Source organism: Rhamphochromis longiceps, linkage group LG16, assembly GCF_057381845.1.
Source record: "Rhamphochromis longiceps isolate RC_006_pf linkage group LG16, R_longiceps_female_GT1.1, whole genome shotgun sequence".
Lineage (NCBI taxonomy): Eukaryota > Metazoa > Chordata > Actinopteri > Cichliformes > Cichlidae > Rhamphochromis > Rhamphochromis longiceps.
The window spans coordinates 26,233,139-26,305,227 of NC_140572.1; the positions used below are offsets into that span (position 1 = coordinate 26,233,139).

The 72,089-nt window shown below is 42.1% G+C and overlaps 3 protein-coding genes and 1 long non-coding RNA gene across 5 annotated transcripts; 2 read left to right on the forward strand and 2 right to left on the reverse strand.

The window, feature by feature from the left end:
• Positions 1-3,949: 3,949 nt before the first annotated feature.
• LOC146651263 (uncharacterized) lies at positions 3,950-5,538 on the reverse strand. The gene is made up of 2 exons (XR_014907903.1): positions 4,637-5,538; positions 3,950-4,238 (listed from the first exon to the last, which is right to left on the reverse strand). It is a non-coding gene; the product is annotated as an uncharacterized LOC146651263 (long non-coding RNA).
• A 3,485-nt stretch (positions 5,539-9,023) lies between these two features.
• LOC146651264 (paraneoplastic antigen Ma3 homolog) lies at positions 9,024-12,803 on the reverse strand. 2 transcript variants are annotated; one of them, XM_085384457.1, is made up of 2 exons: positions 12,492-12,803; positions 9,024-12,093 (listed from the first exon to the last, which is right to left on the reverse strand). In XM_085384457.1, the coding sequence occupies exon 2, from the start codon at positions 11,327-11,329 to the stop codon at positions 9,611-9,613; it is 1,719 nt and encodes a 572-aa protein (XP_085240583.1). In that variant the 5' UTR covers positions 11,330-12,093; positions 12,492-12,803; the 3' UTR covers positions 9,024-9,610. The 2 variants fall into 2 exon arrangements, with proteins under 2 accessions (XP_085240583.1, XP_085240584.1); XM_085384458.1 differs by having other exon boundaries at positions 12,488-12,803.
• Positions 12,804-30,539: 17,736 nt separating this feature from the next.
• Positions 30,540-33,645, forward strand: LOC146651265 (uncharacterized). The gene is made up of 2 exons (XM_085384509.1): positions 30,540-30,804; positions 32,005-33,645. Exons 1-2 carry the CDS (start codon positions 30,540-30,542, stop codon positions 33,225-33,227), a joined length of 1,488 nt encoding a protein of 495 aa, XP_085240635.1. The 3' UTR covers positions 33,228-33,645.
• Positions 33,646-37,085: 3,440 nt separating this feature from the next.
• Positions 37,086-53,379, forward strand: LOC146651266 (matrix-remodeling-associated protein 5-like). The gene is made up of 12 exons (XM_085384025.1): positions 37,086-37,441; positions 37,954-38,173; positions 38,347-38,476; positions 39,758-39,999; positions 40,215-40,366; positions 41,045-44,610; positions 45,835-45,976; positions 46,611-46,746; positions 47,064-48,254; positions 48,345-48,552; positions 49,282-49,503; positions 49,640-53,379. Exons 2-12 carry the CDS (start codon positions 37,980-37,982, stop codon positions 51,776-51,778), a joined length of 8,322 nt encoding a protein of 2,773 aa, XP_085240151.1. The 5' UTR covers positions 37,086-37,441; positions 37,954-37,979; the 3' UTR covers positions 51,779-53,379.
• Positions 53,380-72,089: the final 18,710 nt, after the last annotated feature.

Genomic DNA, 72,089 nt, shown 5'->3' on the forward strand with positions numbered 1-72,089 from the left:
AATGTGTTCTTGTGTGTGTGTGTGTGTGTGTGTGTGCATGTCCAGGGAAGGAAATGGTCTATTGGTACCTGGGGATCAATGAGCAGTGTTATTGCTAGCAGCAGCCACAGACAAACAGTTGAACACTGCGCTCATTCACAGCGAACAAGAGCTGAAGTGAGGTGTGATTTCTCATACTAACACGCGTGGTGCTCCTGCAAACACTAACGCAGTATTGCAAACAGTGGAGGTAGGTAACATTTCCACAGCAATTATATGATCTAATATGCAAACTTGGCTCTCAAGAGCCTATTTAATAATGAACAGACTTTATTTGGAAGGGATTTATTGCAAAATATTTTACTCATTAGAACTACTTCCCTTTGACTTAGCAGTGCACATCTGATCCTTCTTTGGGTGTCTAAAGAGCGACAAAGTGGTTTCCTCCAGTTTAAAAAGCGAGAAGATTATTTGATCTCTGTCACAGCTTCGAGACTGAATTTTTATCAGATGATCCTTTCATGGTGGAAAATGAAAGCCAGTCAGAATTTAGACAGACTCGGTTATATAACCACAACCACAAAGTCTAAAGTTTTACACATCCTCTTCCTGGCGGTCGTCATGGCAACATGGATTTAGATAGCGAGAGGGTCTTACATTTTCAATGATTTTGCCAGCCCAACCCAACGGCTTAAACGCATGTGAGCGTGTCAGCAGGACTGATGACCCTGAGGCTGTTAATATTTATTTATGTTTGCCATTTTTCTCTCCATTTCCCAGTTCTTTTCTCTCTGTTTAGTCTCACTCAAGCTGGATTCGTAACATTTGGTGTTTACTGTTCACTTAAGGCTTCTAAAGTTTGGTAAACTTTTGTTTCTGGGAACAATAGTAAGCCAGAGTCTTATAAATACTGTAGACATTTAACATTTAAAACATTTTGTACCAATAATTTAACAGTGCTTTTCCACACCGATCTCGGGGCTTTTGATGGCTCGGTCTCAAATTTGCTGCTCGTTTGTCCGAGCGGCCGTTCCTATCAGAGGCATTAGTGAGAGCTAAACATGCTCTTGCCACGGGGAGTTTTCCGCTGCTTTCTCAAAGGTCATTCTTTGAGAACAGATTGGAGGGAAGTGTGCTCTTTATCAGAGGGGCAGGAGACGGTGAGTCAGTGGATGCAGAGCTTTGATGATCTCATAAAACCAAGAGCCAAATCTCCTCAAGATTACTCAGATGTATTAGGTTTAATTAATCTCTTTGGGCCACATCTTAGATTTGGCATAAGAACACGGGTAAGACTGTGGCTACACATGAATGTACTCAGACTTATCATAATCAACAAATACATCTATTTTTAATATTTTAATACTCACGGGGTCTCAAGTAGCGTCTTGAAAACATGCTTTGGTGTCTTTGAGCCGTTAAGGGTAATAAACAATTTTTTGAAGCTATTAAGGACATGTGGTCATGCCCCAAATATCTATCACAAGTGTTTATATGCTCAGAATTAGAGTAACACACACACACACACACACACACACACACACACACACACACACACACACACACACACACACACACACACACACACAAATATTTTCTGAGATTTCCAACGAGCCATTTCCCAGTTAGTTTTAGCGTAAGATAAAGAAACCAGGGGAAACAGCTGAGCAAACCTCCTGATGTTGGGAGTTTTAGATTTACTGTTTTCTCTCAGCAACGTTAACTTGAGTCCAGTGTTTTTAAAGACATTGTGCTCTTATTAATTTTTTATTGACGTGACTGAATAAATATAACATAAAGCAGGTTCAAGTGGCTGCCCACTGCAAAGTACACAGCAATCTGGAGTATAAAAATACTGAAATTCAAAAAGCTGGATGGGGAGGATATGAAGCCAGGTGATAAGCTACAGCCAGATGGTGTGGATTTAAAGGATTACATTTTTATATTGTGGGATTAAAATAATATTAAGACGTGTAAATGTAAATAGGAGTCACAGTCAAGGAATTACTCATTTTCTGTGAGTAGTTAAATGTATCTTAAATGCTCTTTAAGAAAATTTGTTATCGGGCCGAAAATATATATCTAGTTTCCGAAATCAGTGTGTTTATCCATTTATCAAAAATAGCGATAGTTTGCAAGTCAGGGCCTGAAAAATAACTGTCAGGACAAGTCTGATGTAGATCCTGTGCTCCTCCAGCAAAAACAGCTTTTCTCTGTGTATTTACATGTTTGTGGCCAAGCCTAAGCTACCAACTATCCACCACATAAAGAAGGAGATCTGTGGGAAATCCTGCAGAATTTCCTGTTTGCGGTGTTTCTTTTGCAGTAACAACACATCAGTAGACTCTGTATACGCTCAGTGGGCACTAAATACAGTATGTGTGTGTGTGTGTGTGTCACACATTCTTGTTATCTCTATGTGTGTACGTGTTTGCATGCTGTGGATATATAAGCAGCTGCGTCTGTGTGTATTTTATGGAGGTTTCTGGGCTTTCTGTCTTTCATTTAGTCCGTTTCTCTACCCGTTTTTAAAATGCATGCAGTAAGTGGATGCACGTGTTATTGCACACATTCTATAGGGACAATCAGGGAACACGAGTAGTGTTCAGCTTCACATCGTACTCTTCCACTAAAAAAAAAAATTAAAATAACTAAAATGATAAAAAGCAAACTTTTGATGATATCTAAAGTGAAAGATCCTTGCTTAGTGAGCGACCAACCACAAACCAGAAAGAGACTGAACAGAACAAAGCTGGCAATGCAGCGAAAACAGACGGTGTCAGTTCAGCCAACAGCAAGAATCAGAGGCAGGGCAAGACTTTGTGCTGCAGCTTCAATGGAGACACAAGAACCCGCTTCCTTACCAAAACAAAAATCTGAAAGTCTGACACACTCTTGGGACAAAACAAAATTAAACATGTATTTCTTGGGGGAAAAAACGACAACTTTGTTGTGGAGGTTGAAAATATGTCAGGGCATGTCACTGCCTGAAGGCAAACCAGCTGGACAACACATCAAATTAGCTTCCTCTTTTTGATCTTTTATTTCTTTTTTCTATGAATCCCCTCACTGGTGCTGCACCCAGCTGTTAAGCTGGAACTTATTGTGTTGTATATTTCATTCAGAAGCACTTACGTCAAGGAACCGAACAGTTACACAGATACATATATTGAAAAGGAAATGAGAGCAGCAACAGGTAGATATTTAAAAATGTCAAAAAATGGCACATCAAGATGATCACTGGGTGGCAGTGGGAGCAGACCAGAAAAAAAAGCTGCTGTCATCAGCACATTATTGATAGTTTCAGGTTATAATGGCTTTGCTTTAAACCTGCATGTTTATAATTGGATTTCACTAACCACTGCTGCAGTGAATGAGCAAGTGATTGTAAAGCATGAATGAAACAGCTGACACTGACCTGCAAAGGCAATGTGATGCTCTGCAGCCATTTTCATTCTCTGTCAGTAATTTCATAAGGTGAAATGTTTATTTTGTTGAGTTGTGCCGTGTGCTGCCGTGCAAAATCTTCCCTATTTTCCATTGTGAATTATTACATTTTAAACTTCCATTGGCAGTACTGTATTTAATGCAACTGCTAAGATATGTAACCTGGACGTGTGTCCCTCTATCTATAAAGAGATGATCTATACTGCTCGCCCAAGTGCAATGTCTACAATATCCGAATCTAGGTTTGGGAAGGAGATTGGCGGTAGCAACTCTGTAAGAGCAATGAGACTTCCAACCCACATAACACGCACGACCACAGGTTTATGAAACAAAGTTTGCTTTATATATTTCCTTTTGGATCAGTTCCCTTTGCTCATCCTCAATGTAGGGATACCTTCAAATGCAGTAACCATCTCAAATGCATCACAAAAATAATTGAAACAATCAAAATAGATGTAAGACAAGAAACACAATATTTCAACACCCCAAAGAAAAGGAAAAAGAAAATAAAATAGCATGTGAGTGTCCAGTTCCTTATGGTGTCAGTTTATTCAGTTACCCACTGTCCTGGGTTAAGAACTGAAAACGACCTGAATCTCAGGCGGAGAAAAAGTAGCAAAAGAAAATGATAAGGTATCTCTCAGGTGGGCTTCCTTTTGTTTTTTTTTCCTACCGCCCTCCTGGTACGGCAGGCATCAACGTGTCGGCGTCCTGACACAGAGAAGGCCTCCACAGCAGCAACAGTGTCTTAGACCCACGATACCAGCTCCTCACTTGGCACCCATGGAACTGTACCTCAAAAAAAAACCAGTCTGCACACAAAAATGCAGAATGTTAGATGTCCACATTCCTTAAATGTCCTTGTTCCTAATGTCCTTGGTTCTTTTGAAATATTAAAATAAATTTGCATCTTGTGACACATTAAAAGTAAACACACCGGTATTACTGTGCATCACCCGCAGTTACAGTAACAGCACAGCTATTGCACGTGAACTGCGCATAACCACTTAGCTGGCCGTGGCTGAACTAGCAGGCCCAAGAAAGTAAAAACATTAGACACTCATAATAAACAAAACTGTCACAACATTGCAATACTATGAAAACACATCTTAACATCATTAAACACATTTACTACTATTCTGACTGGTTAGTTATTTTTTCCAGTGCATTGAACTGCAATAGCGGTGCTAAGTGAGCTAGGCTAACTCACCAGAATAGTTCAAAAAAGTTCGAAGAAATACTCCGACTCCTTTCAGGTAGGTACCCGTCTGTGGTTCACCGCTAACGACAGCTCTCTCACAAATGTTAATTAAACCTCTTTCCTCTCTTTCAACTGGAAAAAACCGTGCTCCGCGGCAGCATGGAGTTTTTCCTTGCCGTCCTTTTTCCTCTACACCACACCTTCACGCGCACGGAGCTGCAGATGGTGCCTTCAGGGCAAGCCCGGAAATTAAACTATCAGACAAGGACTACGATGCATTCAAAGAACCCTGTACTTCTGATTGCTGTAAATCTTACCAGGGTTACATTCTCCCCCTCTAGACTGCATGAGTCCCAGCATGCATACCTGCCCCTACCGGTACAGACACATGTGAAATAGCAGCCCCTAAAGCCTGAAAGAATGAACTAATGGCCAAGGTTAAAGGCTCCCCCAGCTCATCGTAGGTGAGTTTCCGAGGCGGACGTCTCTCCCTAGTAGAACGCCGGACACTTGCGTTCTCGGACTCTTGACTCTCAGATACTACATTGTCAGTGTCTGCAACTACAGGGTCTGTGGTGATGAGATCTGTGTTCTCTTCATCAGGTGAGATTTGTGTCACATCAGGTTCAGGAATATCAATGACAATATGGTCCGGAGTCCTACAGTGTGAAGTAGGATGTGTAACTGAACCACTATTCTCAGAGCTAACATAAGGAGTTCCTGGTTGAAGCTCGTGAGTAGGTCTTTCAGGTAAGTGTGCGGAACTTTGGGGCACAAAAGAAGGGGTGTCTGGGTTTAATACCCTGGAAACTGGCTGAGGCTCATTGAAGCCTCCTTCCCTCTGCAGGAAAGGACCCTTCGTGATGATTTCTGGCATCCATGTATTAGGATACAGTTCATCTTCATCACTGTACGACTCATCCTCCTGACAATCAGTGTCCCCTTGCACGCCTTTTGTTGTTTTGCCCCTCAGTCTCATTTTCCTCGATGCGTCAGTGGAAGAACTTTGCTCTCTGATCTCAGTTACAGGTAGGAACCCGCACGGCAAAAGAAGGTCTCTATGCAACGTACGGTGTGGCCCCTCCCCTGTCTCAGGTTTGACTACATAAACAGGACTGTCGCTAATCCGTCTGACAACAACATGGATTTTCTGTTCCCACCGATCTGCCAGTTTGTGTTTCCCCCTGATATTCACGTTTCTCACTAAGACCCTATCCCCTTCTAAGAGTTCAGCTGCCCTGACCTCCCTGTCAAACCTAGCCTTGTTCTTCTCTCCTATCTTCTTGGCATTTTTAGCAGCTAATGAGTAGCTCTCCTGTAGGCGTTGGCGAAGGCCCTTGACATACTCTGAGTGGGTCTTGTGACTTGCCATATCAGGTTGGATTCCCAGGACAAGATCAATTGGCAGTCTGGGCTGCCTACCAAACATTAGTTCGTAAGGCGAATAGCCTGTTGTACTGTTTCTCGTGCAATTGTATGCGTGGACCAGAGGTTTGACAAAATCTCTCCAATGATATTTGTCTCTCTCTTCCAGGGTCCCTAGCATACCAAGGAGGGTCCGGTTAAATCGTTCCACTGGGTTTCCCCGGGGATGGTACGGGGTGGTACGAACTTTGTCTGCTCCAATCAGTGTGCAGAGTTCTCTGATCGTCTTAGACTCAAAGTCCCTGCCCTGGTCGCTGAGCAGACGACTGGGGAACCCGTAGTGAACAATAAAGTTCTCCCATAAAGCCTTCGCAACAGTTCTGGCTTTCTGATCCCTAGTCGGCACCGCCACAGCAAATTTTGTAAAGTGGTCGGTGATGACTAAAATGTTTCTCGTGTCTCTATCATCCGGCTCAAGGGATAGATAATCCATACAAAGAAGTTCAAGTGGATAAGTAGCAGAAATGTTTTCCAAAGGCGCGGCCCTCTGAGGCACAGCCTTCCGCCTGAAACAGCGTTCGCACTTTTTGCACTTCTCCTCGATGTCTCTGGCCATTCTCGGCCAGTAGAACCTGGCACGAGCAAGCTGAAGTGCACGCTCAGAACCGAGATGGCCAACATCATCATGCACTCCTTGCAGTGCCCTCTCTCTGAACTGTTCGGGTAAGACCAACTGATACACCAGTTCGCCTCGCTCAGACCACTTCCTGTACAGGACACCATCCCTGAGTTCAAGTTTTTTCCACTCCCTAAAAAGAAGTTTGACATCGGGATGTTCAAGGTTTGTCTCTCTGAAACTGGGTTTTACAGCTCTCCTCACAAAGGTGATGACACGTGAGAGAGACGGATCATTATTTTGAGCATTACACCAGTCAGAGTTAGCCATGGATGGTAAAGTGTCCTCATCGAAAACATCAGGCACTACAGAAGGGTCGACAACAAGAGACTCCGCAATGACAGGCTGCTCTGAATGAGGGTGACGTTCATCTTTAACCATCACAAGATGACGTTGACATAATGCAGAGAACACCTCATGATCCATGTCATCTCCTGCTTCCATGAACCGTTTTTTCATGTCCTCTATTCTCTCTCTTTCTTTAGTGAAAGCTTCATCCTCAAGAGGCGGACCTTGAGGCCGCCGGGATAACCCATCTGCATCGCGGTTGGCCTGCCCTGCTCTGTACTTGATGGTAAACTGGTAAGTAGAAAGAGCGGCTAACCAGCGATGACCAGCAGCATCTAACTTCGCAGATGTCAAGACGTATGTGAGGGGGTTGTTGTCGGTAAGCACAGTGAAACTTGACCCATAAAGGAAATCACTGAACTTTTCACAAACGGCCCACTTTAAGGCCAAGAATTCGAGTTTGTGCGTAGGGTAGTTTCTCTCGCTCTTGGAAAGACCTCGACTGGCATACGCGACAACTCTGAGCTTCCCCTCCTGCTCTTGATAGAGCGCTGCCCCCAATCCATCGCGACAAGCGTCAGTATGTACAACATATGGTAGTTGTGGATTCGCAAAAGCAAGGATGGGCGCAGACGTCAGTTTCTTGATCAGGGTTCTGAATGCACTCTCACACTCCGAAGTCCACTCCTCACCGAGCGGTGCATTAGGGCTCACAAGAGTCGTGAAGCGTTCCCTCTTGTACACTTTGCCCCTTTTCTTTGGTGGATAGTAGCCTGCTGTCAGGCTATTAAGAGGTTTGGCTATCTGGGAATATCCTTCGACAAACCGCCGATAATACCCAGCGAAGCCTAAGAAACATTTAAGCTCTTTCCTATTTGAAGGACGAGGCCAGTCTCTCAAGGCGGATATCTTGTCAGGGTCAGTATGAACTCCTCGTGCATCCACGACATGACCAAGATACTTTACTGACGTCTTAAAGAAGTGACATTTCTCCGGAGAAAGCTTTAGACCGAAATCTTTAAGACGGTTCAGCACCTTCATGAGTCGTGCTTCATGTTCTTCCAATGTGTCTGAAAAGACAATCAAGTCGTCCAGAAACACCAATACCTCATTGAGATGCAAGTCACCGACACACCTTTCCATAAGGCGCTGAAAAGTGCTTGGTGCGTTCGTGACACCCTGAGGCATGCGATTGAATTCAAAGAAGCCGAGGGGACACGTGAAAGCGGTTTTAGGCTTGTCTTCTTCGGCCATCTCAACCTGGTAATAACCAGATTTAAGGTCCATGACGGAGAACCATTTAGCACCGCTAAGGGCAGCAAAGGTCTCCTCAATGTTCGGAAGAGCGTATGCATCTCTGATGGTTCGAGCATTTAGCTTCCTGTAGTCGATGCATAACCTGATAGAACCATTCTTCTTCCGGACCAAGACCACTGGGGATGCAAAAGGGCTCTGTGACTCTTTAATGATTCCTGCATCAAGCAGTTCTTTAAGATGCTCCTTGACTGCCTCCCTGTCACTGGGATGAATAGGCCTTGGCCTCTCCTTAAAAGGAGTCTCGTCATGTAGCCTGATGTGATGTTTCACTGCAGTGGTGTGACCATATGACAGGTCATCCACAGCAAAGACTTCTGGAATAGATCTAAGCTTGGTGATGATACGATCTTTCCATTGTTCAGATATTGGTGAATCATCAAGATTGAACTCGAGGTTGTCACTGTCAGGCTTATTGTGATGAGAGTCACCTTTCACTGGTCCAAGTGATGTGACCTGCTGAGCTGCACATATTTGAGCAATGATGCATTTTGGCTGCAGCGTAACATCATGGTCACTAAGATTGCGCAGGACGACCGGGACCTTGCAGCTAGACTTAAATGGAATATCCATCAGAGCAGCTTCAAGGAACACGCCACCTGGCAACCTGTGATGTTCATTGGGTTCAAGCACAAATGTGGTCTGACTGTTCCTTTTCAACCTGACATCACCTGTGATGCAGCACTTTTGTTTTGCAGGGATGGTGATGGGGTTTCCACCATGTAACCTGACAGGATGAGCATAGTTGTTGAGGTCATGGATCTGGGCAATATGCTGGAAGATCACTGCAAAATCTCTAGAGAAGAGTCTGCAAACAACCTCTGGACCATCCTGTTCAAGTACTTGTTCATAAAGTCGTAATAACACATTGGTACCAATCAACAGGGGGGTCCTGCTGTTGAACTGACACTCTGGCACCACAAGTGCTAACACGACTAGCTCCTCTTTCCTGCCAGGAACAGACAGCGGGAAAGTGACACGCGCTTCTATGTAACCAAGATAGGGGACCTGCTGTCCACCTGCTCCTTCGATTTCAAGAAGGGCATGAATTGGATGTATAGGTAAGTGAGACAGATGGTTCTTATGGAAACACTCGGACACTGTTGTAACTTGTGAGCCGGTGTCCATTATGGACTCACACTGTACACCCTCAAGAAAGACAGAAGCCGCACAACGAGGACCTACAAGCCCTGCAGGTATAGATCGCTCTGTGCAACGGTAGGTTTCAGTCATTGTGTGGGTTATGACTTTCTTCTGTGTTCCAGCACCATCAACTGATCTGTTGGGACAGGGGTTATCATCAACTGCAGCTCCTGGACGTCCCACAACAGGAGCTGCTACTAGTTTAAAGTGAATGGGGAAGCAGCCTGCTGAGCTAAAAACTTATCCTGCCTCTCCCGGAGTTCTGCATTTTTCTTGCGAACCAGTGCGGGGTTGGGTTCATTGGAGCAGTGAGCAGCAATGTGGTTGTCTTCCCCACACTTAAAACAAAACCACGGCCTCGGCATTCCAGGCACCTTAAGGCCCCTCTTCATGTTACTACTACTGATTGCAAAGCAGTCGGTCTTTTCAGTACTCTCTCTCTGATTTTGTGCTAGTTTTTCAACTTGCTTTGTCAGTTCAGCTATCTTGTTCTCAATATCAGAGGTTTCATCTCGCTTTGCTTTTACCACTAGGGGAGGATTACTATCATGAGTGAGGCTCGGTGGCTTTTTGTTTAGCTTTTCCAACTGTTTAGTTAGCTCATTTACTTTCTTTTCAAGCTTTGATGTCTCATTCGGCTTTGAGTTAGGCAGTGGGACAGGCTCACAGTCATAAGAGGGCATATCAAAAACATGGTGGGCATACATGTTAGCTTTCGAAGCACCTAAATGCTTTTTCATCCTATCTAGCTTTGTGGAACGGCGGTCTTCCTCAGTTCTCAGCATGAGGAGGAATTCAGGAAATGTTGGTGGATTTCCCTTTTTGCACTCTAACTGTAAGCCGATGATGATGCTCTGATCCCAACAGCCCCTACAAAACTGTCTGAGCAAATGATCATTGGAATTTCCAGCTGAGGCTCCCCCTCTAGAAATTGCTCTTGTGAGGAGGCTATGGAGCCTGTTCAAGTATGTTGATGGCTTCTCTCCACTATCTTGGTTAGAGCCGAGAAATGCCGCAAACAACTCCTCTCCATCCTCCACAACACCAAAAGCAGAATCAAGTTGAGTGATGTAGACACTTGGTGGTGAAGAGATGCCAAGAGGCTTCACAACATCAGCTGCTGGACTCAGCAAGCTCTCAAGAATCCTTCTCACCTTGTGAGCATCATTCAAGGAAGGATCGTTAAGGAGAAGATCAACTTGGGTGTGCCATGTTTCGTAGTCCACCTCACCGTTTGGCCTTGGCATCCGCCCAGAGAAGGTGCGCAACCTTATTTGTGGGGATGGTGAAGTGGTGGACTCACTTCGGATGACATGCTCCACAATCACTCTCTGGATCTGGGGGGGGTTAAAAACATCCTCACTGATGTGGACTGGGCTCGTTGGTAAACTAGCAGATGCACTATAAACATGTGTGGGCTCTGCAGGCTCATTTTGATCATTATTAGGTGTGTTAGCATTTTGAGCTGCATAGGGCTGTGTAGCATTACTGTGTACGTCATGTGATGTGCCCTGGTTCCCATGCAGTTCCTCCTGAAGCACATTCAAGAAACCTTTCCTGCCACTGCCTGCGACAGACTTTAGTTCGTCCAGGTATCTGCAAGCTATCTCCCTCCCCACCACTTCCTGACAAACATCTCTAATGGTCCTCGCAAACCACATCACAGCTGGGTCCTTTGGACTTGGTACGGTACCCAAAGTAATGGGGTCGATTCTAGAGATAGACCTGTCAGATGCATACTGGACCAGGGCTCTACCCTCTGGTTGTCCTGATTCGTCAGGGATCCTCACTAATTTAGAAATATCTCCATTAACTTTGAACACAGCAGTTATTTCCTCATCTGTGTATTCTGGTCCTATACCTGTTACATACAGGGAGTTTTGACCATTAACCTCAAAACGATTGCAAATATCCATACCTGACTCAGTGGAACAAATCTCAAAAAATCTCAAACGTGCGTAGTGTGGGGTGGAAGATCAGAAAGCTACTATTAACCAATCTCCTGGCTGGCTCGCCACTTTTTATGTAACCTGGACGTGTGTCCCTCTATCTATAAAGAGATGATCTATACTGCTCGCCCAAGTGCAATGTCTACAATATCCGAATCTAGGTTTGGGAAGGAGATTGGCGGTAGCAACTCTGTAAGAGCAATGAGACTTCCAACCCACATAACACGCACGACCACAGGTTTATGAAACAAAGTTTGCTTTATATATTTCCTTTTGGATCAGTTCCCTTTGCTCATCCTCAATGTAGGGATACCTTCAAATGCAGTAACCATCTCAAATGCATCACAAAAATAATTGAAACAATCAAAATAGATGTAAGACAAGAAACACAATATTTCAACACCCCAAAGAAAAGGAAAAAGAAAATAAAATAGCATGTGAGTGTCCAGTTCCTTATGGTGTCAGTTTATTCAGTTACCCACTGTCCTGGGTTAAGAACTGAAAACGACCTGAATCTCAGGCGGAGAAAAAGTAGCAAAAGAAAATGATAAGGTATCTCTCAGGTGGGCTTCCTTTTGTTTTTTTTTCCTACCGCCCTCCTGGTACGGCAGGCATCAACGTGTCGGCGTCCTGACACAGAGAAGGCCTCCACAGCAGCAACAGTGTCTTAGACCCACGATACCAGCTCCTCACTTGGCACCCATGGAACTGTACCTCAAAAAAAAACCAGTCTGCACACAAAAATGCAGAATGGTAGATGTCCACATTCCTTAAATGTCCTTGTTCCTAATGTCCTTGGTTCTTTTGAAATATTAAAATAAATTTGCATCTTGTGACACATTAAAAGTAAACACACCGGTATTACTGTGCATCACCCGCAGTTACAGTAACAGCACAGCTATTGCACGTGAACTGCGCATAACCACTTAGCTGGCCGTGGCTGAACTAGCAGGCCCAAGAAAGTAAAAACATTAGACACTCATAATAAACAAAACTGTCACAACATTGCAATACTATGAAAACACATCTTAACATCATTAAACACATTTACTACTATTCTGACTGGTTAGTTATTTTTTCCAGTGCATTGAACTGCAATAGCGGTGCTAAGTGAGCTAGGCTAACTCACCAGAATAGTTCAAAAAAGTTCGAAGAAATACTCCGACTCCTTTCAGGTAGGTACCCGTCTGTGGTTCACCGCTAACGACAGCTCTCTCACAAATGTTAATTAAACCTCTTTCCTCTCTTTCAACTGGAAAAAACCGTGCTCCGCGGCAGCATGGAGTTTTTCCTTGCCGTCCTTTTTCCTCTACACCACACCTTCACGCGCACGGAGCTGCAGATGGTGCCTTCAGGGCAAGCCCGGAAATTAAACTATCAGACAAGGACTACGATGCATTCAAAGAACCCTGTACTTCTGATTGCTGTAAATCTTACCAGGGTTACAGATACATTTGAATTTAAGAGAGAGAAAAATCAGACATGAGAAGAAGATGGGAAAAAGCAAGAGATAAAGATCCTGGAAATGGCATTCCATCCCTTCTAAATCTCCTCTGCCTTCATTCTTAATCTCTTCATCTCTGTTACCCTTTATCTTTCCCCCATTTTTATCTATGACTCCTCCCCTCCTAGGCTTCAGGAGCATTACATTGTCCTTTAATGTTGTGAAAAAGAAAGAGGGTTGGAAGGATGAAAGAGAGAAGATGTTTTTAAGAAGATCAGATTAGACTGCTTCGTCTCACAGCAGATGCATATGCAGTGCCACACACACACACACACACACACACACACACACACACACACACACACACACACACACACACACACACACACACACACACACACACACACACATATACACAAAGCAAGAGAGAGAGTCAGCAAGAATGCATCTTGCCAGAAGTCATGAACAGAGCATCAGATGTGATGTGATTATTACTGGATTAGGATAAATCCAGCATGTGTGTATGCACATGCCCACACTGTACTTTGCATTAGCTGAAGTGTATGTGGATGTGTGCTGAACCATATATAAATGTCCGAAACCCTGTGGAAGACAGCATTAATCCCTCGAGTCAATTATACTGACCTTACTTTTTATCTTTCTTTACAAGCTCCTCATCCTTTCAACTCTTTATCATGCTCTCTGTCTCCACTAAACCTCTTTCCGTGTCCTTCTTCCAGTTCTTGGTCATTTTCTTGCATGTCTCCTAAATCCACTTCCCTCTCAATGGCTCTCCTGCATCGAATCTCGGGATCATTGTGCTCTATCTGCAAAATCCCCTGTCACATCTGATCATTCGAAACGGCGTATAACCGTATCCAGAATACCACAGAACGATGGTGGGCATTCGATAATGGTTTGAAGACTCTGCACTGAAACTTAAATGAAAGACATTTTTATATATTAACATACTTGTGTCGTGTTTTTCTTCCTCTCTTGGTCCCTCTGCTTCGTTCTCTGGTTCAAAGTCTGAGTATTGTCTGAAGGAACTCTGCCTGGAAGCTGGTTATTATCTTAAGCCCAAAGAAGTACAATAATAATAATTCTATTGAACTCAAGCTGAATTTGAGGATTTCTCCACATCAGCGATTCACTGTCAGTTGTGCATGCTCAGCTGTCTCTTGGGATCTTTGCTAAAATGCATCGAAAAATTGCAGAGGATTTAGTGGCAATGTTTTCAGCATTTTCTCACACTTTCAGTGGATTTAGGCCAAGTACGCTGAATTTGATGACTCTCATTAATGCAAACAGAAAAGCCTCCAGCCAAGAGACGTCATTGTTTTGCCAAAATGTGCCTCCACTAGTTTACACGGTGTGGTTTATATCACTTGTATTAGAATTTCTACACCTCATCAGTCTCTATATGTACTCTGTGGGACTGTTTGCTTCCTGTTTTGGCAGAGAGGTCATACAGAAACTGTGCAGTGTAAATGACTGTTGTTTGTGTGTGTGTGGTTGGCACTGATCACTTCACACTTCAGTGATGAAGCACAATTGTCTTCTCTCCAGCTGGTCAAAGATTAAAGAGTATCCCTTCCACCAAAACACACATCCACTGTGCCCACTGACAATTGACGCCCACTTAGTTCACACTTGGTCTTTGAATGCAGCTTGCAGAGGGAAGTCTTCATTATTTAGCTTCCAGGGAAGAGCTAAGGACAGAGCGGTAGAGACAGTCTGTGTTGATCAAAGGTCCTGCAGGCAGGATATTTAAACTGAATCAATGAAAATTTGATTTTGCAAGGTTGATCTACAAAGCAATGAGTCTTCATCTTAACTGCTTCTTTGTTGTATTTCTGCTGTAGGATGTCTTACAAAGGAACTGTCAGGTATAGAGCAAGGTTGCTTAAATAAGACTATGGGGCAGTTTGACAATTTCTTTCACTGTTTACGCATCTAGCCTCATCTGGTATTTTAGCACTGTTAGGACAAAGAATTTTAGAAACACCGCTAAGCTCCTGGAATGAATAGAAAGCAGTGGTGACATGTTTGTTTCTTGACTTGGTCATAGCAGTAAAAAAAAAAAAAAAAGGGTTTTTGTGATTTCATCCTTTCCCATCACCTTCACTTCCTCTTGCAGTGGATAATGCTTTTCTTCCTGCTCTAATATTTCACTATTTTCTTTGTGTCAACTTCTAATCTGTGTTTACTGCCACAATTACACCCTACTTATAACTGCTGCTACTTTCATTGGAAATTCTATTCTCATTTTACACTGCTGTTTTTCCTCCACTGAATTTTCAACAAGCAGCCACTCTCTGTTTCCTGTTTACTGCAGCACAGGCATGCCTAATGTATGAGAATAGTAAGGGTGATATGTGTTTACAATCCTGTTAGTAATGACTCCCATTGAGCAATGTGTGTGAATGTAAAGGTGGGGTACAGTAAGCTGGATGGATTCTGCCAATGCCTAGGCCACAATCTCCCCAGCCAATTACACCGATCAGGCATAACATTGACCACTGACAGGTGAAGTGAATAACACTGATTATTTCTTCTTTGTGGCACCTGTTAGTGGGCGGGATATATTAGGGAGCATGTGAACATTTTGCCCTCAAAGTTGGTGTGTTAGAAGCAGGAAAAATGTGCATGCATAGGGATTTGAGTGAGTTTGATAAAAGGCCAGATTGTGAAAGCTTGACAACAAGAGGATCTCCAGAACTGCAGCTCCTGTGGGGTGTTCCCAGTCTGCAGTGGTCCGTGTCTATAGTGGTCCAAAGAATGAACAGTGGTGAACCAGTGACAGGATCATGGATGATTGATGCACATGGGGAACGAAGGCTGGCCCGAATAGTCCAATCCAATAGACAAGCTACTGTAGCTCAGTAATGAAATGCTGGTTCTGACAGAAAGCTGTCAGAATACACAGTGCTTCACAGTTTGCCGTGTATAGGGCTGCATATCTGCAGAACAGTCAGAGTACCCATGCTGACCCCTGCCCAATACCGAAAGCAGCAACTCAAAGAAGGTGGGTTCTTCTGATTAATTACATTTTCTGTTACATTATGTGGAAAACCCGGTTACCTGGGGAACACCTGGAACCAGAGTGCCAGGGAAGACAGCAAACCAGCAGAGGCAGTCTGATGCATTGGGCAACGTTCTGCTGGGTAAACTTGGGTCCTGCCATCCATGTGGATGTTACTTTGACATGTGCCAGCTAACTAAGAATTTTTGCAGACTATATACACTGTTTCATGGAAGCGGAATGATAGCTGTGGCCTCTTTCAACAGGATAATCCTATCGAGCATCTGTTGACTGTGCTGGACAAACAAGTCTGATCAACTGAGGCCCCACCTCGTAACTTTCAGGACTTGAAGGCTCTGTTGCTAACCTTTTTGCACCAGATACCACAGCACACCTTTGGGGGTCTAGTGGAGTCCATTCCTTGACGGTCAGAGGATTAACACACTATTAGGCAGGTGGTCATAATGCTATACCTGATCAGTGAATATTCACTTTTACACCAATAGTTGTTTTGAGTACACACATGTGATAGCAGTAAGTAAATTTTATTTATAAAAACCTGTAGTCCCAAGGCACTGTACAATCAGGATAAAAATGCAATGAATAATCATAGTTATTGAAAAATAAAAAATATAGTTAATGGCAATACAAAAGTCAGTTAAAACATTGAATGAAATAAAATAAAATAAAAACTCAAACACTTCCTATCAATAAGAATCTCAATAGAAAGCTGAGTCCACAGACTCAGCTGAATGAAGTTGAAGTGGAAGATTGAAAGTCGGTGCCACAGACTGAAAGGCTCTGTCCCCGCTAGTCCTCAGTCTTGTACAAGGATCAAACAACAAATTTCAAACCTGGACTGAACACAAGAAGCAACAGTGTGTTTAATAAGAAGCTGAGATAAATACTCTAGAGCTTGTCCTTTTAGTGTTCTGTGTGCAATTTGTCTAATATTGGCGAGCTCATGCAAATTGTAGGCTCAGTTTGTAGCCACTGCATGCCACACATTGCATGCCAGGAGTGGAATACAGTGTGGTTTTGTGCTGCTGTTGTCCATCTGTGTTCAGAGATGCTCTTCTGCATACCTTGGTTGTAATGAGTAGTTATTTGAGTTACTGCTGCATTCCTCTCAGCTAAAAGCAGTCTGGGCATTCTCCTCTCACCTCTGACATCAACAAGGTATTTTCACTCGGACTACTGGAAAATTCCAGTATCATCAATTTCAGAAAGATGCCATGTTCAAAGCGTCATAAATCATTTGCCATCTCCATCCTTATGCTCCAATTGAACTTCAGCAGGTCATCTTGACCATAAGTACACGCCTAAAAGCACTGAGTTGCTGCCATGTGATTGGATGATTGGATATTTGAGTTAATGAGCAGTTCGAAATCTGTAACTAGTGAAGTGGTCAGTGAGTATAAAAGGAACAATATAGGCATAAAGTTGAAATTTTACTATTTTCAAGTGTTTTACGATATATTTAGCAAAAGCTGTAAATAGTAAAAATGGATACATTTAAAAAATGGAATTCAAGAAAAAAGTTCAAGTTCGCCTTGTTTCCATTCTTCCATTTCAGTTCGTTCAATCTTGTTGTTGTACACTGCAGATGATGTCAAAAATTATTTATCTGTAGCTTACAGCAAAAATAAATTGTTCATCACAACTAAAAAGAGTGGTAACACGTGCAGTAAGCCAAAACAACAGCACTTTAAATTGCAACCCTTTTAACTCCTTTATTTATGAAGCTCCTCGCAGGCAGTGCACTTTGGGAGTTTTAATCTTCATCATGACTGCTTTCTATGTCATGCAGTGCCAGTGCGCTGTCATCTGTTGCACAGACGCTTGTTCTTGTTCTCACAAAACTGTCTGTTGTCTTCTGAGTATATTTAGGTGTGTTAATGAGGCCACCTTCCTGTGTTATTGGCCAGTAAGCTAAACTACAGGTTAACAGCTTTTATTGGGCTTTTACCATAGTGCTTAGGTGTCTGTGCGTGTCTGGAGCCAAGGACAGGTTCCCTGCGGCGTCAGACTCCTCATTAACCTTCACTTCATCCTTCTGTTCCTGTCTTTCCTCTCTGTGTCGAATCCAACATTCCCGAGTACCTGTGCCTCTCACTTCTCTGCAAGCGCCAGCATCCACATCAAAGAATATCCTACGTGGGAATTTACTCGTTCATTAAAGATTTCTGTCTGTTACACATTGCTTTTTTTCTCCCCAGCCGTTTAATCCCTACTCAAATACATTTTCCCATTAAAAAAAAACAAACGGTTTCACATGTGTTTACCAGGTTTAGTCTGAATAAAATTTAATTTTTACACACCTCTCAAATGATGTATACTTTGACAAACATAGAGTAAGCCCGTGAAAGAAAAGACTGTCGATATTAAGGCAAACAGCCTTACTTAGCTGCTAAATGAAAGCAAGTATAAAGCCTCATATAAAGCCACAAAATGTTAGATTTATGAAACTTTTGATCTTGAAATAATACTGTCTTTGACAGGTCACATATAAAAACCAGATATTGAGCATCCATGTTTGAGTCCAGCTTTAGAAAAAAACTAAATAAAAAAACAATGCTGTTCTGATTTTTGGAAAAGTGTTATTTCCTCTCCAGTGCAGTGTTACCATAGTAAAAAACACATTTCTGATGTGTTTTCACTCCATCAGTTTTGCTGTACAGAACATCCCCTCAAGCTGAGTGGAGTTTAAGTGTGAGCAAGATTGCCACTATTGTGACAAGAGTAGCATCTTTACTGTCTTTTATGGCTGTCTCTCTCTGTCCTTCTGTTCCTCACACGCTCTATTTCTCTTTCCTTTTACCCCACCTCGCCCTCACCCCCCTTCTCTCTCTCTTTCACTGCTTCTCCCTCAGTCTCGCTCTTCCTGCCGCTGTCAGATGGGAATGACAACCATCTGCAGCCCTCCTGCCCCCTGACATCTGGAGATGGGCTGAGAAACCGCGACAGCAGCACACAGACACGTGCCTGTGCGCACACACACTGTCCTAATGCTAGTAAAAATGTTTCTCCAGAAAGGAAACGAGACAAGGAACGGGGTATGGGGTGGGGCAGAGGTGAAGAAGGAGAGAGCAGAGTGGAGCTCAGAGATATGGCTGACGTCTAATGGCATTAACATATCATGCTGTCATTATTCAGAACAGATTTTATTCCTCTCAGGTAGACAGTAATGTGAGTTATTGTGGGAGAGAAAAAAGTGAAGGTGCATTAATGAGGACTCTATGCCTATATCTCCTCAGGGTGTCACTTTCAGAACTATTTCTGTCAAACAGGCTGTCATATTATTTATTTATCTATTTATGATTACATGTTCCATATCCAGAATTATGTATTGGTTTAAGGGTAGTGCAAAAAACGGTGAAAATAAGAAAAACAACAACATTATTCTAAAGAGATATATGAGCAGTTTAAAGGTGAACGTGATTTCAATCCTCCCTGTCGTCTGCACCTTATGTCGTCTGCACCTTTATACTTTAATGATTAGGGGTGCTGCCATCAGTGCAGTCCTCACATGCTCGTCTCCGGATTCTTCCAGTACAAAAGTTTATTTTCCATTTTCAGAGCCAAATTCTGCTGCATTATGTGACGCGTGGCTGCAAATACATATATGCAAAGCAATTACTCCTGTGCACACTTACAGTCTGAATTTATTGTGTATATCTGAGTTCATCTTGTTCAGATTTAAGACAGCATTTTCTGCCTTATCAAGCAGAAAATTTCCACCCTATTGCATGCAGTTTCTTTTAAGCCCTCATACATATTTATAAATTGAACCTTAAATAGCTGATTTTCGGACCACTTGAAGGGAGTGAAAACATCTGTGAGCAGCTCACTGACATTTTTCTACAAGAGTTGGAATATTGTTTGCAACTGTAGTATTCGTTTGCAATTGTGTGTTTGACTAAGTGGTGAATAAAGGTTTAGCGTTCGCTTTAAGCGTTGTTTTTAATCGCTATCGGCCACTGAGGGGAAATATCTGCCGTTTAGCTGCTAAACGCTCCACTTTGCTCACCAGCTAGCCGCAAGCCGTGTCCATCTGCTGTTTGGCAGTGGGAAGGTAGTGTGGGGTCTTGGTGGAAACAGCTGCCTGCTCCAGCTGGATACACCGCTGATGAGAGAGAACTAAAACAGTAAATGCTGCTGGCAGGAAAACTAAAACAATGAGTTTGAAGATGCTATGCTCCATAAAGCTGAGTGGAACTGCAGAGTTGAATAATTAGCTTTGGGTTTATCACCCAAAGTGCCCATTTTCACACACACATACAGTGCCGAGTCATTTGATCTATAATATTGATTACAACAGCTTTAATATTTTTCAACTGGCTCTAAACAAATTAACAAAAAGTGCATTATAGAACAACAATATGTCACAGTAGACATGCCTATGCACTGATGAGCCAAAGTGCTGTGATCGCTTTCAGATGCAATAATTCAGAAGATTATCTTGTATTAATGCCATGTGATGGTCCTGGTATATCTAAATCTCATCGTATTGCATGCATTTACCATCTTTGGCCCAAAATCTCAGCTGTAGCAAAGTTTGTGATGAGTACTGACCTTGTGCCAAGACAGGAGAGACCCTTAACTGGCGACTGGACGATGTGGAACGAGCTGGAACCAAGTGCTGAAATTGAGGCTTAATTCTACTTTCCAGGTTTGCGAGTCTGCTAAGGTCCACTTAGGTCTGAAAGATAAAAATATCATCATCAGATGGTGACCGTGAGGGTCTGTGTGGACATCTGTGCGTCTGTTTGGTTTTCTGACTGTGGGAATTTGTTCCCCGAGAATTTACATTAGGATGCAAAACCTGTACACGTACGCCAGGCAGTGGATATAAATAAGACGTCAAAGAAGAATACCAGGAATGACTACTTGGATTTCTTGATTCCAGCTTTTAGTGACAAAATATAAGCAAGGCTTCAGGCTGACTCTCAAACAGCAAAAATCACAGTTGTTTTTGTTTTGTTTTTTTTAAAAATGGCCACTTGAGGCTACCTTCAAAATTTATTAAATCCTATAAACAAGAAACACTTGCCACCCCCATGTAACACTTATGGAAACCCATGCCATTAAGCTCCCAGCACACATATAGCTTTATACTCAGGATGTTTTAAAATTCTGCAATTACTGAGTTAGCGGAGCGCTGCTCGCTTTCACACAGTTTGTGCCTCAATACTCAGTAACCCCGCTCTCTATCTTTATGTCATCTGCCACTGTATGCCTGAGTTGGTTTCTAAACGCTTCCACTTTACAATAATAACACTTACAGCTGATCCCAGAATAACTAGGAGGGCAGAAATTTCATGAACTGACTTGTTGTAATGGTGGCATTCTTTCACAAATGTTTGTAAAGGCAGACTGCATGGCTAAGTGCTTGATTTTATACACCAGTGGCAATGTGATTGAAAACATCTCAATTCAAAGATTAAGAAGTGTGGCCTTATTTTTTTGTCCATATAGTTTAGAAAAGACAGAAACATCTGCACTGGATGGTGAAGTCCTGTAAAGCTTCTAGTGGAATATTTTTGTCATTTCTGTCTTTATGATATGAAATTGCATGTGATGAGAGACGGGGTGGACCTGAGGAAGCAACTCATGAGTCACAGGGACCTGCCTTAAATCATACACTGCTTTATTGTCCTTTTTGACACGACCAGGGACCATTTTATTGCATTTAATATGACTCGAAACCACAGACTGTATGTAAAAAATGGACATGGCCATAATATCACCCATTGGGTTCCAGTTTCCAAACTTTAAAGCGCTGAATATATCATTACGGCTGCTGCCATGCTGGAGTTGATTTTTGGACACAGGAGTTACCATATTTGGACTAAAGTGTCTAATTGATCAGCTAACACTAATAAGCTTTTTTTTAGCAAGCTGTAACAGTTAGTAACAGTAATGACATGTTACAATTTCACTCACCAAAACTCAAAGCTCAAACGTCTTCGATTGCACTACAAAAAAAAAACACATGTTATTTGTCTGATAATTACAATAAAACACTCCAACCAGGCATGAACAGCACAAACACAATCCTCAGACTCAATTCAGTGACTCAGCAGCCTAACAGACACTAATCATCTGCAGCTCTCTCTGGCAGGAGACTAATCAATCAAACAGCCATGCCTCTAATTTTAGCCCTTAGCAGAACAAATATTCCCCCTCTGGACAATTGTATGGATAGTTGTTTTTTGTTTCTTTGGATAGTTTTAAGTAGATAAGTAAAATATGCATTTTAGGACTGTTTTGATTTACAGGTGGATGGTAGGCATCTGTAACAAATAGCTGACTCACTTCTGCTAACTGGAGTCACTAAACTGGACCTCTCTGCAGTGTTTGTGGCGACGATGCCTAATGGTTGGCTCTAATTAGCACCAAATTAGCAAGCAGCTGTGACTGTGTGCATACAGCCTGTGAATCCACCTCACTCAGCATATATATATATTTTCTACGGGTATTTAGAAAGCACATATCCTTATATACCACAATGACTCTGAGTAAGGATGAAGCATGAAAATCAACAGCAACATTGGTAACTTTTTTACTCTGTAAGTCACTTTCCAGCCTTGAACTTAGTCTGAGCACAGTGCCCGCCAGTATGATAGATGGCCAACTTAGTGCCTGAACTAATTAAGAACACAAGCTCTTGAAGTGGTATGAAGGATAGAGTCGTCCAGAGAGTTTAATCAGCGTCTTTCATCTCAGTCATTCTTATAGCTAATTCAAAGGACAAGCTCTTGTAGGAGATGAAGGATCATATCTCTACTAGAACAAAATTAAACCGAAGTCTCCATCCTCCTTAATGTAAAAAACGCCCTAGCTAAGGTTGAAGTGAAGCAGTTGTTTACAAACCCTCAATGTGCAGTAAGAGAAAAAGGTCAAATCATCTTTACGTGTCTGCTTCAAAGATAGTTTAATTAAGACAATCGATATACAAAAAAACAACAACAACAACAAAAAAGATTATAAAGAGCATGGTTTTAATCATTATGTCTCGTCCAGACAGAAACTGTGCAGCTGTTCAGGAAAAAATAATATCAAACAGCAATCGTCTGAGTTTCATTTTTTTCAGTTTTGGGCTGAAGAGTCATTCAGTACCACTGAACTGAAAGCTGTTCTATCGTATTCAGGATTCAGCTGTGTTGAGCCTTCGTTTAGTTTAATTCATTACTCTGTTCGTTTGAAACCATTTGATGAGCTGCTATACCCATCAGTGCTTTCTTTTGCTAATTAGCAAACATGCTACAGCCCAAATGTTTATTTCTTTTTTTCATTGCAGTGACACTTTTTTGTCTGTAACCAGGATCACTATGTCTCTCCACTGGCAGCCTGTATTGCTTGCTGGGTAAGAGGATGGAGGTTGAGAGGGGGTGATGTGTATAATTACAGGATTACAAAGGATTTAATTAAAGGCGTGAAAAGGTGGCCTCAATGTGAAACTACACAATGTTTTCGAAATTATGGCGACATGATCGGAGCTGAGTAGACGAGAGAGTTGGAGTGAATGATGAGAGTGGAGCAAAGGTAATGAGATAGGTGAGAACACCAAGGTGTAATCAATGAGGTCTGAAAACAGTCAAATAGGAGCCAACGTGCTCCACAGTTGTGACGAGCAAGTTGCTTAAAGTTAGTGGTGAAGTGGTTAATGAATAATATTTCTGGATGCTACTGCTGAGAATGCAGCATAGAGACCAATCCATGAAGCAGAACAGAGCCTGGTGTCCTGACATTACATGAGAATAAACGTCTAATCTTCAAGTCGTAGCAAAACTCTTTTTTTTTTGCTTTTCAGGTGTGATTTTATAACATTTTTAAGCTATTCCACAATATCACAGTGGTTGTTACTCAGCGTGGCATCTCATTTTGTTGTTGCAGGATAATCAGTACAGTGTAGTGAATGCAGGCATATATTATGTTATATATTATTATATAAATCTAATCAGAAGGGATGCATTTGTGTGATGCTCAGAAATGAGTTGAATTAATGTTTTCAAGATGTTTCAGAGGAAGACGAGACCTTGTAACGTTAGGGAATTTTAATTTGTGTGTGAAGGTTCAATGCAAATGTGTTCCACTGAGATAATTACAGATTTGGTGTTTGATCTGCAGTACGGCTAATGTGCTTGCTCGGGTACATTAGTGTATGCTTATCCAGAAGGTCTATGTGTGAGGAAAAAAAGAAAAGAATGTCTCGAGAGTGAGAGAAAAGCATTTCTGCGTGTGCGTGTTTGAGTGAGTGTTATGACAGTTCTTGCTTTTTGTTGTGCATATCATTTTCAGTCTGCAATCTGACACTAATGTCCCTGAAGTGCTTGATTAATCTTGTGTTGTATCGCTAGTTATTTATGATGTTTTGTTTTCTCGTGGTCTGTCACTGTCTCATATATAACTCGTGAGCTATTATTTTTTGGAGATCAGTAGGCTGTCATTTTTGGCACTCTTTGAGTAAACTAATTAAATTACTATACAGTTTCTTTCAGATGTAAGGCAGGTGTTTGCCTAAAATGATATTAATGCTTCAGAGCGGGCTGGACAAATTAAAATGTATGACTATTACCAATCATTTAATTAACATGCCTTATATCCAGACGCTAGAATTTCAGGGAAACACACTTTTCTGTATTTTTAAACTGGCCTTGAGAAATAGTTCTCCATGCTTTCTGAAGATCTTTTGTCCTTTTTCACCCATTTTCAGTCCAGTCCTTGATGTGACTTGTTAAGTGTCTTAACAAAGAAAAATTCCACACATTACAGTCAACATAGCATAGAGAAATTTTTAAATCATATCTTTGTTATTAGCAGCCTCTCACAAAACATGACAAACATAATTTTCTCCATTTCTGTAGGTGAAATTATGAAAAATGCTTTATATTAACACAGTTTGACAGGCATAACACGGTATTTTTTGCACTATAGGGGATTTCCAAAGAGCCAAAACCCTGACATATTTCAGCCTGGACTACAGCACAGACACCTGGAAGAAAAGTACCAGGCTTAAAAAGCCATGTACAGCAGATTAACCTATATGAAAGTCATGTCTTTGACTATGATCCCTAACAAAGTGCATACCTGGACAAGTAAGAGTACACTCCACCTTGAGAGAAAAATGCACTATGGATCACTGTCAGTCATGGATTGACCACCGCAGAGCCCGGAGCTGAAATTTATTGAAAAAGCGTGGGATCATCTTGACAGAGGAATGGAACTAAAGGCAGCCAACATCCAAAAAAGAGCTTTAAATGTCCTTTAAGAAACCTGGAGAACTATTCCTAAAGATTACTTAAAGAAATTCCTAGAAAGCTTACCGTAGAGAGTTCAGGTTTTGTTAAAGTATAAATAATATCATATTAAATATTGACTTTTAAGCTCGTTACTCTGTTTTGACCTTATTTACTGCATGTTCATTTATGTTTGCAAATTTCAATCAATCTTTGCACCCGTGTACCATTTTCCTAGCAAACACTGAAACATTGAACATTGAAAAATGAGAGGTGGTTTAAGACTTTTGCACAGCATTTTATTTTTGTAAATATATAGATAGAAGCTATTGTTTTAGTAAGAATGTCCTCACACCAGAAGCCGTATGTCAGCAAACATCTGGTGGTAATGGTCATCACAGAGAAGCACAAAGAACAGATTTTCTTTTATAGCATCAATTTCCACTTTTCTCTTTCACCAGCCATTAAAAGTGTGACTTGCTACATTTATGTAGAGGAATTCTTCAGTTTTGGGCATAAAAATAAACAGTGCCCACCCCCTTTTTTAACCACTGGATCCCAGCTGTATCCTGTCAGTCCCAATTGCAGTCAAAGTGATATTCTCCTTTATAGTTTTCTCCTCAGATATTTTATCTGAGTCTTGAATGTCAACATTTGAGCTGAGTTAGATCACAGAATAGCACAGTTTGTTTTTACCCTTCAGCCATGAGTAGGAAACAAGGCTTGAAGGGCTCAAGGGAGCCGAGAAAAACCTCTAAAAAGTCACAGTTTGAGCTAGTTAGCGCAACAGCTCACTCACACCCTCCTGTGAATGGATCTCAGGGTCATGAATGGTGAGCTGCATCAGTTAGAGTAACCAACTGTCTAAGAGCTGAAACATGGTGACTACACAGTAAAATACCACAATATTTTTTTTATGATTTTTTTAAACTGGAACCTGGATTTAATCAACAGTACTGATGAGGTTTTTGGTGAGCAGAAGAAACTGACCCCTGAAGGATTCTGAATCTCTAATGACGAAACAGACAGTGATAAGAGTCCCATATTGTAGGGTTCAACTGAAAGGTTAATACAGTAGCATGTGTTTAAAGGTGGCTTAGCTTTAACAGAAAGAATAAAGAGTACGTTAATTTATTTCTTTATTAGTTAACAAGCTTAATGACTTCTGGTTATAGCTTCATAAATACAGATCCAATAAATACTTTTAAGAATCACAGTCTATAAGAAACACACCAGTAGACAATTAAAGGAGTGACAAAGCAAGACAAATGTTTATTTTACATTGAATAAATAATACATGCTGTTTATAACAATGTCGTGATGTGGAAGCAAAGCAAATTTCAGGTCCGTGTTCTCTTTAAAATTCTACTCATAACTATCCCAAACATGCTGATAGATGCCATGTGAAATTAAATCATCTTTCATAAGGTGGCCATGACTAATTTATGGGCCTAATTAGAGCAAGTTAACACAATATTAAGTTATTTATGTTGTGTCTCTTACACAGTGTAATGAAATCTTGCGTAATGAGCTGCCCCTGACTGAAACAGCTATGGAGCAAAAACACGAGAGAAACAGAGTGACATATTTAGCAGTGTGAGGGAATGAAAGAGCTGTGATGGAGAAAGGAGGAGAAGAATTTCCCACGCGAGCCTTTGTTACTGAGGTCTTTTCCTATGACACTTTGTATTTTGGTGTTTAATGCAGGGGTGCATTTGTAAAGGACCTCAGGATATCAAATGACATGTTAGCTTTTTGTTTTACTCTAACCACATCTGGATCTGGTAGATCCAGCTGCCTTCCCCTCAGCTCCCTCAACTTCTGCTTTTTCAGTGATGACTTTTGTCTCCCTAAATATATACAAAATAATGATGACCCTGTGTCTGCTGCAATATATTAATAATATGTCTTTAATAATATATATAATTTAAAAAAAAAATCTTTTTATCCTTTTGCTTAGTTATAGTTTCAGACTATCACCCCTTTGCAACACATTGAGTTTAATTTGTTTGCTAATAATAAACCCAACAGATTAGAAGCAAAACTCACAATAGGTCACACAAAAGTTATAATATATATACAAATGAATATAATTGACTGATTTAATGATCCCCTACTTAAGTCCATACAACAGCTACCTGAGTGGAGCCTTCCTATAACTGCCCACTGGGCGGCTAAGCTCCACCTCTCATTTGGCCAGACAGGCCTTGACCCCATAGAGTGCTGGAGCCTCAAATTAATAACAGACCAGTGCCACATCTTTATAGAGCAGCACACCTTTAAAGTCAGACTACAGGAAGCTTAGCTGTCATTCAAACCACAGATCTGAAAAGTTTACAAGAGAGTTGGCCATAGTTAAATTATGTTTTACTGTCATGTATGTATTCACTCACTGGTCACTTTATTAAATACACCTTGCAAGTACACAGTTAGACTCCCTCTTCCTTCAGAAATGCCATAATTCTTCGTGGCGTAGATTTAACAAGGTGCTGGAAACACTCCTCAGAGATTTTGGTTCATGTTGGTGTGGGCCAAAATCGTTTTGTTGTTCTGGTCAGCAGGGTAGGCTGTGGCTCAGCCGATACGAAGGGTCCAAAAGTGTCCCAGGAAAATATCCCTCACACCATTACAGTGCCAGCAGCCTGAACCGTTGATATAAGGCAGGATTTATGGATGCTTTAAATTTATGCTAAATTCTCACTGTTGTATCTTTGTATTCCTGTCAACTCAAAGCACTCTGAGCAGTCTCCTTTGACCTCTTGCATTAACAAGGTGTTTTCATCCAGAAAACTGCTGCTCCCTGGATATTTTCTCCTTTTAAGCTTCAGAGTAAATATGATTGTTCTCGAAAATCCCCGTAGATCAGCATCATCTGAAATACTCTGGTATCAGCCACCATGCCACCTTCAAAGTCACTTAAAACACCAATCTTTCTCATACTGATGCTTGTTCTGAAATGAAATTAGTGGAACAGGTGTACCTAATAAAGGGACTGGTGGATTACATTTATCAGATAGATAGATAGATAGATAGATAGATAGATAGATAGATAGATAGATAGATAGATAGATAGATAGATAGATAGATAGATAGATAGATAGATTCATTACACATACATATACATATACAGGGAGTGCAGAATTATTAGGCAAGTTGTATTTTTGAGGAATAATTTTATTATTGAACAACAACCATGTTCTCAATGAACCCAAAAAACTCATTAATATCAAAGCTGAATGTTTTTGGAAGTAGTTTTTAGTTTGTTTTTAGTTTTAGCTATTTTAGGGGGATATCTGTGTGTGCAGGTGACTATTACTGTGCATAATTATTAGGCAACTTAACAAAAAACAAATATATACCCATTTCAATTATTTATTTTTACCAGTGAAACCAATATAACATCTCCACATTCACAAATATACATTTCTGACATTCAAAAACTAAACAAAAACAAATCAGCGACCAATATAGCCACCTTTCTTTGCAAGGACACTCAAAAGCCTGCCATCCATGGATTCTGTCAGTGTTTTGATCTGTTCACCGTCAACATTGCGTGCAGCAGCAACCACAGCCTCCCAGACACTGTTCAGAGAGGTGTACTGTTTTCCCTCCTTGTAAATCTCACATTTGATGATGGACCACAGGTTCTCAATGGGGTTCAGATCAGGTGAACAAGGTGGCCATGTCATTAGTTTTTCCTCTTTTATACCCTTTCTTGCCAGCCACGCTGTGGAGTACTTGGACGCGTGTGATGGAGCATTGTCCTGCATGAAAATCATGTTTTTCTTGAAGGATGCAGACTTCTTTCTGTACCACTGCTTGAAGAAGGTGTCTTCCAGAAACTGGCAGTAGGACTGGGAGTTGAGCTTGACTCCATCCTCAACCCGAAAAGGCCCCACAAGCTCATCTTTGATGATACCAGCCCAAACCAGTACTCCACCTCCACCTTGCTGGCGTCTGAGTTGGACTGGAGCTCTCTGCCCTTTACCAATCCAGCCACGGGCCCATCCATCTGGCCCATCAAGACTCACTCTCATTTCATCAGTCCATAAAACCTTAGAAAAACCAGTCTTGAGATATTTCTTGGCCCAGTCTTGACGTTTCAGCTTGTGTGTCTTGTTCAGTGGTGGTCGTCTTTCAGCCTTTCTTACCTTGGCCATGTCTCTGAGTATTGCACACCTTGTGCTTTTGGGCACTCCAGTGATGTTGCAGCTCTGAAATATGGCCAAACTGGTGGCAAGTGGCATCTTGGCAGCTGCACGCTTGACTTTTCTCAGTTCATGGGCAGTTATTTTGCGCCTTGGTTTTTCCACACGCTTCTTGCGACCCTGTTGACTATTTTGAATGAAACGCTTGATTGTTCGATGATCACGCTTCAGAAGCTTTGCAATTGTGAGACTGCTGCATCCCTCTGCAAGATATCTCACTATTTTTGACTTTTCTGAGCCTGTCAAGTCCTTCTTATGACCCATTTTGTCAAAGGAAAGGAAGTTGCCTAATAATTATGCACACCTGATATAGGGTGTTGATGTCATTAGACCACACCCCTTCTCATTACAGAGATGCACATCACCTAATATGCTTAATTGGTAGTAGGCTTTCGAGCCTATACAGCTTGGAGTAAGACAACATGCATGAAGAGGATGATGTGGACAAAATACTCATTTGCCTAATAATTCTGCACTCCCTGTATAGATATATATTTTTATCATGCCAGCTTTACTAACACAGGGGAACTCAGAGAACATGTACAGCAATTAAAGAACCAAAATGCTGAAAAAAAAAGAAAATTGAATAATGAAAAACAAGAATTGAGAGTTAATGAAATGCACAGATTTTTCTCTCCCAGGACTTTCAAAAAGTTTTTCTTTTCATACATGAAAGACAGCTGAAAAAGAATACATAATGTACATGATTTGAAATTATGTATCTGTCATGGTCCTGGGTCGTTGACCCAGCGTTTTGTGTTTTGTGACTATTTCCCTCTGTTCTAGTTATTCTGTGTCCTCCCCCCTTGTGTCCGGTTCGGGTTCTAGATTTCCTGTTTTACTTTGTAGGTCTGTGTCTCGTTATGCCCATTAAGTTCCAGCTGTGTCCCCTCCTGTGTGCCATTTCCTCATTACCTGGTGTGTGTATTTATAGTTGGTGTCTGCCTGTGCTCCTCGTCGGCTCGTCTGCGTTCATCCATGTATCACTGCGTTCCTCCGTGTAGCTCTGCATTCTATGGTGTTTCGTTCCTGTCTCTGCGTCTCTCTGCCCCGCACCCCTTTTGTATGGTCTCAGGTTTGTCTTTAGTTTCTCCCAGTTTAGGTTTGTAATTGCTCATGTTGAGTTGCCTGTTTTTGCCACCACCACCACCTTGTAAATAAACATCACTCTGTCATCAGTTCGCTGCATCTTGGGTCCTCCTTTTCCTCCACACCACACGGCTCCCTCCGCCAGCCGTGACAGTACGAGCCGACCAACATGGACCCAGCAGCATTCGCACCTACCCAGGAGTTTCGGGAGGAGGTAACCGACACGGTCGCAAGGTTGGTAAACCTGTGGCTCGAGCAGGAGGAAGAAGAGTTCCACCGCGCTGTAGAAGCCAGGCTACAGCAGCTACTCTCTGCACACTCCTGGCTGCTAGACTCGCTTCACCCGCTGGCACGGGACTTCCTCCTTCATGAGCTGCACCTTCGCCCTCCAGCCGCTACCGCTTCCCAACCCAGCCCGCCGGAGGTTTTGCCCGGCCCGCCGGAGGTTTCGCCCGGCCCGCCGGAGGTTTCGCCCGGCCCGCCGGAGGTTTCGCCCGGGAGGAAGCGACGATCGCGCCGTCGGCGCGTCGCCCCACAGCCGAAGAGTAGGACTTCGGAACTGCCGGCTGTGGTGAGTGGAAAAGACACTCCGTCTGTTTCGCCAGCTCGAATGACTGTTTATTCCGGGGCTGTGTTTGTTGAGCCAGCTGCCCAGCAGGTAGCTCAGTTAGCCGCCCAGCAGCCACTAGCTCTGTTAGCCACTCAATCGCCACCTCCATTACAGTCACAGCCAGACCTATTAGACACTTGGTTACAATCCATAGCTCAGTTGGCAAGAGACTCATCCGCCTTATTATCACCTATTCAGCCATCATCTTCACCAGCTCCGCCTGTATTACAAGTCGAGTCCATCCAACCGGAAAAGCACTGTTTTTCACTTGTTCATGTCAAGCAGAGAGACACACCACATAACGCAGTTGTCAGTCCGCAACAGCTGGCCAGCCCAGCGACTGTGACGCACTCCAGGGCCTCCCCAGAGGCTGGGTCCCAGCCCCCGGCCGACTCTGGACCCCTGGAGATTAAGAAGCCAGCTGAGGACTGTATCCGGCTGTCGCTGCCTGAGCTGGGTCAATGCTCTGTGCAGCTGCAGTCTGCCTTGTGTTTGCCAGAGGCCCGTGCGCCTGCTGGTTCTGATCTGTTCCTGCCAGAGGCCCGTGTGCCTGCTGGTTCTGACCCGTGCCTGCCAGAGGCCCGTGTGCCTACTGGTTCTGTTCTGTGCCTGCCAGAGGCCCGTGCGCCTGCTGGTTCTGAACTGTGCCTGCCAGAGGCCCGTGCGCCTACTGGTTCTGACCTGTGTGTTCCAGGGGCCCCGGTGCCCACTGGTCCAGAGACTGTTTTCGCTGGGGGGCCCGAGGAGCCCGTCCAGCCTCCTGCTTCGCCTGCTGGGGGGCCCGAGGAGCCCGTCCAGCCTCCTGCTTCGCCAGCTGGGGGGCCCGAGGAGCCCGTCCAGCCTCCTGCTTCGCCAGCTGAGCCTCCTGCTTCGCCAGCTGGGGGGCCCGAGGAGCCCGTCCAGCCTCCTGCTTCGCCAGCTGAGCCTCCTGCTTCGCCAGCTGGGGGGCCCGAGGAGCCCGTCCAGCCTCCTGCTTCGCCAGCTGGAGGGCCCGAGGAGCCCGTCCAGCCTCCTGCTTCGCCAGCTGGAGAGCCCGAGGAGCCCGTCCAGCCTCAAGACTCGTCAGCTGGAGGTTCAGGAGAACCTAGCCAGCCTCCTGTCTCGTCAGCTGGGGGGCCTGAGGAGCCCGTCCAGCCTCAAGACTCGTCAGCTGGAGGTTCAGGAGAACCTAGCCAGCCTCCTGTCTCGTCAGCTGGGGGGCCCGAGGAGCCCGTCCAGCCCCAAGACCCATCATCGCCACCAGCTGCAGCCTCTGTGTCTCCATCCTCGCCAGCTGCGGCCTCTGTGTCTTCACCCACGCCGTCGCCTGGTCCAGCTACTGCTTCACCCACGCCTGGTCCGGCCTCTGCTTCACCCACGCCTGGTCCGGCCTCTGCTTCACCCTCGCCTGGTCCGGCCTCTGCTCCAGCCTCGCCTGGTCCGGCTCCAGCCTTCGTGTCTTCAGCCTCGCCTGGTCCGGCTCCAGCCTTCGTGTCTTCAGCCTCGCCTGGTCCGGCTCCAGCCTTCGTGTCTTCAGCATCGCCTGGCCCGGCTCCAGCATCCTCGTCAGCATCGCCTGGTCCGGCTTCTGCTTCAGCTTCGCCTGGTCCGGCCTCTGCTTCAGCATCCTCATCAGCTGCCTCGTCTGGTCCAGCCTCTGCTTCGGTCTCGTCTGGTGCTGCGACGGCCACGCCACCTTCGGGTCCCAAACTGCCGCCTCGACATCGGCGGTCATCTGCCAGGCCGCTGGTGGAGCGTCATCGTCACTATGGACGACCTCCTAGACGCCGCCGTTGCTGTCCGCACGGTCGGCCGCCTGAACTGTTTCCTCGTCACCGCCGTTGCTGTCTGCACGGTCGGCCGCCTGAATGGTTTCCTCGTCGCCGCCGCTTCCGTGTGCACGGTCGGCCCCCTGAACTGCCTCCGCTCCGCCACCGCTGCCTTCCACTCGGTCGGCTTTCGGAGCTGTGTCGCCGACGTGGCCGGCCTCAGAAGATAAACTGTCCTGGACTTCTGAGCTGTGAGCCTCTGGGCCGGCCTCCTGAACTGTGTTTTGTCCTGGTACTCCAGCATGTGTGTTTTTGTTTTGGACAATTCCCTCGGTCTGCTGGAGCTTGTTTTGTTCGGTGTTGGTCCCTCCGTCCTGGGCCCCCGCCGCCCGCCCTGGGTTGGTCGTCTGTTTTTGTTTTGGGCTGTCTGGAGCCAGCCCTTGGAGGGGGGGTACTGTCATGGTCCTGGGTCGTTGACCCAGCGTTTTGTGTTTTGTGACTATTTCCCTCTGTTCTAGTTATTCTGTGTCCTCCCCCCTTGTGTCCAGTTCGGGTTCTAGATTTCCTGTTTTACTTTGTAGGTCTGTGTCTCGTTATGCCCATTAAGTTCCAGCTGTGTCCCCTCCTGTGTGCCATTTCCTCATTACCTGGTGTGTGTATTTATAGTTGGTGTCTGCCTGTGCTCCTCGTCGGCTCGTCTGCGTTCATCCATGTATCACTGCATTCCTCCGTGTAGCTCTGCATTCTATGGTGTTTTGTTCCTGTCTCTGTGTCTCTCTGCCCCGCACCCCTTTTGTATGGTCTCAGGTTTGTCTTTAGTTTCTCCCAGTTTAGGTTTGTAATTGCTCATGTTGAGTTGCCTGTTTTTGCCACCACCACCACCTTGTAAATAAACATCACTCTGTCATCAGTTCGCTGCATCTTGGGTCCTCCTTTTCCTCCACACCACACGGCTCCCTCCGCCAGCCGTGACAGTATCAGCAAACTTCTCTCCTCCTGGAGCTGTATACTTCCTGAATTCATGAGTCAGCACTCCAGTAGTTGACCTAGATAACACCAAACCCAGGAGATTAGACAGCACTGATGACCAATGTACTTTCTTAAAAAATCTCACCAAGAGAGACAAACAGAACCAGAATACAGAAAAGTTCCTTCAAAAAGCTTTAAGATGCCTTTACAAATAGAATTTTATTTAAATTCATTTAAAGTTTACCAATAATCAAAATAGTCAGTTTAAAAGTATTTAAATCTTTGGAAGTTATTATAGCTTACATAACGTCTGCATATAGTTTGCACACCTGGGTGTCACATTTTGCTGGGCAACTCCTGTCAAGCTCTGTAAGACTGGATGTGCTGCAGATGGCCATTGCACTGCAGTACTGTCATGGCTGATTACTTTGGTTCACTGTTGTGCCGAAAGGTGAAACATCACTCCAATCTCAGGTCGTGTCTGTCCTGGAACAGAGCGTCTTCAAAGATAATGCATTCCCTGCACCCATCGCGCAGGTTCTGCTCTGCAGTCTGCAGGCTTCGATCTGTATTGCATTTAAGCATTCCTATGAACATCGTTATGGTGTGAAGCTGCCACCATTGTGCTTTACTTTACATTTACTGGGATTTGCCAGACATAGTATTTGGAGTTTTGTCCAGATAGTTCAGACTTTAACTCATCACATTAAATTACTTTTTTCCTCTCATGTTCTCAGAGTCTTTTAAATGCAGTTTGACAAACTCCCAGCAGCCCAGGTCTCTTCTACGGAACCAATTTGGTTGGAAAAATTGCCTTTTTTAGTAAATGAAAATTACACTTGTAAGAGGTTAAGTGTGCAAAAGTGAGGGGATCTAATTTTTATCTTGAAGTGACTGCAGGCTGTGGAGTGAGCAAGCAATGCATTCCTTAGTAACATGCAAATGAGATCTTTTTTTTCCAGCAATGACTGGGTACAAATTAAAATTACATACAGTATATTCTGGTAGGGCTCCTTTACTTTGACATTTTTGGTGTTGGCAGGCATGATGATGAAGGATTTCAGTTTCATCTCCAAGCATTTGGTGGACAGATGTGATTGCTTGGTGCAGGGACTAGGGGGTTTGAGGGAAATTGTTAGGTCTAGAGAAACACACTTTGTGGTAACTCTGTGTTATTGACAGGATGGGTGTCTTTTTTTTTTTTGTATGACCTGGTTTTGTCTAGTGTATTACTGCAGCTTTCAATTCAGCTCAGAGAAATTTGTCAGTAAATACCTCAAAACTCTTGGCCGCCAGCTTCTCGAACTAAAATATTTATTTATTCTTAGAACCAGGGGCCTGAGAGCGGTAAATATTATTTTCTGTGTGCCGATAGCACACAAATAGCATCGCTGATAGCATCCTTTATTTCCTCACTTGTTAAATACAGAAAATTGGACATTTGAGGTAAAGATGCCATGTTTCACTTTACAAAACTGAAAAAACACAAAAACCAAGCCTATAACTGGTGATAAAAAAAAAGAAGCCAAGGGACGGGAGCTAATTGTTTATGCAGCATGTAAACCATTTACTTAATAGTGTGGGTCATTCTCCATAAGCCAAAAGCATAGTGCCTTTAACCCTCATTCTCTTTGCTCCTCTTTTTTTCTCTTGACTCCCTTCATTCATTCTCTTCCCCCAAGGAGCCTTTATATTACATTATGTCTTCATTCCTTACTTGTTTCCAGTTAGACAGACAGTGATTCATTTATTATGGTCCAATACATTCCAATAACAGTGATAAGTATTGTAATGAAGTGAGCTGGGACTGGGCCTAATGCTTTTTACAGTCATATTACAGCTACAGGGAATCGGTGCAGCATGTGAGAGCTGCTAAGCTCTCACAGGCCAACACTGCCTGCAGAGACAAGGGTTATAAGGTGGTGAAGACTGGATCATCTGTTGAAAAACATCAGAGGGAATTTTGCTGGTGAATGTAAAGCATCAAATCCCATCCACTCAGATGTCTGCGGATGTTCACTTGTCGACTGTCAAGCCAGCAGGTATGAACAGTCATTCAGGATTAGAGCAACAATCCATTATTCAGGCAGCTGATGTGAATTCTTCAAAACTTTTCAGTGGTGACCTTATTTGCACATCTGCTGCTGCACTTCAGTACTGCTGCCCCCTGTGGTGAGTAAAAAAAAAAACAAAACCTTTCAGTTGTGCTGGAAAAGTTTATTGAGAGACCTAGAAACTCAAGCAGTTTTTCTGTCCAGGGTAAATAAGGTGATTTTTTTCTCTCTCAGAAATATCGCTTTAATGACCTAAAGGAATGCAAAGAGCCTCTGCCAGGCGTACTCGCTTGTCACTAACTTACTGTGACAAATGGGGGTGGGGTTACTTAAAGGGGACAACAGCTGAGGAGCATCAGTCTATTTTTGCTGTCCCTTCATTTAAGTCTCACAGAAGGAGGTGTAATCGCCACGTGGTGCCTGAAAATTAGATAAATTTTTAGTGGAACTTGAAAATATGGAACCACATGTTACCAACAGAGGATCTCCCAATTAAGCAAGCTGCAGTTCAGCTTCTGCTTCAGTGTCCTTGAAAAAGTTGTGACACATCAGATGGATTAGAATAAGATGTAGATCCTAACCCAAATGTGTACATCAGAGACAGCCTAAGGGCCAATGAAGAGACAGAGGTCATGTCTTCTGTGTAATTTTTGGTATCAAGGGGTGCGTTTAATGGTTCGGTGAGGGTAATATGGTATTTTGTGTGCTCAGACTTTTTTCATTGCCCAATATCTTTGATTAATATTACATTAAATTTAGTTAAATACAGAAGTTTACTATTTTTTTCACCAGAATAATCTTCTGGCAGAGTGGAGAAGCCATCTTAATGGCAATAGGTCAAAATCATATTTACTATAATATAGTAATAAGGAGGCTCAGATGGATACCTCATAGTTTGTTTCTTTAGACTCTATCCTATTAATGAGCTTATTTTTGATGTCAGATCAAATGACAATATTTACTGTTCACAAATTTCCACATTTCTGCAGCTTAAATTTAAAAACTGTTCAGACAGTAAGATTATATGAAATAAGTAAAAGCCAGAAGCCCTCTCGAAATTAAAATTATATAGAAAAAATGACCTAAGTTAAACTTCCTAGAGAAGTTATAAGAGCCTTTATCCGACATAAGAGTTTGCAAATGAGTTTTGGCGTTATTTTCTGACAGCTACACGCATTTGAGAGGAGCAGCAGCCCGAACGCGGTAACTTGTTACCTCTGGGTTTCCAGAGAAAGCCCCTCCTTGGATGGACCCTTCTCCCCGAGCGTCACTCGGTGCACTTCAGTCCAGTCCCCCTTTCCAAATACACATCCACTGTCCCATACACAAACACACGCTCGCACACATTCACACAGCGCCAGACGCTTATGCAAATAGTCCGCTTGCCGCTCCTGCCGCTCTACTTTTGTAGAGACGCATGAAGAACTCTGGATGTTGTTAACATACTTTAAAAAAAAGTTTTGTGGAGTTGGAAAAAAAGTGATATTACTTTTCAGGATTTTCTTGGCTCTCTTCTAAGGTGATAACTTTCTTGGGAATTCACTCCAAGTATCGGACCTGATGGGCGGATAAACTGCATAAATTTGCTTTTAAATTTCCGAACCGTGCAGCTGGATTAAAGTCAGCGTTTGATGGTCAAAATGAATAATTCCATTAAATGATTAACTCCCCCGGACCGAAGGATTTCAAGGTATGTTGTGAAACGCGGTAAAAGAATCTATTTATCTCCAATGCTTCTTGCTCATCAGCATGATTTACTTAAATTTTAACTATAGGTCGAAAAGCTTTCTCATGTTTAGCTCTATAGTTGGTCTGTTGAATTTAAATGTTTGGCGTTTTTATGTTAATTTTGCGATTGGGTGAGAGTAACAGAGCGAGCGAGGGAGAGGGCGGGAGTATTTCTAGCCTCCTAATGCGCCCTTTGACTTAAACCTTCATTCATATATCGCATCAGCCACACCGCTAACTACTTAAGCACACGCATGCGCGTCTGTATGTCTTATACTTAAATATCTCACCTTTAAGACAGGTGCGGTGTTCCAGCATGGCTCTGTGGCTTGAGTATAAGTAAAAGTGTGAGGAGTAGCACTGTGGTCTCTACTTAAAAAAAGGAAAGAGGTTATTTTGACAGAAGTTGTTGGAGAAATTTTGGTGCTCTTTGCTTCTCTCCATTATTCCTGACTTCCTTTTCCTCTTTTGCAGTGATAGTGTACTGTCTCCTCTAGTAAATGAAAATGAATCGGGGAGTGAATGTGCTTGCGGCTTTACTGGCTCTCCTGATGCTGGCACTTGTTGTGCCCACGAGCAAGTCCTGCCCCAGGACCTGTAATTGCTACCAGGCCAATGAAGTCCACTGCACCTTCCGCTCACTGCTCGCTATACCTCCCGGTCTGCCTGCACACACCAGACGCATAAACTTAGGGTATGGAAACACACATACATCCAAAAGAACAAAGTATGCTGCTCACACATATGTAACATATCAGTGATAACGAGCTAAAGCTTTTTTGGGTGTTTTTTATTCTTTTTTTTTAAATCAGTCAACACAGGAAATTTTTTTTTAAAGTATACAGATGGTGTTTTGTTCTCTGGCAGGTTTAACAGCATCAGGAACCTCCATGACAGGTCTTTGGCTGGGTTAAGGAGGGTGGAGCTTCTGATGCTTCACAGCAATGACCTCCATCATCTTCCAGATGCAGCGTTCAGAGACATGAAATCGCTACAGGTAAACAGGAAGAGGAGAAAGACAATACTTCTGACCTTTCTCACTGGGGTTAGTGAATCTAATTAAACAGAGAGTGGGCAGTTTTATATATAAAACGCCAAATTACAACAAACAGTCGCCTCAACACCCTAATGGGTAGGAGAGACAACATTTTGTGACAGTGGAGATAAAAAGTTACGATACAGTAGACCAGTAACATCTGAAATACTTGTAATTAACACTCTTAATAACACTCTAACTATGAGAGATTAACATTAAAACCGCTTGTCAAAGAAGGTTTCTGTTACTGATAACGCCAGTAATGTATGATTATCAAGATAAATAGTATTTGTCAAAAAGGTTTGGTGTAATTTAGAAACGACGCTACACTGATAAATGTGCCCAAATCCTGCAGTCATACTATTAATATTAAACCGATTCATTAGCTAAAGCTCTGATCTGCAAAACTAATCTAGAATTAATCAATCAAAGCGAACAGTCATCATTTCGTAGATTCAAAACGTCAGCATTTTTTTCCTAATTTCTTTATAAGTGATGCATAATTTAGCAATCATCATTCGTTTCACTGCTTGGTGACAGGAAACACACTGGACATTTGAGAAGCAACCTGAGGGCAGAGTTAGCAGTCCGTGGGGAAGTGATATTACTCAACTAGCAATTGTTCCCTTCATCTCCCAGGCAGATGCTGATATATTTGCCGTTCTGTGGTAATAGGATCCATATTTTCATGTGCTGACGTCTTCACATGCTTGATCCGTCAGCAGCTGGAACTCTTCCAGCTCAGTAGCCTCCCCAGAGGGCAGATTTAACGTAAGCCTCACAGAAACAAAATTCCACAACCTGATTTTCATGGTGCGCCTTCTTAAATTTCTGGCGGGATCTTCACACATGGCTGGAATAGCAATAGATTTCTTACAGTTTCCTTTTGGGGAAAGTGCTAAATTTTACATTTGGATAATGAGAAACCCCGCCAGTTCTAGGATATCCTTTTAGTTTGACCCGATGCACAGCATGAATATTTCATCTGGATATGCTGTCAGCAGTAGTTTTGTAAATGTTTTAACTATTTTCTTGAAATCTTTGCTTGTATTTTAAAAAAATTACTCAGGATAAGTTGTTTCTACTTGGATTTTTACACATCTCTTTATTCTCATGTTATAGACTCATGTTGCCAGCATGTGGTGTCCAGTAACCGACTTTTCTTTTCCTTTTAAATCAGCCTTAGATGTCTGTCCTAATCCTCCATTCCTTCTGCTCATTTCATTTCCTTTATTCCCACAGATACTAAAGCTAAGCTATAACAAGCTGAGAGAGATCTCTTCATCGCTGACCTTCTCTGGCCTGACCTCACTGCTCCGCCTGTATTTGGATCACAACCTCCTCCAGCACATCCACCCCCGGGCCCTGCTCCAGCTGCCTAGCCTCCGGCTGCTTCGTCTACAAGGAAACAGGCTGCATCAGTTGCACCCTCACACTCTATGCACATTGTCCCTACTGAATACATATTACTTTTCCACACTCAGGTGAGCTTGTACACTTCAAACATTCAATGTAATAATCAGTGCGAGGGAAATCTGGTTTTAAAAGTATAACCAGATTTAGTTCTGCTGGTAGTCCTGAGAGTGAGGGCAACACAGTAATTGTTAACTTAAATTCAGTCCAAGCAGCCATCTGCTTTGATTCAGACTCTGCTTTCCCTCTGTTTTCATATCAGTTTTTTCTTCTTCCCTTTCTTTAGACACCTGGACCTCTCCAACAACAGTCTAACCACCCTGCCCAAAGACGCTTTAGCAACAGCACCTCTGCTGGAAACTCTTATGCTGCAGGCTAATCCGTGGAGCTGTGACTGCAGGATGAACTGGTTTCTTTCTTGGACTCTGGCTCACCCAGGTGACTGCCATTCCTGAAAAAATCATTTGTTTACACTTATTGTTTTGTCTCTCTAACGTGTTCAGAAGAAGAAATAGATAAGGTGAGAAGGAACATTGGGAACGGGCTGAGAAACAGAAGATTGTTTTGTTGATATTTCCACTTTATAAGCCGAGACCGAGAGCTGCATGCCAAAACCATTCATTTTAATGCATCTGGTTTTGTTATCTGAGAACCTTTGGCCACTACCGCCCTCCACCTGCTTTTTGTCACAAATTATTCATTGTTTCTCCCCATTATCTTCCAGTGTGTTTTGTGGCTGTTATTGAGATGTGAGAGAAAGCTAGGCCGTGAAATGTGTCTCATTGATATGCCAGACTTAACTTGCCATGACTAATCCATGATGACAGCACTGATGTGTGTCCACTGAAATATAGGCTAATGATTCCTGTGTAGTAATGAAGTGATGCATATTTCTGATTTGTGTGTAAATTAAGTAACCATACCTAATTAGTAAGAGATATAAAGTGTAATGAATGCTTAAAATATGCTGCCATGACTAATAAATGACTATAATATGCAGTTATATGTTGAAAGAGCTAAAACGTGCTATTGTGTATTTGCATAGCTGCTATGACATTAGATATGGTAAGGCTGTCTTTTGTGATATCATTTTCTCTGTTTCCCTCTTTCAATTAGGCTTGATGAAATGTCCTGGTGGCCCACAGTGTCCATTATGTACATCCCCCAATTCACTTCAAGGGCAGGGCTTGCTTGAACAGACTGCTTTAACGTGCAATTCACCAGTGATCCCGTCTCCAGGAAAAGAGGCACCTTTAGGGACAGAACCCAGTGAAATTAAATCAAGTGAGACCTTCAGAGAGCCCTTAGGCAGTGCCTCACTGGGTTTGTCTGACCAGCAAGGGTACAGTGTTGATCTGAGTTGCAACATCACTCAATCATCCGACTCCCAAGATATTGATCCTCCTCCAGATCTCTCCGTGTCCTCATCTTCTCCTCTTCCTCTCGCTCTCTCGCTCTCTCTGGAGTGCCCCGTGGAGAGACAGAGCTATGAGAAACTTTGGAGGATTCTGGCTTACTACAGCGAGACTGCAGTTCGCCTCGAGAGGGAGATCATGCTGAGTAAATCCCCAGCGTTGGCCTACCGCTATAGGCAGGCAGCAGAGACAGATGGATATTATCACACTGGAGTCAAAGCTTCTGTTAAAGCCAGGCCTCAGTGGTTAATGCAGCCAGCTATTAGCATTCAGCTAAACAGAGCGCAGTCTAATGGACATAAGGTTCAGCTTATATACTCAACAAGAGTTTCTGCTCATCTTGACCCTACCTCTCAACTCTCATCATCCTCTGCTGCTTCTCACCCTTGGGTGCTGATTTCAACTAATCATACTACCACAGCACTGGCAGCAGTAGCAGGCAGTAAAGTACAGCTACCCTGCCCAATTCTCACTTCTGGCAACCCCAAAGCACAGTGGATTCTCCCAGATGGATCTGAACTCCTCTCCCCCTCCAGCACCCTAGATGGCAGGCTCCGGGCTTCAGGCTTTGTTTTACTGCTACAAAATGTACAACTGTCAGATGCTGGGATTTACTACTGCGTTGCCAGGGCTGGAAGGGACGTAGATGTTCTTCCTCTGCATCTGGCAGTGGAGGAGTCCTCTGTTCCGCATTTAGGAGAGCAAGTGGGGCCTCCTGTCACAGGGACAGTTGGAGAACCTGTCAGTTTGCCTTGCAGGATGTCTGGTTCACCAGAGCCTTATTTAAGCTGGATTTTGCCAAATGGAAATGTGGTACGCCGAGGAACTGCTGTGCCAGGTGGACTCACCATAGAAACAAATGGGAGTCTCTATCTGCCTAACCCCTCCCTGAGGGATGGTGGTCATTACCGCTGCACTGCAGTCAACCACTATGGTAGAGATGCTCTGTCAGTGCAGCTGATATTAAATTCACAGCATATCCCTGCACTTAGGACTTCGTTTCCCAGAGGACCACAGTCTGCTGCTGGCCGGTCAACCAGGATAAGAGCTCCTTTATTACGTGACATGAATGAAGGATCAGGGGACGGAGAGGAAGTGGAAGAGGCGACTGTTGGAAATAGAAAACGCCCAGTGTCGTTTCAGGGACCCCCAAACAGACGCTATCCGATTGGAAACCCACGAAGACGTGGGCCTGTAAGAGAAGGCTCCCGGAGACGAGGCGGTGCAGCTTTTTCATCCACAGACCAGAGAAGAAACCTCTTTGAGAACAAACGTAGAGTTAGCACGAGCAAAAAAAAGATAGATCCGCAGAAATGGGCTGACCTTTTGGCTAAGATACGTCAAAGGACTGCTCTCGCTAATCGTGGCCAACTTATCACAACAGAAAAGCCCACAGCTGCACCGGTCCAAGAAGCTGAAGACAGAGTCACGATAGAACACGAGGAAGATGATGATACAGATAGAGGTAGAGGTCAGGCAGCAGGAGTGGAAGCAGAAACTGAAGGGTCGTCTGTTGATGATATAGTTCTTCAGGAGGAAGAGTTACAGCCCATTCAACCTGTTAACACAGGAAGCCCGACAAAAACAGAGATAAAAACAGAGACTGAAACAGACTCTGAGACAGAAGAAGGTACAGAGAGGTCAACAGAAAAACAGATAGAGAATGAGACAGACACACTCAGGCAGGCAGAGATACCGGGTTCACAAACACAGACAGCAGCAAACGCAGTGACACGGAAAGAACCGGTCACATCTTATCCAGTGTCAGGAACAAATGAAATTGTCCCAGAACCAGTTGAAGGAGATGAGCGAGAAGTGAACCCCAATCCATCAAGAACGAGACCACAGAATCCCCGACAGCGGTTCTTCCCTAATTTGGTGCCAAACTCCCGCCCCCAAAGACCTCGGAACTCACACAGGAAGATTGGACAGCGGAGACGAATCATCAACAGGCCCAGGGTGCAACTTTTGACCCCAAACCAACGTCCCCTGGAACCCACAAACCCAATAACCCCTGCTGTGACACCTGACACCACTACAAATCAAATCAATATGTTGTCACTGGTCTCAACAGCCACATCTGCGGGAATTTTGTCGACACAGAGAGACCATATTAAGACTGCTCCAAACGATGTTGCTCTGAATCTTTTTGGCTCTGCTTCATCATCTTCCTCCCCCTCACAGACTCCCTCCCCCTCGTATACAAACAGATACACACCTACAGCTATAATGACTCACTCAGGCAAGAGACCAGACAGGGAAGAGATACCAGACAGTGAAGAGTCCACTCTTTTCAGCACACCAGCACCCACTCATTCTAATTTTGTCATTTCAGAAACACATGTGCCAGGCACACATACCTTAGCACACAGTATACACAAACACACAGAAACACAAACAGCCTTAGGCAAGCATATTGACACACCCCCAAACAAACACAGTGAAAAGCTGGGGAAGAATTTTGTGAGCATACTATATCAGTCTTCCTCTCCAGCAACTCACTCCTCCCTTGTTTCAGTTTCCAGTGCAGCTACTGCAAAAACCATAACAAATCCTACAACTGCCCCTAAAAAGGTTTATTCTAATGCAAATGCCAGCAGCTCTAAAAGTACATCTTCTGCTATGACTAATGAGTACAAGCTTCCCACAACAACTGCAATTAATCCTAGGACTACAAGTTCCACCATATTTGCTAGGACTATTATTCCAACATCTAGCACTACCAGACATACTGCAAGTGCTTCTACCTCTGCTACACCTATTCTTACACCTACTACTCCCGCTACTATTACTGTAGTTGAACTCTTTACCACTACAATAAACCCTAATAATAATGCTTTGATTTCAACTACTACCGATACTAGCACTACTACTAGTAGTTCTTCAAACTCATTCATTGTTACGTCCCGATTTCTTAACCCTCCATCTACTGCTACTGCTTCTACTACATCTGAAACTACTAAAACTACTACTACTACTACCACTACTCCAACATTTACAGTTTCAGCCAAAATTCACTCAACTTCTAGGGCAGCTACGCCTAGCACACTTTCCAGTACCGCTGCAATAATGACATCAGCAAATACCAAAACATCATCCCGGGAGAGGCCAAGCATCGACCTAGCTGACCCCAGAGAGAGGCTTGCCTCTGGTGCTCCAAACCAGAGTCGGCCCCCCACTGACTGGAAAAACGCCGGCGCTAATTCAATTCCAGATTCACACAGCAGCAGGACTAACTGGTCCCCTTCATTCCCTGTGGCTCCTGGGGTGAGTCCAAATGAATTCAAATAACATTTCTATTTTATAGGTAGTGCTACCCAAAATGGGCTTTAAGGCAAGCACACACATACACACACACACACACACACACACACACACACGCACACACACACACACACACACACACACACACACACACACACACACACACACACACACACACACACACACACTACAAAGAGAATAACAGCCAAACTAGGACCACCATTTGTTCTTTTCTAGTGTTAATTCAATTGCAAATTAATGTTTCCCCATTTTTACTTGCTTTTAGTCATTTAGTAATTTATGCAGTGGGTAATTTCTTTAAGTGCACTTTTAAATGTAATTTGCAGTTTATATACACACAACTCACATTAACATTTCTTTACCAAGTGAGTGCCTCTGATGCTCCAAACCAGAGTTGGCTGACCCAGAAAAAAACAACACACACACACACACACACACACACACACACACACACACACACACACACACACACACACACACACACACACACACACACTACACCCAACTCTGCAAGCCCTTGGGGCAAAATCTAGATCTCCAAACAGTCTAATCTCTATCCACATGACCTGCAATTAAAATTAAAGGATGTTTATGACAATTCTACAATTTCATGGATTCTCCAGAGCTCTGTCAGAGATCTAAAGAAAAAAACAAAATTAAAAACACGTGTTCCACAATCAATAGCATTATGTGTTGTTATGCATTATGTGAGTCTAATCCCATGGGATTTAAAGTAATCAATTGTTAATTAATTTACAGGCCTTGTTGGCAAGCCTCAGTAGATTAAAAATCTCAGTCCACCAACAAAAACTCTAAGTCTGAGATCACTGTGAAGCTATATTATATATCTTATTCCACAATATCACTATTTAATAAAAAAAAAAAAAAAAAGAGCAATAAGAAACATTTTACAAACTGGCAGTTTTTAATTAGCCCCTGTGAATCAGACTTTTCATGCTGATTCATAACTTCACAAATGTGTTTTAATTGGCCTGCTTGCTGTAGGTTGTTGGAAGCCCTCCAGTCACTGGCTATTTAGTTAAGAAAATGAAACTCAATGGCCAACCTAATTCAGGCCAACATAATGAAACATTTTAAACTTGTAAAGTTTAAAATGTTTCATTAGTGAATCCCAGATATCTTTAAAGGTTTGAATATTTTAAAGGAGTCAAATTCATTATCCTGTGATTTAATGTGCTCTTGTAGGCTCCAGTCGTGAGATCCAGACCAAGGATTGCAGACCCGCACGTCAGGACAGTGTCATTCCCAGCAGAGAGCACTGCCAGGCTGACTTGTGAAGCTAAAGGAGAACCAAAACCCACCATCACGTGGATTAAAGTCGCCACAGGTGTGCACACTGCAGCATGCATTTATTCTAACATACCTTAAACAAAACACCCTGAGCTATGTCAGTGTGTAATCCAGTTTACCGCCACTTTAAATCTGTTGCATAAACTCAAATCATGGAACAGGCTTCATGTTTATTCTTTTAATTTTGCTGGAAAACGCAGCAGTGCTTATTTCGCATTCACCAGTTTATTGCATATGTGCATGTCTGTATGGTATGGTCTAAAATCTATTGACTTTGCATTTAAAGCAGAGTAATTAAAGGTTTACACTCTGAGGTCACTAATGCTAAAGGAAATAAGCGTCAGCTTTAATATGTGCTATGAATGAATACAAACACATTTTACTGTGATGAAAAAAAACCCCATTAACAACCAGCATATACACTGGCATGGACACAATAGGCTTTTCTCTAGCTTGCCATGTGGGAAAGACATCGCAAGCAAGTAATGGAACATTTTGTGCACTGCATCGCTGACTTTACTTCATGCTGTGCCATTTGGTGTGCCCCCGTTCCTCCTTTCCTCTCTGTCTCTTTCTCACCCTCTTAACGTTTTTCCTCACTCTCTTTGCTCGTTGCTTCTCTTTGTGTGCGTCTGTCTGTCTTACTCTCTTGCTGTATGTCTTTCACTCAGGAGCGGTGATGTCAGTCCACTCCAGAGCTCAGCGTTTTGAGGTCCTGTCAAATGGCACCCTTGTTATCCAGAATATTCAGCTGCAGGACAGGGGCACATACATCTGCAGTGCACAAAGCATGCTGGGTCGTGATAGGTGAGGTTACGGATATATGTTATGCATACAGTATGGTTGTGTAATGACAACAGGGCACAGTATTTTAATATTAATGACATCAGCCTACAGTAATGTGTAATTAAATTACTCAGCATAATGTATATTGTGGTGCAGTTATGCTTGTTGAGTCTGTTGTTATAACAGCAAACAGTGACATACGCAGTAATGCAAACCTGTATATATAAAGTATGATTTGGTGCCTCTTATGTGATTTCTGATAGAGTCATGCATTGTGTGTTTGCCTTTGCATATTTCATAAATTGAGGGGTTTTTTTTGCCTGTCTTCTTCATGGCAGGTTGCTAACGACCCTGGAAGTTTGGACTCGCCCCCCTCGTATGCAGCTGGCTAGTTACAGAGAAGCCACCATTCATCAGGGCGGAGAAGTGCACTTGGAGTGCCAAGCGGATGGTGTTCCCGCCCCTCTGCTCTCGTGGGTTCTGCCAGATCGTTCTGTCATGACATCTGCTGGCCCCTCCACCAGTCGAATCAGCGTGGACACGAATGGAACTCTTCATATCTCAGTAACTTTACCCAGTGACCGAGGAGTGTATCGCTGCGTGGCCTCCAACTCAGCTGGTGCTGCCAGCACCTCTGTGCGTGTACACGTGTCCTCGTTACCTCCGGTGATACAGCAACCCAGAGAGGAACACCTGCTCTTGTCTCCGGGGAGGCCAGTTTATGCTCACTGCTCAGCCCGAGGTGCCCCTCCACCAACTCTCCGCTGGCGAATCCCAGATGGGACCCTTGTTCGCCCATCCCAGTTTCTCCACGGCAACCTCTTTGTCTTGACCAATGGGACACTGCATATTCGAAAAGTCGGGCCAAAGGATTCTGGGAGCTATGAGTGCACAGCAAATAATGCTGTGGGGACCGATAAGAGAACAGTGAAGTTAAAAATTGAAGGGGGAGCAGAAGGAGAAAGAAGACAGGGAGAAGTAAGTCATAAAGGAGTAAAAGCTGTTGCTACTGAAAGGCCACCTTCTTCATCACTCATTAATGACACAGGTCTGAGTATCTCTAACCAGCCCTCAAATCCATTTAGCTCCTCTAAATCTCCCTTGGAAAAATCCAAGACGTCGCTCACCTCAAGCTCTTCTCACTCCTCATCTAACCCTTACCGGTCCTCGAACTCATCACCTAAATTTAATAAAACAGTCACTGCCTCCCACACACACTTTACCAGTGTCAAAAAAACAAATTCTTCTTCCCTTTCCCCACCCTCCACGGGGTCAATAAATAAGAATAAAGTCTCACCCAGTATAACCAACACAAGAGTTGCTTCCCCTACAGACAGGAGAGCATCTATTGTTTTGAATCCCTTGCTCCTCTCCCCTTTTAGCAAAGCCCGTATTATTTCTACATCACCATCTAGTTCTACTGTCCCACAAGGGGGGATTTTACAGCTTCACTGCTCCGTAACTGGCAACCCAACCCCTATCATTATCTGGAGGACCCCCAGCAGGAAGCTAGTGGACCAGCACTTAAGGTACTGGGAATGTCCACATTTGTATCACTACATATGTTGTTGATTTTAATAGTACTTCATCTAATTTAATTATCTACGTTTGAATGAAAGTTTTGACCGGCGTTTGAAGGTGCATCCTAACGGTACCTTGTCAGTCCAAGCTGTAACGGAGAAGGATGCTGGAGACTACCTGTGCATTGCACGGAACAAGGTCGCAGATGATTATCGCCTCCTGCGTGTTACTGTAGCTGCGAAACCCGCCACGATTGAACCAAAACAACTGCTCACTCAGATGGTGTCAGTCGGGAAACCACTGAAGGTGAGCAGAAAAACAGAAATGTAATTAAATTGCAATTCTCAGCCGCTTCTGATGCAAAGTTTGTTTGATAAATGCACACAAGCGATTAATATTTTATTTCCAGTCTGTGTTTCTCACTCAATTTTATTTGAATCTGGGTTGTTATTAAGTTGTAGTGTTTGCACTGCATATTTCCCGTGAAATAATTCAATTCATTCATTCATTTGATGCTGTATTGTTTAAAATGTCTGGCAAGAAATGTCTAAATCTGAACTGTCCCTCTCTTATATAAGTTTACTGTTGAGTTTTAGAGTTATTTCGTGCCAGGGTTGGTACATTTGAGTCCTAAAGTTCAGGTTTTAAGTTGGGATCTAAAAATGTTTTATATTATTTGGGTCAAAAAAGAAAGAAAAACCTGCCGACGCATAAATGTGCAGCTATGAATCATCAGCAGTGTTTTTCAGCAGAAAATAAAGCACACATCAATATTTAAAGGCTTGGTGAAAAATGTCAAGAAAAAAAAAAACAAAGCAAGTGTGGGATTTTTAAAAATAATTATTTTAATTTAAAGATTTATGAGCTGTGTTTTAGTGTGAGTGTGAAATTTGTAGTGGCTTAGATGTGTTTTAGAGTGCAGCATGTAGTTGTTATTTATCATTTATAATGTTTCTTACGACTTCAGCTTTCATCCCAAACAAAAAGTCAACAACCTTTTAAATCATGCATCACTGGAACACTGATCCTCTGCAGGTGGACTGCCAGGCATCAGGGCTGCCTGACCCAGCTGTCCACTGGACCTTACCAGATGGAACCATGGTGAACAGCGTGTTGCATGGGGAAGACAGAGGAGGCCGAGAACAACGACTAATAGTGTTCAGCAATGGGACGTTACTGGTTCCAGCAGTAAGCGCTGGAGAAGGAGGAGAGTATACGTGTTACGCTGAGAATCAAGGCGGCCACGACACCATGAAGGTAAGACAAGTAATTTCTTCATCATTTTAATTAAAAGTCTTTGTCATGAGCTGCATGAGTTATGAGTGCTTTCAAACTGAAGCTTTTACACAACTAAAAACACTAAACAATTAAATCATCTGTTCATCCTTTCAAGGTCAAAGTAAAGGTTATGATGACATCTGTTCCAACTTTTACTGATGACAGAAGCTACCATGTCATGAAAGTACGCCAGGGAGCAACGGCCCGAATTCCGTGCCGAGCCACAGGAAACCCTACCCCTACAGTGACGTGGTTCAACCCTGCAAACCGTGTTATCCCACGAAGTTTAGGATCTGGTTATTATTTTGAACGAGTAGTGGTGGTTTCAAATGGCACTCTGGAGGTGCGAGTAGCTCAAAAGATCGACACGGGAAACTATACGTGCCAAGCAAGCAACTCAGCTGGGGAGAGGAGCAGGGTGGTCAGGCTTGAGGTGGAGACGCCTACCTATGGATTGCGTGGCCGAGTGGAAGGTGGAGGTTGGAGCAATAATAGTGGAACTGACACCAGATCAGGGGACAACATTAACAATGGGGGGATAATCCGCTATGGATTGTCTGGAATCACAGACAAGCTGCATAACAACAGCAGCAGCAATGACAACGATAATGAGAGGATAAGAAACATTGTACCAAGCAGTGGTGTTAATTTGGCAATCAGTAGCTCTAATCCTGTCCTTAAGAATGATAGTCAAAATGGATTTAACGGACTTGTGAGTGGAATTACAACAAAACTGAGCAGTAGCGTAATCAGCGTGGGGGTGAACCGTGCTAGGAATGTAAGCACTAAAGCAGATAATACTGGAATTAATATGAATAGACCTAGTATTATACACAACAGCAACAGTGTAGGTAACAGTCGCAGCACAGTTAGAGAAGGTAGTGCTGAGAGAAATCCTGCACGGAATATCAATGAAGTCATTGCAGGAAAGGCTAGTAATGACGCTAATACGAGCGGAGAAAATGGCAGGTTAAGTGGTAATTTGAGAAATGCTGGAGGCTTTAGTAGCACTGTGTCTAATAAAGCAGTTGGGACAAGCACACACAGAGGGGATGATTTTAATAGGAGCGGTAATCTAGGAAGGACTGACAGCAGAAATGGTGGTGAGTTAAGTAGTAATACTGATGCTAAAAACTCCCCCAACACAGTACTGGGTGTAGCAACGGCGGTGAAGCAGCAAGCAGTTAAAGGTCAAACTATTTTTTTGCCATGCCCTTCCCAAAATTCCCGTCAGTCGCGTCTGTTCTGGCTTCTGCCTGGGAATGGCATGTTGCCATCTCCCTACTATGGCAGTCGTCTTACTGTGCACCGAAATGGTACCTTAGAGCTGCGGGGTGTTCGAGGGAGTGATGGTGGTGTCTTGGTTTGTGTAGTGAGAAGTGAGAAAGGAGAGACAACAATGCGGGTGGAGCTGGAGGTGTCAGACCAGCAGGAGGAGGTCAGATCTCCACACAGGGTAGAAAGGGTTGGTTTAACAAAGGTGCCGCTCTCAAGAGGGTTAGTGGAATCAGAGCAGTCCTTAAGCTCAAAGCCAGCGTCACCTGTGCTTTACCCGAGAATCTCAGTTACTGAAAAGCCTCGGCAAAGTGCAGCGAGATTGCCTTCACCACCTCACCCAGTTGGCCCCCCATCCTCAACTGGCACTGCCTCAGCGCCCACTGTGATCACCCAAACAGCCTCTCTTGTGAGCATCATTAATGGAGAGACCCTTCACCTGCCTTGCCCTGCTTCTCAAACACCTGGCTTTACCCGCAGCTCATTCACATGGACCATGCCCAGTGGCAAGGTGCTGTCCCAGGGTGAGAGTGATGATTCAGGCCGTTACTTAGTCCAAGAGGATGGAGCATTAACAGTGCAGCAGGCCTCTGTGTTCGACCGTGGCACCTACACCTGCAGATCCACGAGTTATGACTCTTCCTCAGTTTCAGTGATCACAGTTCCTGTTATTGTCATCGCCTACCCTCCGCGCATCACAACAGGCCCCTCCCCTGTGACCTACACCCGCCCCGGTGTCGCTGTGGAACTGCCCTGCCTGACCATAGCAACACCCCGGGCGACAGTTACCTGGGAAACACCAGACCTGATGCAGCTGAAGGTCATGGCTCAGCCTCGCATTTATGGGAACCGCTATCTTAGCCCTCAGGGTTCTTTAGTGATACAAAAACCGACAAGCATGGATACAGGATTTTACAAATGCACCGCCAAAAATGTGATAGGGGTGGACACCAAGGCAACCTACCTGCATGTTATATAACCGGATGAGATGACAATACACGCATACACAATGTCATGTAATAGAAACACAGAGACTTCACTTCTTTGTACTGGTGTATAACCTGTTTGAGTGCTTACACTCTGTGTCCCTGATGCCCAAAGAAACTGCAAACCCCTGTGTGGGAGATACTGATAACTCTCAGAAAGGACACATTGCTGATATACAGTTTATGTCTCATTTATGTATTTGAGGTTTTGAATCAGGGGTTGAAAAACAGGTACAATGTTTCATGCAGGTGGTCTACACATTTGGTGTCTCACTGGTGTAAATCCTGTTTTTAATTAGTGCTCATTTCATCATTGTGGCAAAAATGCTGCATTTTTTCCTGCAGAAATGGTCTTGTTTCTCCACCGTGTGCTAAAATGTAAGAAAGGGGGAATAAGAGCAAAATGAATTGTTCACCAATACAATAACATCTTTTCTTTCTGTGTTTATTTGTAAAATGTAAAAACATTTTCAACCCTCGTGTGAAAGATCAAAATGCGCTATATCCATTTAACACCGGCTCATTATTTAGCTTTATTACTTTACATTTCTGCTCTAACACTGAACAACAATGTACTGCACAATGTAGTATAGCAATTTCACACTATGCACTGTGGCCCTCGGCCTTTTTAGACATGACCTTACCAAGGTGCATGTTAGCAAATGGATTAGACATTAAAAAGTCTTTAAACCAGCTGACTCTCTAGTCCAAAAACTGTGTAACATCCATTTTGCTCCATTTTGCATTGATAATAACACAGGTTAGTTCACTGCTGGTGAGTCGCCCTCCTATGAGTGGTTGGTCTGAAACTGGAGCATTTCCAGTAACGAGAGTACAGCTGATGTAAGCCGTCTTTATCTCTGTGCTACATGTGATAAACAGCAACTTTTTTGCAATTTATATGTTAAACCGCTTATCTGCCGATAACGTTCTGCCAGCGACGCCACACAGCATCGCACAACATGTCAGTTTTTCCTTCACAACTGTTTCCATTCACATAGGTACAAATGTAATGTCACATAATATGATTGTGTTACATCTGTTGTATATTTTAAAAAATGTTCTTCTTGGGTTTAAAAATGTCATTTTAAAATGTTGTATTTTCATGTGCTAACTAGGTTGGATTTGTTGCGGTGGTCTATATGTAACAAACCAGGAAAAAGAATCGTATTTGGCGCCATTATTTGCACTGAACTGCTTTCGTTAAAGCGTTCACAGGCATGTTGATGGAGGGCTTCAGTGTTATGATCTACTCGAAAAAGCAGATTCTTCAGGACTTTGTACTCACCTTCTGATTCCATTACATTTTCACAGCACTAATGGAGCCGAACATATGGTACAAAACATTTATGTTTCAACAAAAGCCAGTTTTTGAAGAGTAATGTTCAGGATTATTGTGATATTAACTACTGTATAGATGTCTGTCGGTACAAGCACCTGTCTTACGCCTGTGCACAAAGCCAGGAGGTCATAGTTATATGTAGTCACTTAATCATTTTTTAAAAATATTGTCCTTAAATTATTTGCCTTGTACAAACTCTGTTGTTAGACAGTCTTAAAGGGAGAATTATTATTAAATATGAATATGTTTGAAGTCTCACTTGCCAGTGATGAATGCTTCCTAGACTTTTAACACCTTCATTTTATAAATAAAAATGGGAAAAAATGAAATGTCAGTGGTTGAGTTTTGTTCTGAAAAGCAGCACGGTGCAGACAAAGAGCGAGTGCTAGTTTTTGGAGTTAGAAGGAAAAAAGAAAACACCTCGTGGGAGGGTGGGAGCGCAGAAGGAAACTTTTCCTTGAGTGTATGATGAGAACAGAAACTCCTTATCCGTGGCTCAGCTGTCAGACGAGGAAATGGGGTCTTAACAGTAGATGAGACACATGTTGATGACATCATATTCGCCTCTCTGGGAAATGCAATAAAACTCCCAACAGCCTGCAGAGCAGCTCCACACGCCACCATGCATGAGCTCACACCTGGTGTTTACACTGGGAGTCCAGTAAATAGGCGATGAATACTTTTGATTAATCCTGACCTTATGTACTGTATATACGAGCAGTGTGACGGTGCACTATATTGGCCATTAGTATAAAAAAAAGTTATTGGCAGGCAGCTAGAGTAAGGGAAAGCGAAGGAGTGCGAGCAAAATACCTCTGAACTACTGCCAATGCCAAAACTGACGAAAATGCTGCACCAAGTAATTACTGCATGTTTTTTTTCTCTGGGCTGTCAACACAGCGTTCACACCATACTTACAGTATTTAGACTATTTTCACCTTTTTCAGCTGTGCACCTCTTCTGCGTTTCTGTTTTGCATCGTGCTGTGAGGCAAAGGTTTATATCAACGCCACTCCCAAACCACAGATTGAAAAAGGTTTTTTTTTTTTTTACTTGCATGTTGCCATTTTTAATTTATATAATTTAGCAAGTGTAAAGTCACAGCACAGGACATGTAACACAGTCTAGCACTATCCCTAGCCCTTGAGACTAAGGCAACCCCATTTGGTTACTTTAGCACTCCTACATAGTCCACCAGTTGGCCCAGGGCAAATTTTTTTTATATATCTTATTTTTCATGACACAGGATTGTTAAGCTGTGGTTACGAGTTAAATCAAGTCCAGCTTTATCTGAAAAGAGTTTTTAGCCTTTAAAAAGTTCCAAATGTTTTTTCCTCTCTTTTTCTTTTCCTTTTCTTTTTTTTTTTTTAGCCGTAGCCTTAATGCTCTGTGATTAGACCATTTAGTCCAAATGAATACAATCAGCCCAAACTTGTCGATACTATTAGTCAGACCTGAGAAAATCAGAGCTGCTGAATAATTGAAGAGAAATGTTTCAAACAATGCGAAGCTGAAGCTTATTGATGTGAATTAGTCCACTGATCAAAGGCACCACTGATTAGAATCATTGCAACGCACCACCCAATAACTTGGGGAGTTTGGTTTGAGTTCTGTGTCTAGAGAAAAATAAAGGGAAAAGGACCAACAATAGAATTTTGTTTTGAGCTCCAGTACTGAAGAAGCCAGTTGTTTTCTGCGAAACATGTTTTGAATTATCTTCTTTATGATGCTGGAGAATTTCCATCCACTGTGGCACTTTTACTTAATGGTTCCATGTTTGTGGTCCCTTTTAGCAAATAATTTACTGCCAATCTCTTTTTGTGCAATTGCAAACATACAAGCATATAACTAACTAATTAAGCATCACCAAGGCATTCTATTTTGGATCTACTTTAGTTGCACTTTATTCTCTGAAATGACAAGATTACAGTGTGGCTACAAAGCTCTCGACTGGATTGAAATGCACGCAATCCTGACGAGAAGAACTGTAATGTTGTCATTTAACAGCATGCCTGCAGTAGCATCATTACTACAACTGTCTGTGCATGTTCCTCAGATGCGAGGCTGATCTGATCAACTGCAACTGCAATTTATGATGACAATTTCTCGTGTTTTATTTATGCTAATAGCATCATAGGGATAATATCTCAGCCCCATCAATGTTAATGAAACAATCATCAACTACTAACTAAAACACACTTTATAGGCATCAATATTGAACCCCTCACACTCCCACTGCTGTACTACCTGGGAAATTCAAACGTACACAGAACACTTTGTAATGCAGAACCACTCATTGCTGCTACATCTGCTCACATTTTACATATTCACGTGGATGGTGTCATCACAAATTCGTCATGCCAGCTGAGTCTGGCATACTGACAAGACGCATGTCATGGTCCACCCAGCTTTCATGTTTGAATCACAGTGAAAAGACAGACAACAGCTAGTCATCTGTTTCTGCGTTCCTATTTCTCATTGTGTGTGTGTGTGTGTGTGTGTGCATGTGTTTGATTAATGGAAAACACTCTCACAAAGAAAAACTTTTCCTTTTAATGAGTAAAGGCTCCTTCTCTGAAGGGTTTTTCTCACCGTGATGGGGAGTCACTTATCTGAACCACATGCGGAAGATATTTCAGACTCAGAATCTACTCTGCTACACAACTTGTAATCAGTAACGAAACGGCTGCATTACACCACCCACTGAGAGGCCTCAGACAGCTTCATTACTTTCCTGTCTTTAATGTTGCTTTAGAACAACAATACACATTGGAGTGAAAAACACATTTTGTTTCGACGCCTCATTAGGCTGCCCATCACGAATGTGTTTTTCCATTTTTTCCCCTTAATTTTGCCGCTCTAAAGGAAATAATAATGATATGAATGTATGAAAATGTTCTGAAGTCTTTCGTTTCAAAGCAATAATGATTATATAACTGGAAATAATTGGAAAATTATTCCTGCATGGAAGAGCACTTGGGAAAAGCGTCGCTTTGCACATGACAACTTCACCCTGTGGCTTTGGATGAGTGATTGCTTTTTTTTTCTTTTTTTACATTAATTCAGCTTGATGAGAGCTAGATGAGCTCTCTGTAATGTTATGTTAAAAGGGCAGCTCATCTAATCATATATGACTCTATCTACACTTATTATCTGTTATTTCATGTGTAAATTGGAGTGCCTATAATCTGTCATTCATATATAGTAGGTTTTCCATTGGGTATGACTCATATCCGCCTGCATTTAATAAGCCAGCAGGATGACTATTTTACTAAGGATCCACCTGTGCAGTAATGAGCTGATGGAAAAGAGAGATTAAGCTGAAGTGTGTGGGAGGAGGTGTACTGTAGCAATTATCTGGAACTTGACTTTGATTTTGTAATTTGTGCTTCAGTCAGCTGTTGTCTGATAGATTTCATAGACGTGACTTAATAGGAACACAGATGGTGACTTACAATATGAGGGTTACGACCAGAAATTTTCAGATTTTGAGCGCATAGAGCTTATAAACGTATGAGATTACAAAATACCGAGATTGAGAGATTGCAAAATATTATTATTTCACCAGCTGTTTAAATAATGATATTGACTCATAAGAAGTACCTCTGTCAGCAGAATACACTCAAAACATACGTCTAGTCACACATACTTCACACAGTGAAGTATCACTTCGTACAGCAGGCTCTGTTTACAATAGCGCTTGGGCCCATTAGCAACTCATGCTAGTGTTAACAAACACTCTGTCCGCATCCACAGTTTTCTTGGCCGTATGTTTCTGTTGAGTCGAAAAGACATTCTCAGAAAGAGTGACCAGCCCAAAAACTGTGAAAAATAATGGGATGTGACTTCACTGCATACCTGACCCATTTTAGCAGTTTTGTTTAATTCCTCTGTGACTTTAGCACTGAGGAAAAATGATTCTTAATAAAGCAGAAAATTATGATTCAAATAAAGTCCTTGAGTGTTTTGACCCACTGGCAGTATTACATCTAAAAAACTTTATTCCCTTTCTAACAGCACTGATGCGACTTCAGAAGAAGCAGCACACCAACATGACTGTGATTCTTCTGAAAGCAGCTGAGAAATAATTCATCCAGCCAAGCCCATCAAAGAGCTTAGCAAGGTCCAAGGCCATGTGTTCTCAGTGTTGCTCAATTGAAACACATTTAATTCATGCAGAGTTATGCTGCCTTTTAAACACTTCATCTGAAAACACTGAACCTACATCTGCACTGCATCATCCCACATACCACATACAACCAAAAAATGTTATACTCATTCTCTTTTGGCTTATTAAGCCCTCCCATTTCCTCCAAAATACCTACGTTTAAGAATCGACTTTATAGCTTTTATCCATCACTTTATTGAGCTAAAATGTCATAGCATTTAATATTTTGTAGTTATTTCTTAAATTTCTATGCTTTAATATCCTAAAGATAATGGACATATGGCAAATGGACAAAACCATCAGGCCACATACTAATTACACCTACAGGAGCAGCTCAACCATAGAAACCCATGCCTTGAAGCTACCGACACACAGTTTTTGCACTGATGTTAATGTCAGGGGGGTTTGGACCTCAGCAGTTATTGAATCAGCAGCGCACTGGGGATTTATTTCAACACTCAGGAATCCTTTTCTGTAACTTTATGTCATCTGCCATTTTTGTGGCTGAATTGCTGTGATTCCTAAATGCTATATTGCTTTGGCAATAATACCACTTACAGCTCCATTTACAACCTGTTGCAATGGTGGCATCCCATTATAATAACACGCTTGAATTCTGTGAGCTCTTAAGAATCACCCATTCTCTCACAAATGTTTATTAATGCCGACTGAATGGCTAGATGTTTGATTTTCTACACCTGAGGCGATGAAACTGAAAACATCTGAATTCAAATATTAAGCCCATGAGCCGCCCCATTTGTTGTACTGCAGTGGAGTTTCAATATGTGTTAAATAAAGACTAAATGCTATTACATGATTCAGGACTTTGCCCTTGGTATGTTATCGCAACACCTCCTGAAACTGGGTCATTACATCTGTATTGCATATGAATGTCAATTTCATTGCTGTTGATGCTTAAATTTTATCTTACCTTTGAAAGTAAGTGTCTCAAATATGTAAATCATACTTAAGGGAGAAATCAGACAAGCCCAAAAGAAAAATAATCCGTTCAGAATGAAACTGAGGTGCTGGACTGTAACACAGAGTTCAGGACGGTTCATGTCAGCATTCATTTGAATTCAACTGAGAGCCAGTGACCTCAGCATCATATTTTTACACCATGGAGACAAACAGTTACAGTATCCATCATGCGCTAATGCTGAAGCCGGACTTTGGGTGTATTACAGCACACACAGCAGCTGTACATGTGTGTTTGTGTGTGTTTGAATGGTTTTGTAGAGTATATGTGATATGACTGTCACGTGTAAGCCGATGCAAAAATGAGAGCGTCTGACTGGTAGGGTGTGTTGGTCAGCTGTTAATGATGCTGTCATCTCAGGGAGGCTCCTTTCTCAAGAGAAAAGCTTACTCATGGACTAACTGGCTGGCCTACTTTTACTGAAAACTGGATCACTGCACGAAACACACACAAACAAGCACATCCACAAGGGCCCAGTAATTCTGCAGTATTTTGCGCTTACACATGCAAATTTTGGTCAGGTGCAAACCACAAAATGGTAAATGCTTTGCTTTTTTGTAACGCCCTTTACCCTTAACACTTGTAAAAAGTGCCTCACCCATTCACCCATACTCACCAGCATTAGCAGAGGTTTCATGCAAGATGTTAGCTTGCCAGCTATAGTAGTTTTGTATTTGTTGTCTCGGCCATAAACACCTATGCACGTGGAGAGGCTCGGGGATCGCCGGACCTGCTGTTACACCTTTGATCTTTGTCTACTTTTTGATCAACATGTTGCCAAGACAACTGAGCTCAGGTTCAGTAAATCACCAGACCTGAACTGAATTTCTTTATTTATTCTTTGAATTAATTATTGGTTTATTGCTCTGTTTATGCAGTTCAGGTCAGACTCCCGAAAGACCAGCGGCTAAATACAAAACTAACAAAACAAGCTGAGAAAACAGATAATGATGCATCTGCTCAACAGAGGGCTAGAGACTGTTTTCAGCTCTCAAAACTAATCTTGTAATATGACCGCTAGTTTTTAATATTTAGACCCTAAAGGGCAATTCAGGCTTACCCACATTATTTATTTTTCTCTTCATGCAATGCTGAAGTCCAGTTCTGGAAAAAAGCTAAAAACAATAATCATTTCAATAGCCCAACCTTCCTCCCACTGTGTTTTGTGTATTAAGGCCTGATATTTAGAGCAGCGCATTAGGACATTTATTTTATTTTTATGGAAATCCGATGATCTTTAGTATGCAGATAAGATGTGTCCATTAGAGGGACAAAATTCCAAAATGTAAGTAATACTAGGGCCAGAGTCAATATTGACACTGGTTATCAGTGCTTTTTATTAATGTTACTGTGAAGGAAGGAAATTTGCTATACAGAAGAGAATGGTTAGTTGAAAGTATGAGCCGCATACTTTTGAGAGTGCTATTATGTGCTTATTTGATTGTTTTATTTTAAGGATTTAATTGTAATTTTGTAAATTAATAATAAAATAACTGAAATAAATAGTTTGTCCTGCCCACAAAAGTGCTTGGGATGCAAGGCAAACTTGGGATGAGTGTTTATTTTGGAGGAACTTTGGCCCACTCTTCTTTACAACTTTCGTTCATTCACTGGTGTTTACAAGATTTCGTTTTTGCGAAGCTCTCTTAAGGCCCCAACACAGAACTCTAGACAGGTTGAGACCATTGCAGCACCTTAATTATTTGCTTTTTTTTCAGCCATTCTGTGCTTGGGATCATTTTCCTGTCACACAGATGGCCTAACATTTCACTCCAGGATACTGTGGTATACAAACAAGCTCATAATCACAGAGCACTCATGTCTTGTGACTGCAAAGCAAACCCAAATCATGACTCCTCCACAACTCTGCTTGTCAGCTTGCATGAGGTGTTTGTGCTGTTATACTGTGCCAAACATCTCCACTTTGGTCTCATTTGTTTTAGAAAGAAGCTGCTTTCCCTAGGCAACCTTTTCTTGTAGGACACACTCTTTTTGTAATTGGACTGTTACAAGCTTTAGCACATAGCTATCTGAGGTGTGTAGAGTTTGAGAGACAGCTCTAGAGTTTTGTTTTTTTGCAGTTTCACAGTCTGATCTTGGCTTGAATTTCAAGGGATGTCCACTCAGGGGAAGATTTTGACAATGTGTTAACATGCACTCGAATGCTACAGACCAGCAGACTGCTGGAAACTTCTACTTTCATAGAGTTGGTCACACTTGCTGATAATCTATTTATCAAGTGCATTTGATCAGCAGCAGAACTGACCCTCTTAATTCCTATGAATTCCTCCAGAAGCAAAAATAGTACTTGTAGTATTTCACAGGACTGCATAGAGTGCCCTTAAACTTTTTTTTTTGACCATGTTCTTTTGGAAGTATCAAGCCCACCATTTTGCATCCGCCTTTGTGGTTTTGTTTACTTGGTCAATATTCAATTAAATTAGATTAAAATCCTGGTTTGGCACAATGTCGCCAACCAAAAAATCTACATTTATTAAGTTATATGCTACTAAACAATAATTGATCTGACAAGTAGTACTGCTTTTCAAGTCCCTATACCATCTGTCTTGTTTTGATTGTATTTTCAGACAAAGACACTTTTGATAGAATATTTTTGGCATATGAACCTATGACCAGGCTGCAGTTTTTTTCTCCCTTCTTGTGTTTCAGTTGTATATTGTAATAATAATGCACTATTGTTACAAAATCCCACAGCCCACCTGGACTTGCCTCATGGCACACCATTTGGGAATGGTGGCGTGCCATTGTTCTGCTGTAGCGTTGCATATTTGGTGATGAAATGATCACAATCGACTAAAACAACACAGATTTACAGCACAGAATTAGATAAACACAACAAAAAGAATAGTCTGGAAAAATACGGGTCAGTGAGATGTTATAAATACAGATTATTTATTATTTTCTTTGTGAAGTAAACCAGTTTGAATCAATAAGTGTCACTGCTTGGCTCGCTGTGTCATATCTCAGCCCTGTGAAAGACCTCAGTTTCTCTGCAGTAAACTGATTAAGGCGGGTGCCTGGGAATATTGCAGAAGGGAGTGTTTCCATTGTCAATATAACTCAGCAATTTAGAAGAGAAAACATAAACTTTCACCAGATATGATAAATTCTGTGTCACGCTGGGAAAGGGACTCTTTCAAACAAACAGATGCTCTTGTGGTGTGGGAGAGCCCATAGAAACAACCATGCAACACACTCTAGGTTGATTCATGGCTGGAGAACTGCTGATTTAGTACTTAAAAATGTAATATTGTGGAAATGCTGCTTACACCCCTTGTTGCAAAAACACCCACCCACCCACACACATGCACACACATACACATTAAGCTCTTGGTTTGGCGCATGCTGTAATTATCAACATAATTTGTAGAGATGACCGTTTTTTTTTTTCCGGATGACAAGTTGAACCCACGCTATTCACTTTGTACCTTGCCACCCAAGACACACAGAAATGCACAGCTGCACACGAAAACTAGCACACGCTCATCAGGTGTCTGAGATAATGAGGGTCTCTCAATTCAGCAGCAGGTGAGCTTGCCTTAGGTGATCGGGGATGGAAAAGATTAGCGGAAAATAAGAGGATTAAAAAAAGGGGGAATAAAGGAATGCAAGAATAAGGAGACAAATATGAGGAGGATTAGCAAAGCCAATAAATAGACAGATGTAAGTCACTACATGTGAAACAAACATGGGTGATTTATGAGACTGTGTCAGAGGATTCTTCGGAGCAGAAAACAATAATGATTAGACAATGTAAATGAATGCAAGTAAGATGGATGTGGACAGTTGGCAGAATTGATGCTTGTCTTGAAATTGATATTGTTATGACTTATATCTGTTCATAATAAAAAGAAATATAATAATAATTCATGGTGTATCTTTACAAATGCATTTCCTACAGCACTTGGTGCCAGTGTGGCTCACCAGGTTGAGCTTGGTGACCCATATGCTGTAGCACTGTTGTGGGGAATTGCGCATGTGCTGGGCTATTTGTTGCATTTTTTTCCCTCTACTGTCGCTCACAGCTTTACTGTCCACTGTTCTGTCGTAATAAAGGCTAAAAAGCCCCCCCCCCCCCCAAAAAAAAAAAACAAAAAAACAACAACAACAACTACAGCACTAATTCATGAGAGTGTTTGTTCATGAAAGACACTGCTGACAAAGACAGTCAAACACTACTTGTCTGAACACTTAGACCTCTGGAATTCATTATACTGCTAGTGCTATCACATCAAACAGATGTAGAGAAAGGTGGGGAATTGTGGAAATGTGGACCGTGAGACATAAACAAGACAAAATAGGACTAGAAGGCAAACTGGGGGCAAGGGGCAGAGGAAGAAAATACAGTGCTGAGAAAGGAAGGTGGATGAGGATTAAGTGAAAGGACAGAGAAGTGGAGAAGCAGGAAGAGATAGGGGGAGGAAGGAGGCAATGGAGAAACATCTGTTTTGCGTCAGCAGCAGGTTACAGGCTGATAGTAGGCCTTCAAGAGACTGAATAGAGAGACAATTATAGGGGCGAAAAAACGGGGCAGACGAAAGAGGAAAAAGTGCAAGGAGTGTGGAAAACATTACACAGATAGAAGTGTCTAATTGGAGGAGACAGACATTATCATAAGCTGCAGACCTCTAAGGGCATGTCTTATCTCGTGTGTGTGTGTGTGTGTGTGTGGGGGGGGGGGGGGGGGGGGGGGGGGGGGGGGAATGATATATCAGAACTGCGAGTCGAGGCGCCTGTTGATGTGTGTTGTTATATGTATCAACTAGACCTGAATATTGTTATTTCTCATTAGGGAGGATATTTTTGCTCCGACTATGTTTTATGTTATTGTGTCTGTGTGTGTGTATAGGTGTGTGTCTGTGTGTGTGTGCTGAGGGAGAGAGAGACTGAAAGACTCAGAGATAAGAACAGACAGATAAGAGAAAAACTAAAAAAGGAATATCTATGAGGAGAAGAAACCATAATAAAAGATGAAAGCGAAATCTCTGCGTGGGAGCAATAAAAGACTTTGTGGCACACAGAGGACTGGTTAGTATCAGGGAGCCATAATAATACACAGCCCTGGGGAAGCAAGGGGCTTGTAACACAGCAGTTTTACTGTACCATTTGCCCGATGCCCTATAGAAACCTTCAAACTCTAGCCTTTTCTTTTACACTTCCCTAGATAATATCAGATCAGAGAAAATGGTTAAAAAAAACCTTGAAGTGTCGAAATTTTTTTGGAAAGGTTCTCTCTGGTTAAAACATTTTTTCAAGGTTGCAGCTAATTATTCACTCTTCACACTACAGTTTAGTTCAGGACACTTCTTCATAGGGCTGTGTCTTATACAACAACAGTCAGGTATCTTTATATTAAACACAGCAAACCCTTGTTCTATTATACCCTCGGTAATTTGACTTAATACCATTTTGTGAGAGCTCAACAGCACCGTTTTATTTTTCAACCAAAGTGTGGCAGTGAAGCTGTGAAAATTAGGTTTCTTAAAATCACAATAAGGACTGAAGAATTCTGGCACAGGCCCAGACACAGTAATTATGCACTTCTCTACTGAAAGACAAGAAAGGAGGTCTTTCTAATGTAATCTCTTCTTTTGGGATGTAAGTCAGGGTGAGAGGCAGAATAGAGGGAGACAAGAGAAAGAGTCAGAGGATAGAAAGACAGGCAGTGCCATTTCAGACTCACAATAAAGGCTGGATAATATCAATCCCCAGTTATGGTGATGTCTTCTTATTCCCTAGTCTGTGTCACAGCCTACGTTTCTATTAAAGTCAATGAAGTAATGCTCTTCTCTGCACAATGACTTACAGAGAGAGCTTCAGATATGCCAAATATACCTTCGTTCCCTCGTGTCTGTCTTAGCTTAAATGTTGCAATACTTTACTGAACTGACAGGCTCTACTGCACTGCAGAAACGCAGTGACTTATACATCTTATGGAACATATAATATAATAAAAGATGCTTGTAAGTGTTTGCAGCTGAAGTAGAGTATGATTTGCAGGGAACTGGATGTCTGCATAGAAAATACAAGCAAGCAATTCTGTTTTATGAACTTGATTAAAAATACAGATTACTCCTGTGTGTTTGCATTTATGTATGAGCATGCATGTAATCAGTATATGATATGAAGAAAACCAGCCCGGATCCTGTGTTTAATCTGTGATCTTTGCTGGGCTTATCTTTGTTTCCCATGTGTTTAATGTCAGTAATGAGTGTATATTGCTTGTAATTTAGGAAACCATATCAAGGTACCCTTCTCGTTCTATATGAAAATATTTTCTGCTTGTGAAAATCTGAATTAAAAAAAGAATGCATGCCCAAAATGGAAATCAGCTAAAGTCAGAGTCATGCATGCATACATCCTGTGTAGAGCAGACCAGACTTCAAAAGCGGGCATTTATGGTACTGTGTTTTATTTTGTGTGGGTATCTGCAGAGTGGACATTCAACCTACTCAACCGACTCAGATGTACAGCGTGTAACTCATTGTGGATGATGCTGTGCATAGTTGGAAAATGGATTGGTTGAAGAGTTGGTAGCTTAAAAAATACATTACAGACATAATATTAAAAACAAAAACAAAAACCCAGCATGAAGAGCACAAGAGTGGCCACAGCCCATCCTTTTCATCGTATTTGAGACTCAGTTTCACTTCAGCTCTTTGAATCTTGTATATTTCCAAGGCTGGCTGAAAGACTAATAACTGCACAAGCAGGAACAGCCCACAGACCGGTTGTTTGTGACACCACCTCCTGTAAACAGCTACAACAGGTAAACAACGGTCTGCAAAGCTTGGTGTAGGCTCTGCATACGATCAGCGCACAGCCATGTGTAAGCCAGAACATTGCGCAGAGTAAGGCGTTCCTCACAGTTAATGTATTCTATAGTGAATGTACAATGTTGTCATGTCTTGCTAAATATATAGTGATAGACAGTATAGTAAGTATACGCCTGCATAGTTCACCCATGGTGTCTAATCAGTGATGCAGTGTCATCAAGAAGAAATGGCAGCCTGTCAAGCAGGATTAAGAACACATTTCACAACAATAACTACCACAAGGAGTTTATTTATTTGGAAAAATATGCTTACGCACAAAAGTGTGTGTTTGTAATTACTTCATATTGAACCAGTATTCATCTTTCACATTTTAATTATGAGACAGCAATTATATTATTAATAGTGCAGAAAAAATAAGCCAAATAAAATTCATTCATTTTCATGCCAAGCCTAATTTATAATCCTCTGCCTGGAGAGCACAGAGTATTGAATGACTGAATGATTTCAGACACAGCCAAGACATTAGGCGCACAAGCTAACATGCTAGCATTCACAGCTAGCACTTGTAAGAAACAAAAAAAGGAGGAGGAGGAATATCACCAGTTTTTTTTTAATGTAGAATTGGAAAAACATTTTTGACCAGGTGGTGGTGCCAGAGTAAGTTAGTAGGGACTTGCCAGATTCAGTAAAGAAGGAATGCAAGAATGTGAGCGAAACATGAAAGCTAAACCAGGTTTTTATGGCGCTTCCAATATCAGCATAAAAAGCAGAGATGCTTGCCTCGTGGTGGAAGTGAAAAAAACAGAACAAATAAAAAAAGTTGGTGCTTTAAAATTTCATGACAATCATCTAAGGCTGTGCTTTTTGAGATATTTCAATCTGCACCAAAGTGGTGGACTCAGTTGGCGGTACAGCCTCACCACAATGACTTCGAATAAGAACCAAAATCCACAACTTCAGAGACAAGGCATGGCTAAAAGTCTTCGCCGAAGTAAAAAGATCAGTTACACAGGTAGTAATAAAGTAAACAGAGAAGGCTCTGCAAATTGAGAAAGCTGAGGCAAAACCAGGTAACTGACCTACAGCAAAAACAAACTAGAAAACTATGTGAACACTGCTGGACCACTGACTGCAATCAACAATCTGGCAGAAAACTAAGGCAGCATTTGCTGCTTAAATACACAATGATGCAATTAGACACAGGTGAAACACATTAGTGTTTGAGTACTTAGGATTGTTTTGTTGTACTTTTTATATTTTACATTTATATTTATTATTGAAACTTGCACCAAGGGAGTGGCACTCCAATTTCGTTGTACTCTGTACAATGACAATGAAGGCTATTCTATTCTATTTTATTCTATTCTATTCTATTCTAGTGCCGAGCAGGTAATTGTACAGGAAGGATAGAGAGGGCAGGAGGAAGGCGGGGTAAATGTGAGGAACAAATTATACACAGAATGAAGACAATGAAAAAATATGCAATAACAAGAAAAAAACAGAACATAGTGTAAATAGTGAGCTTAAAGCTTTCATAATAATAACAAGAAATATCCCTGCATTAGATCTACAAAACACACTGTTATCCATACTAGCGTGAAAAATCAAAAACATTTTTGTATCAGTGTGTCTCCACACATGGCCTTGCATCTATGCCTAAATTTGTTCAGGCATAAATACGCCTTTAACTGTGCATGTGTATCAGTATGCAATAAATTAATATGAATAATAACTCAGTGGATGCTAAATCATGCTTTACATGTGCCCATGTTAAACTGTGATCTCTGTGATTTTGTGCAAAAGGAGACTACTCGTGTGTATATGTGTCCATCTGTGTATGCATGTCTGGGTGGCAGACATGCATACACATGCATAGGCAATGCCACGAGATATTCAACAGGAGAGGTTTGTGAGTCAGCAAACCTGAGGCTTTCTGACTCACAAACCGACGACTGGTGGGTGGTGTTTGTGTAAGTGTGATGTTTATGCATGGGTGCGCAATCGGAGTGATGTGTGCGAAAAAGCTACATGTTCGTGTCCGACATGAGACTATGTGAAAGGGCAAGGGATGAGATTGATGATTAGAAATGACTGGATGTGTTAAATAATTGTCAAAATGTTTCGTCTTTCTTGCTCTGTGCACGTTATGCACCATAAGACTGATTGCAGTTGTATAAATACAAACTTTAAATCATTTCTCTCTTATCCGATGAGCGCCATATGTCCCCCACAAAGATTTGGTTCATGACCATGATTTACTGCCAAAATATAATCACAAGCCAAAACCTTTCATGAATTAAAACTAAATAGGTTAGCCCAACCCAAGCTACAGGAAATTAGTGTGATGCTACAAAATAGGGTTATCGTGCCATGTCGAGATGCTTTTGCAGATCATCCTAAAAAGTTTCTTTTTGTAGATTAGCATACCTCTCGTAGAACATCACATGCTTATAGCCAAAGGAGATTAAGGACAGATGATATAGGGTAAAAGAAAGTATGGAAAAAAGGAAGAATCCACTTACGAAATAAACTAACAAATGAATGAGGAGGGGATAAAATAAAAACAGAATGCACAGTTAAAGAGAAAATAGGGGGTTGGGAAGGGGATAAAAGCAGCAGGACCTTGAAAGACGAAGAAGGAGGAAAACAGGGGAGTGTAAATATCTCCTAAAGCGATTTCTTCATATTTAGACAGACAGACAAACAAAGGAGTCAGCCTGCCAACTCTGCTTACCAGACTGATTCAGATTCACTGTCTGCTGCCGACTTCAATATGCTGCACAGATCAAGTGTTCCTAAACATTTCAAGTTGGGAAAATTCAAAACATATATCACTGCTGTAGGATCTGCTTTTGGGACCTTAACATCTGGATGATGAGCTAAATCTACTCTTTGACCTCAGTCACTTCTGTCTTAAGAAATGTAACCCTGAAACTGAAATAAGGCAGGAAACACACTTACACTTAAGCATATTATACTTGTATAATCTTCTTACAAGTTAATAAATATTGTTCTATAGTCACTGCATTTCAAGTCATTTCAGGTTTAAAGTTTAAAAAAAAGAAGAAGAGAGAAATCAATTGATTTATATTCCTTGTACTTCCTGGTGGTACTTTACACTGGCTAGCGTGCTCACTTAGTCTCAAGGGCAGCGGGCAATTTTTCAGGTCTTCGGATATCCATATCAATATTTCCTCTTCCGATTGTTTTTCACCTTTTACAAATGCAGACAAACAGAAAAGTGTGTTTGCTTGTATGCAAATAATGCCAGTAGCAATAGGAATTGGGCCAAAGGCTGCTATCAGCTCCAGGTTTTTGAAATGATCAATTTTCAGTGATAGAGTAGCTTTTTTGTTGTTGTTGTTGTTGTTTTGTTTTCTTTGTGTTTGTTGAAGCCGCAAGTTAATCGAATTTTTATTGAATCTAATATTAAATAAAAAAGATTGGGCAAACGGTAAGCATTACTCCACTAAACTAATAAAAAAAGTGTGCTTGCATCTCCCAGTGAGATTTGTTCAAAACATCAGAGGAATTGGAAACAGAAGAGCAGAAGCTGAAGAGATCAGCATCGTAAAGTGTTACATTTTTTGCATTTAATTTCATTTTTTGTGTTAACACTTTATAATTTGCTACATATTAAATGTAAGCTGTTGGTAATCTGCTAAATGTAATGCAATTACAAATAAAGCTCATGTTGTCTCCTTTTCATATCTGGTACCTATGATTTCTGAGAAAAAAGTGAAGATTGATCTTAGATCATATTATTTATTTATTCATAGCTTGGATTTATTTTTCTTTTTGAATCAGATTTATTTTTTAAAAACTTTAATTATACAAATTCGTGAAAGAAAGCACTTTTTAAGACAGAAACTTCAAATCAGTTCTTCATTATGCAGACCTGACCCCAAACATGTGATTTGCTTATTAACAATGAGTGTACTTTGTTTTTAAAATGGATTCTTATCATTTATATCTGCAAATGGATCAGGTTAAAAAACAGATTAAGGTTGTTTTACAGACATTCATTATCCTCAACTACTTTTTCTCTGCAGGTTCTTGTTATATCTGTTAGTATGCAGCATTGTGCGTCGCTAATCACAGTCAACACAAGCTGATGATTTTGGTTAGTAGGTAGTTGCCCGGTAACCTGATGGCATCACAATATACAATTGATGGCAATTTTGTGGTTATAAATTAGATGTTATTGTTTAATAATTTGCTGCTATAGATTTTTAAATGTTAAAACAGGTCATTAAAGCTGACATTATGATGTCTGATATAGACAAGACCCTGCAAGAAAAATGTGAAAAGTTTGGTTGCTCAATTCCTGATTGGAGTTGTTCTCCAAAAGGAACAAACACACAAAGATATTTTGAGAATTAAAATAAGATTAGAAAGCTAATATGAAATGACGGAGTCAACATCACTTGGGAAAATAGATGGATGAAATGCATTGCTCCAGAACTTGTTCTGAGCCAAACTATAGTGCAGTATTAAGGCTTGGCATGTTTACATTCTGGGATCCCGAGTAAGGCATATTTGTTTATATTTTAATCAGGTGGAATGAACTTGAGTGACTTGTTTTTTTTTAATTATACATTTGTAACTGATTTAGTGCCCATGTATTTATGATGAAGAAGAGTAGCCGTAATTTGATTAGTTTTCAGATAGAGGAGCTTTGTTGAACACTGAGTAATCGCTGGTATAGCAAGAATGTATATGAAATGACTGACTCACAAAAGCAGCCGGTTTGACAGCAGTAAAGATCATCCAGTGAAAGGAAACTTTTGATGTTTGCTCTACAGAGGTTGTTTCGAGATGAGATTTAATCAAAGTTTGAGCAAACACTTTTATCCTCTGTTTCTCAGAGATTTGATTGACATTCACAGTAATTGCAAAATATGTTTACATCTAAGATTGCTGTGTATTAAAGTGCTTAGCATTACATAACTCTGAAGGGCAATCCAGCATGAAATCTAACCTCTTGTTTATTCACCTCAGTAACACAGTGAGGTTGCCATTTTAATTTGTTGGCAGTGGTTAAGTGTCCTGTGTTGAAATCACTGATTGTAGTATTTAGTTCAGAACTATGACATGAATGAATGTACGCGTCCATTCAGAGCACTGTAGTAACACTTCAATGCACGTGTACGCTATCCAGCTACTCTTAGTGCTCTGCGTGCAGCTGTACTTGTCAGTGTAAACACATCTATGCACACAAAATAGAATGTGTAAGTATAAAAGTATGCAAAGTATCTGAGGGATTGCAGGTTTTCTGCCAGATAAATTGCTTGTAAGATATAGCAAAACACCGGTGTATAGTATATGAACATTCAATTACACGGATGATAGCATTTCACACTAACCAGGCTTAAAGATCAGACAACTGGAAAACATAGAAATAGGAGTTCTTTAATGTCAGTGTGGAAATGCAAGTACATGCTGTGGAGAGAATATTTTGTGGTATGTTTAATACTGTCTATAATCTTTGTCAGAGGACCCACCAATCCACCATTCAGTGAAACAGCAATTTAACGAGTGTGCACCATTGCATCACTGCAACATGATGGATGGTTTGACAGGTGATGACAGATAACAGAGACACCACCCTTTTGTCACCCAATTATTGGGTTTAAATTTCTTCATTTTAGGAGAAATTTAAATTGTAAATGTCAAGACAACTTTATGATGTCACTTTAACACAGATGAGGTCAGTTGACATTGTTGCTGTAAAACCTTTTTTTTTTGCAAAAAAACCATCTGAACTAGTATGGATGGAAATGTGTCGTTTGTATGATGAAAAATGTGGTGATCCGAGAAGAAGGACATGCTGAAATAAAGCTAATCCATTTACAATGCGACTCCAAGTAAATTCATGAACAGCAATGAATTTTTTCTTACCTCAGTAGTATCTAACTGAACAGTGGAATTTAAGGTCCCACCCTGGTAGTTGCACAGTGAAGCTCAGTACTATTAAACTAGTTTGCAAGGAACGCTACGCAGAGTCCAGAAAGTTTTCCCTTTATTTGAAAGTACATACCATCTCAGCTTCTCTTTGAAATCCACACATATTTTACTTGGCTTTTCCTCTCTTTTTCTTTAACATGCCTTTTCCTTTGGGCAAAGTAGCAGTTCACCGATCAATGATGTTTGCAGCAGATGTGAAAAGGTAGAGGTGTGTGGGTGTCAGAAAACTACACATATAACAACACCACATAAAATATACCTACTCGTTACCAGGTCTTACGATTACGAAAGAACAACCTACACTCAACAAAAATATAAACGCAACACCTTTGTTACTGCTCCCATTCCCCATGGGATGGACGTAGAGACCTAAAATTCATTCCAGATACACAATATAACCATCCCTCCCAAACAGTGGTCACAAATCAGTCCAAATGTGTGGTAGTGGGCACATCTGCTATATTGAGATAATCCATCCCACCTCACAGGTGTGCCACATCAGGATGCTGATCTGACATCATGAGTAGTGCACAGGTGTACCTCAGACTGCCCACAACAAAAGGCCACCCTGGAATGTGCAGTTTTTTGCACTATTGGGGGTCTGGGGACCCAGAACCGGTCAGTATCTGGTGTGACCACCATTTGCCTCATGCAGTGCAACACATCATCGCGTGGAGTCTATCAGATTGTCAATTGTGGCCTGTGGAATGTTGGTCCACTCCACTTCAATGGCTGTGCGAGGTTGTTGGATATTCGTGGGAACTGGTACACGCTGTCGTATACGCCGGTCAAGCACATCCCGAACATGCTCAATGGGTGACATGTCCGTTGAGTATGCTGGCCATGCAAGAACTGGGACATTCTCAGCTGCCAACTGCCCTGAACAATGTGAACCATGATTCATCCGTGAAGCGCACACCTCTCCAACGTGCCAGACGCCATCGAATGTGAGCATTTGCCCACACAAGTCTGTTACGGCGACGAGCTGGAGTCAGGTGAAGACCCCGATGAGGACGATGGGCATGCAGTTGAGCGTCCCTGAGACGGTTTC

Bases quoted from the DNA above. Each gene is read 5' to 3' on its own strand.
- LOC146651264 (XM_085384457.1), bottom strand. From the start codon at position 11,329: ATGGATATTTGCAATCGTTTTGAGGTTAATGGTCAAAACTCCCTGTAT.
- LOC146651265 (XM_085384509.1), top strand. From the start codon at position 30,540: ATGGACCCAGCAGCATTCGCACCTACCCAGGAGTTTCGGGAGGAGGTA. The intron at 30,805-32,004 runs GCCCGCCGGAGG...CTGCTTCGCCAG, and splicing joins CCCGCCGGAGGTTTTGCCCG to CTGGAGAGCCCGAGGAGCCC.
- LOC146651266 (XM_085384025.1), top strand. From the start codon at position 37,980: ATGAAAATGAATCGGGGAGTGAATGTGCTTGCGGCTTTACTGGCTCTC. The intron at 38,477-39,757 runs GTAAACAGGAAG...TTATTCCCACAG, and splicing joins GAGACATGAAATCGCTACAG to ATACTAAAGCTAAGCTATAA. The intron at 45,977-46,610 runs GTGTGCACACTG...TCTTTCACTCAG, and splicing joins GTGGATTAAAGTCGCCACAG to GAGCGGTGATGTCAGTCCAC.